Source organism: Lactuca saligna, chromosome 7, assembly GCF_052625555.1.
Source record: "Lactuca saligna cultivar CGN05327 chromosome 7, ASM5262555v1, whole genome shotgun sequence".
Classification (NCBI taxonomy): Eukaryota; Viridiplantae; Streptophyta; class Magnoliopsida; order Asterales; family Asteraceae; genus Lactuca; species Lactuca saligna.
In genome coordinates this window covers 165523417-165594681 of record NC_136423.1, presented here as the reverse complement: position 1 = coordinate 165594681, position 71265 = coordinate 165523417, and the positions used below count along the sequence as shown (strand labels likewise).

General features: G+C 35.4%; 5 protein-coding genes and 1 long non-coding RNA gene across 6 annotated transcripts; 2 read left to right on the top strand and 4 right to left on the bottom strand.

Annotated features, from left to right (window-relative positions):
- Window positions 1-502: 502 nt before the first annotated feature.
- Window positions 503-3323, top strand: LOC145003999 (BES1/BZR1 homolog protein 3-like). Its single transcript, XM_078962904.1, has 4 exons — window positions 503-773; window positions 982-1207; window positions 2438-3021; window positions 3112-3323. Exons 1-4 carry the CDS (start codon window positions 580-582, stop codon window positions 3113-3115), a joined length of 1008 nt encoding a protein of 335 aa, XP_078819030.1. The 5' UTR covers window positions 503-579; the 3' UTR covers window positions 3116-3323.
- A 416-nt stretch (window positions 3324-3739) lies between these two features.
- Window positions 3740-12010, bottom strand: LOC145003996 (putative LRR receptor-like serine/threonine-protein kinase At1g53440). The gene is made up of 24 exons (XM_078962901.1): window positions 11605-12010; window positions 9624-9804; window positions 9457-9528; window positions 9276-9344; window positions 9126-9197; window positions 8967-9038; window positions 8808-8879; window positions 8641-8712; window positions 8489-8560; window positions 8321-8395; window positions 8148-8222; window positions 7994-8062; window positions 7821-7889; window positions 7568-7627; window positions 7437-7481; window positions 7278-7324; window positions 6825-7183; window positions 6524-6722; window positions 6109-6240; window positions 5911-6029; window positions 5599-5809; window positions 5274-5511; window positions 5035-5185; window positions 3740-4335 (listed from the first exon to the last, which is right to left on the bottom strand). The coding sequence occupies exons 1-24, from the start codon at window positions 11741-11743 to the stop codon at window positions 3913-3915; spliced, it is 3093 nt and encodes a 1030-aa protein (XP_078819027.1). The 5' UTR covers window positions 11744-12010; the 3' UTR covers window positions 3740-3912.
- Window positions 12011-25647: 13637 nt separating this feature from the next.
- Window positions 25648-26505, top strand: LOC145007426 (uncharacterized). The gene is made up of 2 exons (XM_078966364.1): window positions 25648-26088; window positions 26221-26505. Exons 1-2 carry the CDS (start codon window positions 25648-25650, stop codon window positions 26503-26505), a joined length of 726 nt encoding a protein of 241 aa, XP_078822490.1.
- Window positions 26506-27998: 1493 nt separating this feature from the next.
- Window positions 27999-36241, bottom strand: LOC145003997 (putative LRR receptor-like serine/threonine-protein kinase At1g53440). Its single transcript, XM_078962902.1, has 24 exons — window positions 35946-36241; window positions 33895-34096; window positions 33725-33796; window positions 33557-33625; window positions 33413-33484; window positions 33250-33321; window positions 33095-33166; window positions 32932-33003; window positions 32787-32858; window positions 32618-32692; window positions 32462-32536; window positions 32283-32351; window positions 32115-32180; window positions 31776-31835; window positions 31568-31612; window positions 31435-31484; window positions 31003-31358; window positions 30734-30932; window positions 30501-30635; window positions 30303-30421; window positions 29991-30201; window positions 29665-29902; window positions 29417-29567; window positions 27999-28515 (listed from the first exon to the last, which is right to left on the bottom strand). The coding sequence occupies exons 1-24, from the start codon at window positions 36082-36084 to the stop codon at window positions 28117-28119; spliced, it is 3090 nt and encodes a 1029-aa protein (XP_078819028.1). The 5' UTR covers window positions 36085-36241; the 3' UTR covers window positions 27999-28116.
- Window positions 36242-36775: 534 nt separating this feature from the next.
- LOC145003998 (putative LRR receptor-like serine/threonine-protein kinase At1g53440) lies at window positions 36776-45412 on the bottom strand. Its single transcript, XM_078962903.1, has 24 exons — window positions 45116-45412; window positions 43323-43512; window positions 43154-43225; window positions 42986-43054; window positions 42839-42910; window positions 42688-42759; window positions 42541-42612; window positions 42378-42449; window positions 42226-42297; window positions 42068-42142; window positions 41907-41978; window positions 41753-41821; window positions 41594-41659; window positions 40729-40788; window positions 40600-40644; window positions 40301-40350; window positions 39851-40206; window positions 39546-39744; window positions 39314-39448; window positions 39107-39225; window positions 38795-39005; window positions 38466-38703; window positions 38227-38377; window positions 36776-37322 (listed from the first exon to the last, which is right to left on the bottom strand). Exons 1-24 carry the CDS (start codon window positions 45252-45254, stop codon window positions 36924-36926), a joined length of 3075 nt encoding a protein of 1024 aa, XP_078819029.1. The 5' UTR covers window positions 45255-45412; the 3' UTR covers window positions 36776-36923.
- A 3986-nt stretch (window positions 45413-49398) lies between these two features.
- LOC145004040 (uncharacterized) lies at window positions 49399-54416 on the bottom strand. The gene is made up of 3 exons (XR_013662248.1): window positions 54178-54416; window positions 49897-51235; window positions 49399-49778 (listed from the first exon to the last, which is right to left on the bottom strand). It is a non-coding gene; the product is annotated as an uncharacterized LOC145004040 (long non-coding RNA).
- Between the last annotated feature and the right edge of the window lie 16849 nt (window positions 54417-71265).

Genomic DNA, 71265 nt, shown 5'->3' with positions numbered 1-71265 from the left:
TATATATATTTTTTATTTTTTTTAGTTAACTCAAGTTCCGAAAATAATACTTAAAAAAAGAATTTTTGGATTTTTCCATTTATTTTGCATTTTAAAATTATTTTTAGATTTGGTCTCACGGTCTCACAAAATTAGAATGGTCTCAAATGAACCTAAACATATATATATATATATATATATATATATATATATATATATACATATATAGTAATAATCACATGTGTGTGTTAAATAATAAACCATTAAGTATATTATACATATTAATCACCGAATTGATCGAATTTCACAACACTACTCAGTTCGTAAGGATCCGATCGGGGAGTACTCGAGATTATGTAACTCGCCTCCGTAAGGGGGGAGTAACGAGTATTCAGAGGAGTAATCAGCCAACTCGATGAGTTTTACAACACTATATATATATATATATATATATATATATATATATATATATATAGGTCCTATGAAGTGGTATCCAAAGCAAAACACTTTTTAGCTAACAAAGGGTGTAGGGGTGACCATGTCATTTCCTAGTTCCCACACATTCTTTATTCAGTGGTAAAATCGTAATAAAACTATGAAATGCAACATTTGACAGTTCACAGTTTACATGTCCAAATTTCCCCGGTCCAACTTCCTCGCCTTCCCAATATACATACGCACACAGAATTCACATATAATCTCTTTTCTTTCTCTCTCTCACTTTCCCTATCAGTCTTTTCCGGTGATCAGCCTAGCTACTTCACGTTCATTCTTTCAGTTACGGCAATCGTCCGGTAATTTCTACTCCAATTATGTTTGTTCTTCAGCTGACAATTACAAACTCTTCGCTGAATATGGACTGCATTTATGATGAAAAAGTTCCACAAAATCGATTCAGTTTCTTATGTCACAATTTTCCTTTTCTTTGCACGTGATTTTTTCAGCTGTGTTTTCGATATATGTAGAATTCATACACTGATGATCATTGCTGTGTGTATTTAGAGCGAGAAGAATGACGTCGGGTACGAGAATGCCGACGTGGAAGGAGCGGGAGAACAATAAACGGAGAGAGAGGAGGAGGAGAGCGATTGCCGCGAAGATATTCTCCGGACTGAGGATGTACGGGAATTACAAGCTGCCTAAGCATTGTGATAACAACGAAGTCCTCAAAGCCCTCGCCGGCGAAGCTGGTTGGACCGTCGAACCCGACGGCACCACCTATCGTAAGGTAGAATTCTGTTCGTAATACATTTCATTTCATCAATCGTTAATCATCAGCTTAATTACAGTAATTCGTCAAGGTCACATAATTCCGATGTCCCTCATCTCATCATTCGTACGAGTCAATTCTCCAAATTCTCAGAACAGAAGGTAATTGATAGAACAAAAATCTACAACAATACAACATCGATCCTCTAATCTCATACGGAATAAATGTAGTAATTAGGATCCAACGGAGTCGAATCTGTAAAGCCCTTCGCCGGTGACTACGTGATGGTGGCGTGTATTAGGAGGTCGTCGGAGTATCAATACGTTCCATGCGCTCTCGATTACTGGCGCACTTAGCAATATGCTGACGTGTATAGGCTCTGATTTCTATGCATTTTAGCAGAGAATTGTTAAGATTTACGATTTTATCACTTACACATTGCTTTATCTCTGCTTCTGATCCCTCTTCGTGCCGGCGAAATTAGATCCGGTCAGGATTTGGCGGAGACTCCGGCATCCTTTTTGTTCAGAAGCGCAAATCTCAAAGAATTGCCGTAGTAAAAAAATCTAGAAAGACGTTAATACTGTAATACCCTCGTCGATGTTTCAGAATTTCTTCCCCGGTTTCGAATTTACGCATCGATTAAGGGTTATTTTTGGCATTTTGCAGTTTTGCTTTTTCTCCGATTACAGATCTGGTGCTACTCTTTTTTTCTCTTTTGGATAAACTTATTATTGGCAATTTCATGTTTGCTTTAGTTTTGCAAACAGGTCCTTTTTCAGTATGTGGCAGTTTCTGTCCCAAAACTGCAACAATGTATTCCATGTTCATAAAAGCTCATTCCATTCGTCCAAATTCGGAACAACGTTGCATCATCACTTGTACATACTGCATCTCAACATGTACATTGTTCCGAGTTCAAAAATGTCAGGCCTTTGGTAAATGGGACAGCAAAAACTTCAAACAATACCCAAAATAAGTAGTAAAAAAACGTTACGCATTGTTTTTATTTTATGTAATTTTTATAAAAATAGAAGTATTTGTATATGAGTGGTTACTTGGTAACCACTCATATATAAATACCAATTAATGTCAAACAAAATACTCAAAAGTCAAAACATAATTTGGTAAATACTCTTTTTATACTAACCTTATCAAACGTATATACAAATAGTATACAAATAGAAAGATAAAATGGTTAAACAATTCAAGACAAATATAAAGTCCTCGATGATAATTTACTTTTAGGGATGCAAGCCTTTAGAGCGAATAAACATTAGTGGATCGACATCAGCAAGCCCATGCTCATCATACCAACCAAGCCCATACACTTCATATCACCCGAGCCCAATTGCAAGCCCATCTCACAACCCTCACCCCGATTCACTCATTCCATGGCTCAAGAATTTATCATCCTCATCAAACTCAACAAAGATTCCAAATCTTTACATCCAAACAGGGTCCATTAGTGCACCCGTGACCCCACCCATAAGCTCCCCAACTGCCCGATTCAAAACCGACATTACATGGGGCATGGGTCCCACGTCTCCAACTTTCAATCTTGTAGCTTCGAACTCGTTTGGGTTCAAGGAAGGAGTTATATCTCATGGTGGATCGCGAATGTGGACACCTGGACAAAGTGGGACGTGTTCGCCTGTAATTCCTTCGGGATTTGACAACAATGGTGACATTCCAATGGCGGAATTGGTTTCCGATGAATTTGCGTTTGGTTGTAATGTGGGAAAGAAAGTGAAGCCGTGGGAAGGAGAGAGGATTCATGAGGTATGTGGGTCTGATGATCTTGAGCTTACTCTTGGGATATCAAAAATGAGGTACTATACTTTGGTGGAAAATGCTATCAAACAAGTTATTATGTGTTTACAAGTTAGAATATTTATATGAACTTTTTACCTTTTTGACAGATAAATTGGAATTTGGAGAAGAAAGGAAATCGTTGTGATGATATGATTGGGGAAAATTGAGAATGGATGGATGGTTTGATGCAAATTTGTGAAATTGCTCCAATATTTATAAGTTTTCCTTGTTAAAGTATGTTGCCCAAATTTCTAGTAAAATCCATTCAGTTTATGTATCTTCTACTTGTGAATGAGAGTTGGATTTTATTATGAAACAACGTATAAAAATGAGTAAGTTACATTTTTGGTTCCTATTTATAACTATAACTGATGTTTTCAGTTTTGGTCCCAAAAAGCTTTCTTTTACCAAGAATTGGGTCCACTGGTTCCAGTAGACTCCCTTGCTCTTGTAGCTGCCACATAAGCAAATAATTTGAAAACAGTTCAAATGGTAACTGGTTACTAGTTCTCCATGTTGAAAATCGATATTTTTTCGGTAGAAAACCAACATATGGTTAAAAATTAAAAAATATATTTGCCCATATCGATAAAAAAAAAAAAAAAAAAAGCAAAGTAAACTGCCATTTCCTGCAAATTTTCTTTTAAAAACGTCACAAGAACCTGTTAAGTAATTACCAACATTGCGAGAGAAAACGTTTTTGGGATCAAAATTACAAAAATTAACTATATGCTCTGGGACCAAAAATGTTACTCTATATAAAACCATGATACACGTTCAAACAAAATACAATGCGATTATAAAGTACATCCATAAATTAAACAGACAGTTTGTAATCTATAAATAATTTGTACAAGTCACATATATGAATGAAATAAATCATATGATATACAATAAACCTTACCAATTCACATTTTAACATCATAAAGATCAAGATCGGGAAGAAGCTTCGTCTCAGAAGACACACTCTCCCGTGTGTCATGCTTATACAACGATGTGCCCATCCACGGACGATCAGTGGATATGCTTCTGGGGCCTTGACTGTCTGTTGAGATAGTTGAGACTTGTGTTTGACTGTCATGTGACATCATGTCAAAAGCTTTAAACTTAATGTCAGTATTCCCCACCCCTCGTTTCACCACTGGGGGCTGAACTGGTAATTTCCCATCCAACATCTTGACGACTTGTGACATTGGTGGGCGAAGTGTGGGAGATGGATTCGTGCATAAGAGGGCTATATTCAACATCCTCATTGCCTCGTCTTTTGAGTATTTAACAAGACTTGGGTCCACTAGCTCCAGTAGACTCCCTTGCTCTTGTAGCACATATGCCTGATCACACCAATAAAATATATCAATTCGGGTCTTAAGAGATAGATATACTTTAGTTTTTATCCATGATAGCTACATACTTGTGATTTTACAATTTTGGTGTCTGAGTTTAGCTCGTTTTTTTACTTTTGGCCTTATCTGTTTGACGTTTTTGTAACACTTTTGATCCCTGCTCCAAGCAAATTGACTATGTATATATTTACCTTTTCTCTGATTTTTTTAATACTGTTTTAAATTTATATTGTTAGTATATTGTAAATTTAACAAGTGGAAGGGAAGGGAGGGTAATATAGTCATTTCACTTGGAGAAAGGACCAAAAGCGTAATGAAAACCTCAAATAAGGACCAAAGTTGAGAAAAAGAAACTTCATGGACTAAAACTGAAAAATGAGCTACACCCCTGGACCAAAACTTTAATTTACTCCTTTGCGTATTTGGCATGAAACCAATGATGATGTGGCAAACAATTGCCAAATCTTCAAATAATGCCAAAAAAGCAACATGTTGAAACAAATTCTAATGATAATCGGTTACTGGTTCTCCATGTTAAAAATTATTGTTTTTTGTAGAAAATCAAAAACACATTGCTGTTTTGGGTAAAAAACTAACTATATTCTCCACATTCATAAAAAGGGAAAAGTATGCTGCCATTTCCTGCAAGATTTTTTTTTTATTTTTTTTTTAATAAGTTGAAGTTACCCAGTCAAGAAGGTAGACAAATTCCTCCTTTGGCCTATAATTTGTATTGCTTTTCCCGCTCACAATCTCTAATGCTACAACTCCAAAGCTGTAAACATCTGCTTTATCTGTTAAGTATCCTCTCATTGCGTATTCCGGAGCCATATACCCTCTACATATTTACACCATAAAAATATGTCACATTTTTAATGAAGTTAAATGGCAAATAATATAAAATAAAAAGAAATACACAGTCTCACATTGTTCCAGCAATTCGTGTACTGATATGAGTATTCTCTTCTTCATCAAGTTTTGCTAAACCAAAATCCGATATTTTAGCGTTTAAATCCTTGTCAAGAAGCACATTTGTGGCCTTTATGTCTCTGTGAACTATTTTCAACCTTGATTCCTCATGTAAATAAGCTAATCCCTTTGCGATTCCCATACAAATCTTCTTTCTTGTTGACCAGTCCAAATTAAGCTTCTGATTCTCTTTACCTATAAAAAATTCACAATTAAAAAAAAAAGAAACCAGGAAACTGCATGATGGATAGTGAAAACTATTAAATGTTTGTGGTTATTTACCAAAAAGGGCACGTGCGAGACTGTTGTTGATGAGGTATTCATATACAAGCAACAACTCTTTTCCTTCGATACAACAACCATAAAGCTTCACGAGATTTGGATGTTGTAAAGCAGATATCATTCCTATTTCAGTCACAAATTCACGGTTTCCTTGTTTTGATCTGGCTGAAAGTTGCTTCACAGCAATCTCAGAACCATCCGAGAGTACACCCTGTGATTCCACAAAACGCATAAACTTTAATATAAATATAAAAATGGAATGTTACTATTTTCTGCAATTTGCCCAAATAAAAGGCCACATTTAAAACTTACCTTATAAACTGGTCCAAATCCTCCTTCACCGATCTTATTTGCAGGATCAAAGTTATGAGTAGCAGCTTTAATTTGTCGCAGGCTGAAATACCCCGTTTGTAATTCAAGAGCTCGAAGCTCTATTGTTACGACAATTAAAAGCAGTTAGAATTGTATAAAAATCTTATATACATATTTTTTTTAGATATTGTTTCTTGCCTTTATCTTCTTTGTCTCCACCTATATAACCTCTCCACCAAAGTAGAGCTAAAATCAGCACTACAAATGCACATGATCCAATCACAATTCCAGCAATAGCTCCAGCAGAGAGACCTGAGCTGATGTCATATTCTGCAACAAGAGAGAATAGGTATGTTATATGTGCTGTTGTTAGGCCACATTTTTCAATGGGACAAAAATTATAATTTTTTTCAAAAGACAAAAATGCCATTTTCATATTCATCTCAAAAATAGCCCTAGAAAGCTTATTAAGTCCTGTCTCATCTTAATGATGAAGATGAAAAGGATCGAGAGTGCGTCCATGTCCCATGTTTTTTTGGTGGGAAAAAAATTATGATTTTTGTCTAATTCACATGAAAGTGAGAAAATTTTGAAAAAGATGGTAACTACTAACCTGGTGTTATTTCGATAGCAGATAAAAGAGGCCCATAAACACCTCGATCCGGAATGGCAGTTGTCCCCTTTCCAGCCCATTGCAAGTGAATATCTAACGTGCTTCCGTTAACCACAATATTATCAAAATCTACAGAAGTCCCAATTCCAACACCTCCCGCTACTTCCACAATGTTAAACTCTTTCCACTGCAAAACACCCTATAAAACAAAATTAAATCCATTAACTAAAATCTATATGCAATCAAAAAATTGGGAAGTGTTATTCTATTATAGACGTAAATATCATTAATTGTTACTGACTTGGATTGATATATCGAAATAGCGTCTCCCAAGGCTTCTAAATGTCGTATCATTGGTATAACTGATTTCAGCGAAGTGGAGTCTCACTCTGTAACTCCCTTTCCTTAAACATAATCCGTAGTATCTAAGTGAACCGGGAGAAAAGCGAGCTGTTGTGTATATATCGCCACCTGTCACATTCATATTGGTTCCGGTAAATCTAGTTTGACCTCGACCCATGAAAAGACCATTAGTGCTATAAGCCCATCTTTGATCAGAGGTAGTAAAGAAGTAAGATTGAAGGCTGGTTGAATCCTCGTCATATTCGTTTCCTTCAAACTCTGTTCTACCTCCACCACAGTTAATAAACAAAGAATGATCTGGAATTTCAGATAATGATTAAGATTTAGATTTAGATACTGATATAATATGATAATTTACAAAATAGACAAGGGTTTTTTAGTAATTTCTTACGGATGGGGTTTCTGCTGCAAGTAACTTCATCTGTTATACACCAACCTCTAAAAGATTTATAAACATGTTATGTTAGGTGACATCATCGTAGATAATTATAAAGTTTTTTTTTTTTTTTTTTTTTTTTTTTTTTTGTGAATAAGTTTAAATGTGACATACGTGTTGGTTGGGTCAGCTGTAGGTGACAGGGCAGAAATCAAATTCCTGTCATAAATAAAGGTATATATAATTAGTGAATATAGAAAGTAATAATATTGAGATAAGGTAAAGGGTAGAATAGGAAAACTCACAAGCTAGAGGACTGACAAATTTGTGGTGGAGCACTTGTAAAATCGTTGTAAGCTATGTCACTGCAATCATAGCAACACATTAAAATTTCTTTGCAGATAATAGCAATGAACTTTTCGTTATTATGATTTACATATTGCTAATATGGGTAAAAAATATTAATGTGCATCACTTATAGTGGTAAAAAGAGTAAAGTACGTTGCTATTTCGTGCAATTTGGCGTAATGGTAATAACAATTAAATGGTATCACTTACATCTTGTCATTGTTACGAGTAAATATCAACTCTGGAATCTCTCCGGATAGTAAGTTGTTATTCAGAAACCTACATTCATGGACAATATTCAAAATCAGAATTTACATCAAAATAAAAACATGAAATATAACTATAACAGAGACAATATTAGATCAAGTTTATCTGTTGCATACAAGGTGTCAAAATCTCGTCCCCAAACAGAGGGAGGTACTAAACCACTCAGTCTGTTGAAGCTCAAGTCTCTACAAATAAAATAAAATAAAAGTCAGACAAAAATTTCATTAAATTTAAATAATAAATAAAAAAAAAAAAAAAAATCAGACTTACACGTATTTTAAAGTTTCGCTGTTCCGTCCAATGTATGGGGGTATTGAGCCAGTAAGCAAACAATTTCTCAAACTCCTGTAGCAAAATTATGTATATAAGTAATATAATATATATAACACTTATTGTGTTAAATTATTTCATTTTCTTTCAAACAAATTATTTAATCAACTCACAAATCCTCCATGTTTGTCATAGCCTCCAGATTTGGAAATGGAGTAGTTGATGATCCAGTCAAATCAGATATCCTCCTGATATAAAATAAGTTCAATGTTGAAGTCGATTAGATTATTACCAGAAAATTATTGACTGAAGATTCAATAAAATTAAAATAATGTGCTCACAATGAATTCAAGTTTGTCAGCAGAGATATTGTAGAAGGAATAGGTCCAGACATATTCGTTCCTTGCAAATCACTGCAACATAAATTATATATGATTAAAGGTTTAAAAGTTTTAATGACAATAAAGAGGGTAAAAATTAAAATAATACTCACAGTCTTGTGAGATTTCTCCAGTTTCCGATAAAATCAGGTATTCTCCCAGATAATATACTCCCATCTATCCTACTGCAAGAAATGTAAAAAAAAAAAAAGGATTGAATAATTTATATAGAGTATTTAATGAATATGATTATACTTTATAAAAGATATATATGACTTACAAATCTTCTAAATTAGTCAGATTGCCATAAGAATCCGGTATAGTTCCAGTAAAGTTATTTGCAGAAGCAAGGCTACAAGAAAAAAAAAAGTTTCTTGTTAACAACACTAAAATATAAACATTATAAAAGAAGTATATTACATACATAAAATAATCTTACAATCTTCTCAAGCGAGACAAGCGTCCAAGATTTCGAGGAAGTGGTCCTCCAAGAAAATTGTCTTCCACGACCCTAAAGGTCAAAATAGTAAATTCAATAAAAAGGTCTCACTCACATAGGGTAGACATGAAAGGTAAGGATTTTATTATTTTAACTTACAACTCCTCAAGAGTAGACATATCACCCAGTGCTTCAGGTATAGAACCATTGATGCGGTTCCCCAAAAAACTCCTACGGAATTAATACAGTGTCAAAAGTAGATTCACAAGGGCAAAATGGGAAATTTTAAAAACAAAAAGTAACTCTTACAAAACTCTAAGACGAAGCTGACCATAACTTGCAGGAATAGGGCCACTGATATAGTTGCGAGACAAATCTCTGCATGAAGATGTATCAATCATATTACACAAAATGAATTTCAAAGGCATAACAGAGTTTAATATTAGATTTAATAATAATGAGAATATATTATAATGGTACACTTAATTACATTTCTTGTAGAGAAGGGAGATTTGCAAATTCTTCAGGTAAAACTCCTGTCAAGTTCATTCCTTTTAACTGGCTGCAATTTAATACAAGTATAAAAAAAATATCACTAAACATTGATTAGTGACATAATTAAATTAATATATATGTTATAGAAAGATAGATGCATACATTGTTGTGATGTGGCAAACAGTGGCGTTACAGTTGCAAATTATATTGGCACCAATCTCAACAAATCCATCAGCTCTCGTGGTAATTGTCGTATTTAGCCCTTGACTTCTGCTGCATGAATCTCTAGAAACACTCCAACCGGTATGTTGTAGCCTTGAGGCTATTGCTTCTAGAGCTTCAACTGTTACAAACACCAAAATGGAATAAATAAACTGGCGTATATAATTATTTACTCCTAAAAACCTATCTATATTTATGAGTTTTCACAAGACAACTAGCATTTATTATTTAGTCAAACTAATTTCATAATAAGTTGAATTGTTCAAATACTAGGTAAAAGGTCAAAAAATGTTCAAACGTATACAAGTTAATTAATTTGTAGAGTGGTGTAAATGAATAGACTTCCTTAATTGTTATTTTTTTTAATGTTATTTAGAGGAATGGATCAAGATCATAAAGAACGACATTGAAATTATATCAAGCAAGTGGAAATAATTCCCACAAAAATGAAGTAGGTTATAAATTATAATGTCAACTATAATTTATACACGCCAGATGAAAACAAATGTATATATATTTTTGCATGGTTGACAAAAATAACACGACATCTATTCAGCCAAGCATCAAATCAAGTCATGAAATGGTGTTTTCATGAAAGGCTAGCCTTAATTAAATGCATCTAGATGATAGCATCCAGCTTGTCAAAACTATTTGAAAAGGAATTAAAGAGTCAAAGACACGCCCTTTAAAGCAACTCATCCAAACCATGCTTCACATGTAGGAATTAAAAGTCAGGATTTTCTTGTAAGATGAGATAACCTATTTCATAAACGAAAAAGAAAAGACTAAGGAAAAAGGCAATAAAGGAATCGCATAATAATATATGATAAAATGTTAGGTCTTGGTAGTATCTTATTGACTTGTTCTATATTTAAATTAAGAAAAAGAAAACAAAATAAAAGGGCCCATCAAAGCTGACATGGTAACGGAAGCACGTTCTGTTATAATTAATTAACTGTATCCATATTAAGTTCGGAGGCTGAAGCTGAATTTAATAGGGATCCAAGTTGAAATTTTGAAAATAAACTCCGAGGCCCATAAGTTCATATGACCTTGTGTATTAGTATAATTTTTTAATTATAACTTTATTACTACATTATTAACCATAATTGCAATTTTTATTGATGTTATATATTGAGATGTGCTTGAAATATAATCAATCACTAATTTTTTGTATTAAGAAGTGTGTTGAAAGGACTACTATTATTGAAAGAGGATCATTCGTTTTCATTAAAATATTAAAATAATAAAATAATAAACCCTTAACAGTGATCACATATTGAAGTAGTCAAACATAGATTACAAGATTGTAGTTTTCTAATGTTCTATCATCGATGACAGATGAATTTCATTTTTTTCTTGAGGAATAAACAAATAGTTCAAATTTTTGTTATCTTATTATAATTGTATGTAGTCATTTCCCATACACTTGAATGAATAATAATAAAGTAAATTGCTAAAATATGAGCTAAGTCCAAATCTGGGGAAATTTCTTGGAGAGATCAACGTATTTTCAATGAGGTCAATGAAGGGATCAAAACTTTTGTAACCTTCTGGAGTAAATGTTTTTATCTGAAATCAATTTTCGTACAATCTCCTTCTACAGTTCATTATGATCATCGTATAAGTAGCTTCAAAACAGATGGTTATGCGATAATACGAGTAGCCACTAAAACGCAAATTCCAAAACAGATGTTTATGCGCCTGGATAACAGCATCGATTATCATCGACTATATATCTAAAGCTTTACACCGAAATCAATTTTATCGAAACGCAAATTAAAAGTCAAAATCAAGAGAAGCATCAGCTCGTTCAAACATTCAGAACAATGATCTAGCGAGTAGTGACTAAAACAAACACAAAAACAACAGCAGATATGTGACGAACGGAGATCAATCAAAAATTAAAGGAACACTGTACCTTCTTCATTAGGCAAAAGTTGAGCGTCGGATCTGATATCACGAAGATTCGTCGATAAGAAGAGCAGAAGGATGAAGAACTTGAATAATCCAGACATCGTCCATAAAGACGACTCTATAATGCGACTTCCTTTTATCATTATAACGCCTCCACCGATTACAGTTCGCCGTCTTCCTCAGCGTGTGTGTATGTATGTGTGTGTGTGTGTGTGAGAGAGAGAGAGAGAGAGAGAGAGAGATGAAAGGCGGGAAGATAAATAGCGATTGCAGTAGTTTCTTATTTGCTAGTAGTTTCTTATTTGCAGAGGGAGGTGGGAATATACAGTCAAATACACCGACTAAATCATAAACAAAATGGTAAGTTGTTTACGATAACGGGCGTCAAATGCGAGTTGGCAGATAAACAATTGCAAGTCAGCAACGTTGCCCTTAACCTTTTAACGATCTTTCATACACCCTAACACAAATCCACCGTTCCTGACCAGTTTGACTTTTAAACAAAGAGTATTATAGTTTTGGTTTCTGTTGTTTGGGATAATCCTAGTTTTAGTCCAAGCTTTTCGAATTTGATATGATTCGTTCTCTTGGTTTCCAAAAGTTGCATTTATGGTCCATTTGGTTGTTATCATTAACTTTCATTCGTTAGAATACATCTAAATAACTATATTGCCACTACTTTTTTTTTTCTTATGTGTTTGATACTTAATATTTTAATATAAACCCCACCCCATCACCACTACCAGCACCACCAATCTATGGTATGTTGAAATTGAAACCTTAAAAACCTAGTTGTGTTGACTTGATATGTCAATCAACTAGGTGTAAGCATTTCAAGTTCCATCATGTAATAAGAGGCTAGATGGAAAAAAATAAAACATTGAACGGCCTTTGCCGGAAGAAATTGGGAATTGTATCGGTTTGATGATGTTGGGTACTACAAAAACACACTTATCAAGTTTTCTATCGGTAACCATTGGTAATCTCAAGATTCAAGAAGCTTCAGACCTTTCCATTTATACTACCTTAATCTCAAGAAGTTGGGCAATCTAAAAAACCTTAAGAATGTGTTGTTGTTACAGAACAATTTGGTTGTAATTGTTCCACCGGAGGTTGGAAACTGCCTACAACTTGTTTTGACATTTTTATGAATTTGTTGACTGTAGTAATTCCGACGACATGTGGGAACTTGACTTTATTGCAGGAACTCTAGTTAAGTGTGAATCATATCTCTTCTTCAATACTGACTTACCTTGGGAACTGCAGAAGTATCACTCAATAATGATCCAGGGAGTGACCAACACATGTCATTGAATTTTCATACCTAAGTCCTGAAGAATTTGATGATGGGTGATGGGTTGATTCTTGGAAATCGAAGGGTAGAAGTATTGATTGTGGAGGGTGGTAGTGGTTGAGAAGTGGTGGGAAGAGAAAGAGAGCGTCAACGGTTGTTCCTTCTTATAATAGAACCACACCATGTGTTTAAGAGAGAAAGTGCTAGTATTTTTTTTATTGAAAAGTAATATCCTCTACTAAAAAAAAGAATGGAATAAATAAGAAAACCCCAAGCCTAAAGGACTAAACTCTAAAGGGCTAAAGAGAAAGGGGCCCCTAAACATGTGTTAACACCTTCCTCTTCTCTTAAGTTGCATCCGAGTAAGAGAGAGGAGTTCAATGGTGTCATTGAAATGAGAGAAATAGATAAAGAATAACGGATATAGATCAAATGAGAAAGAGGTTACCGTGATAGCTCCTCCATTATAGACTGCAGTGCCAATCTACACCCACAATAGTGCTTGGTCGGAGACACTGCGACAGAAAGTTGATGACAACGGTTAGAGAAAACGATGACAATATTGATTTTGGGTTTTATTTCCTTTTTACATAGAGTTGTAAGAAATCGTCATTGAAGTATAAAGATTATCAATTTTATATGAATGCAACACAATCTTTAAATAAAAGACTTAACGGAAAACTCTAATAGTGTTAGGCAAAGGACCATGAGTGCAAATTTTGGCAACCATAGGGACGAGCAATGTTAAAAATTGAAACTTTAGACTAAAATGCACATGTGTGTGAAGCATAGGGACCAAAACTATAATTTACTCCATAATTAGTAATCACGATTTAAAATTTGCATGTAACTTAAAATTAAAAGAGGAGCTTTCACATACGGGTCCCTGTTGTTGTCGTGTTTTGATTTTTTACTTTCAATGTTCTTTAATTTGCGCTTACCATTTCAAAATCTATGATTATGGCTATTCTATCGTTTTCTAACTAATTATTTTCAATGTGATTAGTTTATACACAATTAATGTATAATACACCTTTTATTTTATTTATTATCATATAGATATTAATATTTGAACTTGCATCGTGTTATATTTTGTGGTCTCATCAATGTGTTTTTTGCATCCATGACCTAGGATTTGAAATGTTGACAACACAACTACCTCAACCTTTTCCATTTTGGAGGACGGTCCAAGGAAATTCTAACCACAGGTTAATAATGTTTTGAAAAAGAGTTTTAGAACGTATTATGGTATTACCGTAGTTTAAATTTATTTATCAGAGGTGGTAGAAATAATTACCTAAAAAAAGAATATGTGATAGATCCAATTAAAATTGATCTGTGCATATTAAATATCCAATATCTAAATTGGATCGATCGGTTTTTTGGAAGACAATCCAAATCCAATAAAAAAATCAAACGGATTCAATTCAATTATTATTCAATTAGATATCTAGTTAATATCCAATTAACATCTAGTTGGATCTGTTCATTTATCATACAATTAATCGGTCCAATTATCATCCAAATGATCAAGTGGAGGCGGAGGTTTTTTCATCATGGAGACTCTCTTTGAGCGAGTGTCTTAAAAGCTTTACATGGTGGTCAAAGAGCTTGGATTCGTACTTAGGATGATATAGTTCATAGCATGTCATTGGATTGACCTCATGACGTGAGCAACACTCTGTTACATCATGAGTCCCAAAATCTCAGTGATATATAGCTTTTTCATCGTCACGTCGTGAGACCTTATGTCTCATCCGGTGATTACGCTCTAAAGCCAAAATCCAAGGTTTTAAGTCCATAATCTGATAAGCCTTCTAACCCATCCATTCTAGGTCTAAAGTGGTAATACGACACAAAACTCTCATGCACGACTTCCAATACCTCCCCAACTTCCAGATCTGGACAACATGATGTTCAAAAGACCCTTAGAATCCATAAAGTTGCAAACTTTATGGATCACTCAAGCTTGACTAATCATGAAGAAATGGGACAAAAACCTATATATAGCCATAAAATGAAATAAAGGTTGTGCCTTTGGTACTTACAAAGGTCCAAATTGTAACACCTGATATGTTTTCTTCAATATATGTATTTTTCTCTGGGACTCGATGAGTTGGAGGATCAACTCGTCGAGTAGGGACGTGGCTGCAGATATTTTAAGTGACCGACTCGACGAGTCGAGAGATTGACTCGGCAAGTAGGTGTTGGATAAGTGAAACCTTAAATCTGAGGGTTTGCACCCTATATAAACAACTTAACTCAACCTCCCTTGTCCCTAACACTCTCTTGAAAGCTTCATATCAAACCCTAGCCGTTTGTGTGTGAGTTAAGGCCATTTTTGGTGTTCTTGTGTGGATTGTAAAGCTTGGAAGGAAGAAATGAGCTTGGAAATCGAGTTGGGGCTTGTAGATCCAGAGATCTTACTTCATTTTCAGCAGCTTCAAGGTAAAATGCCCTTGTCTTGACTCATCTATGTGGTTATTCATCTTTAACATGGGATCTCTATGGATTTCTAAGTCATATTTCGGAGTTGGAAGTGACGAGTCGGTGAACATTATGCACCAAACCCTTTCTGTGAATGTGTAAGTGTTAGGAAGGAAGTCCCTTGTGGGTTTAGATGCGAAAAGGGACGTGGAAGCCATGGGACTCGGCGAGTGGTATGAGCAGACTCGGCGAGTCCATAGCAATCTCCCAATCTTTGAAGATGGACTCGACGAGTTGTTCATACAACTCGACGAGTCATAGACTGGACAAGGTCTTAAGTTGGAGATGAACTCGATGTGTTCAAGAAGGAACTCGGCGAGCCGGATGAAGATGGTCCCGATGTTATGATTGAAGGAGAACCCGACAAGTTTTTGCTAGACTCAACGAGTGGAGCCGGGGTTTTGTGTGGGATTAGAGAAGCATGGACTCGACAAGTTGGTAGGCCAACTCGACGAGTCAGGTCAACTGAATGTTGACTTTGGCCAATGTTGACTTTGATTGAACTTAGAATGACCCTGTTTAGGGTTGTATGTGATGTGTGTTGACTTGAAGGTTATCGTGTAGGGATCGAGGAGTCGTAGGGAGTCGACTTGTGTGACGAGGCTAGTTCAGACACTGCACGACATTGAGGTGAGTTACCTTCCAGTAGGGGTGGGTCTAAGGCCACAATGTCGGCCCACCAAAAAGGGATATTTAGAAGATAATGGTCTTTATGATAATTATCTTGGTCTGGTTATGTGTTGGTTATGAGGTTTATCTAGGTTTATGTTATGTGTATGGTAGGGATTAGTTTCCCTGATAGTGGTCCTTAGGACCCAAGGGTAGGTCAGTACCTGGATATGCCTGACTGTATACTTATATCTGTTGATTGTATGCTAGTGGTAGGGGGTGAAATAGTCCCCAGTTACCGGTTGAAAGATACCGATGTTGATTACCGGTTGAAAGATACCGATGATGGTTACCGGTTGAAAGATACCGATGAAGGTTACCGGTTGAAAGATACCGACGATATTGTATGGTATGTGGTATGATGGGGGAACTCACTAAGCTTTGTGCTTACAGTTTTGGTTTTGGTTTCAGGTACCTCTTCGTCGAAGGGGAAGGAGCCAACGGTGTAACAGCACATCACACACACACATGTTTCCGAAAGAAGTTTTTGGGACTGTACTCTGATTTTCAATACTTATGATGTTATGGTTTGAAATACAACATTATGATTTTGTAATGGAATGTTTTATTGACAAGGTTTTGGTAAAATGTTTATTAAATGCGTTAATTCAAAAAATGAAATTTTTGGCCTTGAAATTTGGGTCGTTACAAGTTGGTATCAGAGCCCTGGTTTGAGGGATTCGGACACACCCTCAGGGGTGTCTAGACTCAAACCGATGGACTAAAGGATATTTCAAGGAAAAATGGTTTTCTAAAGTCTAAACTGAGAAATTTTAAGAAAGACGAAGTGTGTGATGCGTGCGACCAGCCGGGCTCAAGTAAGTTTTCCCCAAGATACCCATATTTGTTATGTTATCTTATATGTTTTTGATTCAGAGAACTGCATGCTAGAATAGGACTAAGGATCTAGGAGGATTCCTTGTGTGCCTGATATATGATTATGAGAATTGCATGCTAGTTAGGGCTAAGGATCTAAGAAGGATGCTTTATGTACCTGTTGTATGAGTTGTATGTTAGGGCTGTTTAGTCAGCAGTAGGATGGCCTATGTAGGTTATGCTTGGTTTGGTTACTCAAAGCACGAATGCTGCATGCTTTGTGCTATGGGGGTTCTGACCATCTTCAACTAACTAAGGAGAGGATATGTAACAGTATCCGCAAGCTATTTAGGGGGCAGCTGATGGCGGAGATTAGGTCGGAGAGTGCCCTAGGGAAGCCTAGGATGAGGTCAGTAGAAAGGGTATCGGTAAAAAGGGACTTGGTGAAGTCGAAGCAATTCTTGAGGAAAGTATGGATAGATGTGGAAGGTAGTATGGGCCCATACTACTGAAAGCAGAGGATCCGTACTTGAATCAAGGAGGGCCTAGATGGAACCGGGAAACTTGGAAGTGTGTGTGACCTCCAAAAAGGATATGTGACCCCGATATTCGTATGTTTATTGTTTTAGAATGCTGGTCACGCGACATGGAGCAGGAGGTCCAGGATCCGGGTCAGGATCGGGCTCGAGGGCAGGATCCGAGCATGTGGATGATGGGTTACGCGAGTTCATCGCGTCCGATATCATGAGGGGTATCCTTGATGCGACGCCGGTTATCTTCGGGTCGATCAAGAAGGGGATCATTGAGCTGACGGAGGATCGCCTCAGGGCGTTCCAGAGTGACATGGAAACCAGCCAGTCAGGACCACACACACTGTCCTTTAAGGACTTCAGAGGGAGTGGTGCGCCAGATTTCCACAGGGTGAAGGACCTCATTGCTGCCAGATGATGGATTGCGGGCATTGAGTATGCACAACTGACCAACTTCTGCCTCAAGGGGTCGATGGTACGATTTGCAGCAGGATTTTTGAGGGACCAGGCTAGGGACTGATGGGAGTTGGTTGGTGACTCCTTGGGAGCCTCGACTGTTGAGGCTATGGCATGGTCGGATTTTGTGACCCGGTTCAGAGCAGAGTTTGCGCCAGCTGTAGAGCTTCAGCAGCTGGCTAAGGAATTCTTGGATATGAGACAGACTACGGAGACTGTGGCGGAGATCACCGCCAAGTTCCGGGAGAGGGCTTTGTTGGTGCCCCAATATGCGGGCAATGAGGACATGAAGAGGACCCGCTACCATGATGTAACTCCCATAGATCAGGGCTAGTCAATTAGAGACGATAAACATCAAAAATAACATTTTTATGGAAGATTATTTAGAAGGATTAATCTTAACTAAGTTGTAGTATATGTCACAAGGTTTCTGTGCATATAAAGAACGCCGAAATCCGAGTTATAACGAAAAAGTTATGACCTGTCAAAGTTTCGCGACAGAACCGGCACGACACATCGCGACGTAAATAGTGAATTTATGTTAGAGCGATATTTGGCCTTAGCAATCTAAATGAAAGTTGTAGAATACGTTAAACCGAAAGCGTGTATAAAAAGAATGCCCAAATCTGACTTTGTATGAGGAAGTTATGATTTTTTCTAAGTTTCGACTTAGTGGTATGCAGCCCGAATACTCGATTTGAGATCGAACGGTTTTTAGCCGAAACAATCTAAACGAGAATCGAAGATCTCGTCAATGGTAGTGCAAAGATAAAAAGACAGACGAAAACGGAGTTCAGATGAAGGAGTTATGAATTTTGAACGGAGTTTTCCTGTCCCGACATACTAAAAATAATATATTAAAATGAAAGTCAAAATTAGCCGACGAAGTCTAAATTAAAGTTGTAGATCTTGTTTTTACCTACGCGTGGATATAAAGAACGTCGAAAACGGAGCTCGTTTGCGAAAGATATGAATTTTTGAAGTTCGGGGCACGAACTTCCACCCCTGTCAGAGCTCACGAGGTGAGCATTAAGTGGCTCACGAGGTGAGCAGATGATGGACGTCTTCCAGGGCAAGTGGCCATGACGAACGCAATGACGTATCGAGCTCACGAGGTGAATATTAGAAACCCACGAGGTGACTTTAGCATTTTTTCCCCTATAAATAAAATTCAAGGGTCAGTCGATTTAGGTTGCTCATCTCTTACTCTCCCACTCCCGATACTCTTTCTAAGCCCTATTTTAACCCCCCGAAGCCCTGGTATCATTCCCGAGACCTGAAGCTAATCCCGAAGCCCGAAGATCCCAAGAAGAAAGATTCCCGAGCCGAAGCTCTGTCCGCGTGAAGCCCAATTTTGGAGGAAAACATCCCGGTTTCATCGCAAATGATTATTTTAAGAGACGAGACGCTGCCCAATCATCTTCTGATCAAGTGAGTGTGTGGTTACTTTCTTCTAACACATAAATATTAAGTATTTGTTATAAAATACGTGTTATGTGTTTATATATTGTTGTTTATTTGAGATGAGTGTGGAATGAATGTTTTATATAGTTTTTAAATGAGTTAAATTGTATATGTATTTTATATCTACAATATATGTTGGGTAGAACATGGGTAGATGAGATAGTTGGTGTGTGATAAAAGGATGAGTTGGATAAACTTGCTAAAACTTCAAACTATTAGGGTTTTAACCTCCATGGAGCATCCATGGAGCACCCAATGGGTCCTAGCCCAATCTAGTGAAACATGGATCATAAACCCACTATATAAGAATGAATGATTTACAAATCAATCCCCATATATTTAATTAGTCTTTTTTTTTTCTCACAAAATTAATTCTTGATCAATACTAATTAAATAATATGGTTTTATATTAATATATTAGAACTTATAATATATTAACAAACCATAAGTGTCCTTATTCTCATTTTGTCTATCTAATTGTTGGGACGCAATGCAACCCAAATGGACCATGCCAAATCGGGTCAAGTCCATACTAAATATAGTTGTGGATTTAGACACCTTATCAAACAATATTATCCTTCTTATTTAGGTTCCTGCACTAAATATAGTTGTGGATTTAGACACCTTATCAAACAATATTGTCTATCATGTTCCTTAAATAGGGTGGGTCACCTCAAAATATTAGGGTTTTTTTCTGGACCTAGTACGCCCAGTGTACTAGGTGGCCTCCACGATCATGCAAAGCGCATGAGTACGCTACACTCACACAAGTGTACCCCCAACGTACCCAATTGCTACCCATTTCTCAATAAGGACTAAATTTGCTAAAACTTCAAACTATCATAACTTCCTCGTTATAAGTCAATTTCCAACGAACCTTATATCCATGGAAAGGTGGTGAGAAGCCCTACGCTTCTAGCAAATCATCACAACCTTAAAGCTCCACAAACAAAAACCCAAAATTCATAAAAGACCGAGCCAACATCTTTACCAATACTCTTGGGATCTAAAGCACAACCGGAACCCTTTTATCACATAACCTACCTTATCCATATTTTAAAAGGGCCTAAACCTTTATCCTCCAAAGCCTCAAAACCTTCTTATGCCCGGGTTACGGCCCACGAGCCTTAAATCGCAAACGATCCGAAACAGGATGTTACACTTTGCCACTCCACAACTAGAACACTTCTTCTCCTTTATTTTATTCTTCTTCAAGCTAATGAATGCACCAACAATGGCTAAGGATCTCTAAGAAGGTCATGGTTAGGCTTTCTGGAGGCTAGTGAGTGAGGGAGGCTGAGGATGAGCAACCTTATCCCTCTCATTCCATTAAATACCCGAAAAATTATGGTTTTGGCCATCATAATGTTCTTACGCCGTGACCAATAATGGCTCACGTCATGAGACTCAAAAATACGAGTGAACGGGTCAAATCTACTTATGACGTGATTGGTCATAACTCACGTCTTGACCTACTTCCAACAAGGTTAAAATTCGCAAAATTAAATATCTCTATGATCTGGATGTTATAGCTGATCTGGGAAATCGAAGAGGAGCAACGAAATGGGTTGGTTAGAGTGATTTAACAACTAGCTATGTATAATCAAAGAGACGGTCTCAAGTGGTTACTGGACTCTCCGTGGTTTATTTAGTCTCTCCATGAGGCATTTATTGAATAGTGGTACATTGACCAATAATAGATACTCGAATTGACGGAATAACTTTGTTCCAATTAAGTTAAATATCTCCATGTGATGGGTGACCCAATCGAATTCCAACTTGTGTGAATCTTTATACGAAATTTATAAACTCATACTCTATTCTTTGCCCATTTTTGTGATGATGCTACATAGATGATTGACCATTTATTTTTTACGTGTCCCGTGATTTTGGACCTTTAGGTGTTGTCTGTTTTTAAAAGTGGTAAAATGTCTTCCGTCATTTTCTATATTTAGGGAATAAGATGTAGACCAAAAGTATTTTTTTTCATTTCTTTAGTCTTCATAAAAATGGTTTGTTTTAAACTTCTTCATAAAAGTGATTGGTGGTGCTGCTGGTGGTGATGATAGCAGTAGGAGTGGGGATGGTGGCTATGACGGCGATGACAGTGATAGTAGTGACAGTGGTGGTGGTGGAAAAGAAAATATTACTTAAGGTAAGAACTTAGAAAACATATTCCAAAATTAAAATCTTTTTTTTTTTTTTTTTTTATTTTTTGTCTTTTAGAAAAAAAAATATCAAATTAAATCTGTATGTCTATTGTATCTTGAAAAACAAAGACTTTTTTTTGTCTTTCTTCCCACATACAAAAAGACATTTTACCAAAGAAACAAAGACGGCCTTAGACTCTTATTGCTCGATTTGGAATTTGGGTGTCCCTAATGTTGCTACGGTGTTACATTGGATCTAAAGGCCGGACGCTCTAAAGTTTAATTTGGTGCAAGTAAAATGCTTTGATGCGTTTATATTAATACTTTTTGGATTTTGTGGAAGTTATGCAACTCCATGCATTTTGGAACGGTTAGACCCAGCAACTCAACTATTTTTGACGATATATATTCATACTTTTTTTTTTGGATTCGTAACAGGCACAAGAATATAAGATGAACTTGATTTGTTGGATACATAACCCGTCCTTAGCAATTATTTCATTGTAATTTGTTTTCTTACTATCGTCTTGCTATTTGATTAATATCTTTATCATTATTAAAAGATTGAGGATTAGATCCATAAAAGTTAATGGTCATCAAAGTAATTTCAATAATTAGAAAAAAAAATCATTAAAACTATAACAATCGATGAAGAAAGCCATAAACTGTTATAAAAATAAGAGTAAATTACTAAAATTCCCTATGATTTGGTGAAAATTGCAAGTTTGGTCCCTAACTTTTCTTTTGCACCCAGATCGTTCTTATGGTTTGATTTTGTTGTGTTTTTCGTCCATTGCATACATAAAGTTAGGGATTAAATGTGTAATTTTGACCAAACCATAGGAACGAAAGACATAACAAAATCAACAAAATCAAAAGACGATTGCAAAATAAAAGTTAGGGACCAAACCTGTAATTTTAATCAAACTATAGGGACGATTTTAATAATTTACTCTTAAAATAATGATTTGTAATAACGGAAAATGTTATCTAAGTAAGATTTGGATCAAACTTCAGAGTGCTCTTGGCTATAGCTAAAGACGATCTAATTGACTAAATTTAACGTAACATGACCTTAAATGGGCAAGGCGCTGTGTCCGAATTTAAGAAAGAAGGAAGACGCGGGTCGTAAGTGAATACATATACATTTGTCATATGTGAACCCAAAACGTTACGGACTTTTTTTTTTCTTTGGACGAATCTCATTCTTCTCCATTTATAGCTTATTTCTTTCTATAATTCACCCTTTAATATTCTTTCTTTTTCTTTGGAATAATTGATACCCTCCGTGTATTGTTGTGAAAATTTTTCTCATTTAAAATTTTCGGTTAGAAGTAAAGTGCAGTTTATAAACAAAGTTTATAAAAACAAAAAACTATTAAAATAACCAAATAACCAAAGTACTAAATTTCTAAAAACATCATAAAAAATATTTAAAATATGTAAAAGAAGTTATCAAATTAAAAAAAAGTTAACTAATTCTAAAAAATACTGGGAAAATATGTAAATAATGTTTAAAAAATTCATAAAAAAAAAAAATTAGAGTGGTCAAAATTATAACAAAAAGTTAAATAAGGATTAAAACTCCAAAATTTAAAATTTAGAGATAAGGTAAAGCCAAAAAATGTAAAAAAAAAAAAAGGACCAATTTTATAGAAAAAATATAAAATATGGATTAAATTATATATATATATATATATATATATATATATATATATATATATAGTAACATACACGTTCAACTATCGTGTATTGTAAATTATAAAAGTGAATAATATTACGAAATATTATGTAAATTTGAATGTTGAGTTCTAACAGATGATTTTTACCATAAATAAAGTAAAACTATGCTTAGAATCATTCAGAAAGTATTTGAATTCTTATAAGATTCCAATTAAATATCATATAGTGAAATTTAGCGAAAATATAAAATTTGAAATAAATAAAATTTTATTATTTAAAGTTGTAAAGAATATCGTTAGAAAATTTTAGGCGAAAACCTCGTCGAAATCCGAGTTATAACGAAGAAGTTATGACCATTCGAAGATCCGAGATAAAACCGACAAACACTATGTCGCGTAAAAAGTGAGTTTCCGATAAACTACTTTTTAGTCTTAGTGATGTAAAGGAAAGTTGTAGAACTCGTTAAAATAATAAACTTTCATATAAAAAACTTTTAAATCTGACTTCGTATGAGGACGTTATGATTTTTCTAAGTTTCAGAATAACAATAGACAGTTAAAAAACTCGAAATAAAGGTCGAGTGATATTTAGCCAACACAACCTAAACGAGAATTGAAGGTCTCGTCAATAGTAGTACAACGGTAAAAAGTCTGACAAAAACGGATGTCGGATGAAGAAGTTTCTGAATTTTTAACGGATTTTCCTGTCTCGGATGAAGAAGTTTCTGAATTTTTATCTATGCGTGCATATAAAGAGCGTCGAAAACGGAGCTCGTATGCGAAAGTTATGGATTTGAGAAGTTTAGGTCACAAAAATCGAGAATAATGCGAAATCCGAGAAATTTCGCATGCATAAGGTTCGGCCACGTCACCCTTCGTGCGAGCTCGCCCCGTGTCCGATGCCGTGACTCACCCTCGCCCGGAACCGACACGTGTCGCTGTTTGATTAGACCGAAGCCGAAGCCTATCCCCATCCGACGCGCCTCGCTTCATGTCGCGTCTGAGCCTCACCCTTCCTTTCGCGTGTCCGAGTCTCGCTGCTGCCACCTGACTCTCGCATCTATTGTCGCGTGTCTCTTCTCAGCCCTCGGATCCGAAGCTCGCACCCTATAAAAGGGAGGCCTGCGAGATCTTCCGACTACTTTTGGAATTTTGCCATTTCACCCTTTTTCTTATATTTTCATTATTTTGACATCCCCCGAAGCCCCGATATTATTTTTAATACCCGAAACACGCCCCGAAGTGCCCGAGAAGCCCGATAAATTTATCTTTTCGGTTTGAAGCCTGACCTTCGCAGAGCCCGATTTTCAAGAAAGCTTCCAGTTTTTATAGAAGAAAGTTATTTATAGTAACGAAGTCCTGCTCAAATTACTATTTTGACCACGGTTAATTCACAGTGAGTTTCAATATATAGGAACAATTGTATGTTATGTGTTATATGTACTATGTGTTTTTCAGTGTTATTATTCCGGGTTATTTTCCCGTGATATTCTAATATTGATTTTGAGTCTTTAGCCATGTAGAGCAAGTCTCGTATTGGTAATATACATTTGATCATGTAGAGCATGTCTTGTAATATTTTTGGTATTGACTTTGTGCCTTTGACCACGTAAAGCATGACTCGTATAACTTTTGATATTGGTAATGGGCTAGGTAGGGCTAAAAGCCTGTATATGCTAGCAAAATGATAATAATAAAAATTATATGTCTTCTATGCCATTTGGGCTGAACTTTATTGATATATATCAAACATTGAAAAATATATCTTTGAATAAAGTCTTTGATTGATATGAACGTCTGTCACATGATTTCACATATGTCTTTGTTGTTCCTCTTTGCTTCTACCATATTGATGTATATATATGACATAACGTTATATGTATCTATTATTGAACTCACTAAGCATCACTGCTTACCCTCTCAATATTTTAATAAATTACAGACAATAAGCATCAAGTATAGTCGTATACTGTCGGAAGAATTAGAATAGTTTATATTATTAATTTTGTATTTAAGTTTTAGTATGTATAAAATTACAATATCCTGGGTAGTTTTGTAATAAACTTAAACTTGGTTGGTTTGTATCCAATGTTTTGTAACAAGACCATCTTGTATAATAAAATATTATTTTATGAATATGCACGTCGTATGTTTTGGAGTAATGAGGTATAGAATTCATGAAAGTATCGAGGAAGGTCTTTCAATCATGGTATCAGAGCGGTAGTTTAAGTGAACTAAATTCTAAGGATTAGTATTTAGACTTAAACTATTGGAAGTTCAATATATGAACTAATTCATTGTTAGTATACGGATACAAACTATATGAAAGACTTAAATGAAGTATTAGGTTATAATAAATCCTAATATTCTAAATTACTATATTACTCCAAATTTTCAGAGTAATGGCTGAAGCAGTAAGTAGTCATACACCAGAAGGGGGGTGGGGATCGTCATCTTGATGAAGCAGAAACTCCAGTATCCCCTCGTGAGGTGCGACTTATGGATAAACTGACTGGTGTTATCCGACAAACTCTCAAGGAGCACAAGAAGGATAATAATAAAGTAAAAGAGAAAGTTGTTGGAGAATCTTCAGGAGAGAAGGCGAAACATCCCTCTTTCAAAACTTTTAAGAGCAGTGGAGCTACAAAGTTTGTTGGTGTCCTTAATCCTATAATTGTTCTTACTTGGATTCAGAAAACAGAGAAAGTATTCTGTATTTCCCATGTGGATAATGAAGATAAGGCTAATTATGCATCTGCAATGTTAGTTGATGAAGTCTTGGTCTGGTGGGAAGCAACGTATGAAGCTCTCAATGGTTATGACCAGGAGAACTTGTCCTGGGAGATGTTCAAGACTCGTCTGCTAGGGAAGTATTGTCCTCTAGACATGAAGAGAAGGTTAGAGAAAGAATTCCTAGAACTCAAACAAGAAGAGAAGACAGTGAATGAGTATGAGACTCAGTTAAATCAGCGAGCACGGTTCGCTGCAAAGTACATACCAACTGAAGGCGATAAAATTCAGTTGTTCTTGGAAGGGTTACGATAGGAAATCTGTGATTTTGTGATAAATCAGGATGTTCTATCGTTTGATAAAGCTGTAGAGTATGCTCGAAAGCGTGAGCATGACTTAGAGATATGTGGTGCCTCTCTTTCTATTTCAAAGTTGCCATGTATTGAACGAACTGCTCATGTTTCCTCTATGCCACCACCTCGACCTGTTCGAGTCGATTCAAATTTAAGGATGCAATCTCAGAATGCATCTTGTGGTCGTGGTAGGTTACAATCTTTTTCTCTTCAGCCACCATTATGTAGAAGATGCGGAAAGAATCACCAAGGGCAATGCGGAATAGATAAATGATCAACGATATGTTATGGGTGTGGAGAAATGGGTCACGTAAAACCTGTTTGCCCGATGAAGAGTACTACGTGCTATGCTTGTGGTGTTATTGGCCACAAAAAACGTTTTTTCCCTACTCTTAATAGTCAAATGGCAGGGAGTCAAGATTCTGTTCAGCAACCAAAGAAGACTCCAACTCAAAAGGAGGAGTTGCCTAAAGCTAAAAGTCGTGCATTCCTGATTACTACTGAAGAAGCACGTGAGGACCCGAACGTTGTGATGGGTACAATTCTTGTCAACTTTAGACCTGCTCACATCTTATTTAATTCTGGTGCTTCAAATTCTTTTGTGTCTCATGAATTTGCGCATTCTTTTCAAATTGCTTGCTATGCAATTGAACAACCATTTCACGTAGATATTGCGAGAAGTATATCATTACTTGCAGATAAAGTTTATAGGGAATAACATCAGTGGGTTGTTTTTAATCTTTATTTATACCCGAGCATAGATTAACTAATGGGTTTTCTTTTTTTTTTTTTTTTTTTTTTTTTTTTTTTTGTACATGAATAAAGTGACTGTAGCCAAAAGAAGGCCTATTCAATTTTGTTCTCGGCCAAATAAACCTTTTTTAGACCATAGAGACCGACTCAATAAGAGTAAATGAATATTTTACCCTTAAATTCTAACAAACATTTTTCACAATTTAATCAACTCAACAATATTCATTAAACACGAAAGGAGTTTGGATGAGAAAATAAGGGTAAATTTCGACTACATCCATTAAGTGATGTTGCCCACATCAAGTCTGGTTGTCTGGATTAAATGCTTAACACATTAAGCTCATTACGTCAAAAGGAAACAACCCCTAAGTTATATCTTAATATATGTTAGATTTTGGGGTCAAAAAGAATATTAGTATATTTGAATATTTTTAGGATCGTGATTGCAATCACTTTCCAAAATATGTGATTTTGACTCTATAGTCTGGGGTATCACAAAATCAGATTTGGAATAATCTAATGAAATTCAATTTAAAAATCAGACCATTTTTAAATCAGAAACACAGAAAAAGTACATTGTTGTTTGTGTTCTTGAGAGAGAACAAACCAATTGTATGATTTTTGTGTGTATACCTTGCTGCCCCTAGACCCCGCCAAGGGCGCAACCCCTTGGAACCCTACACCCGAGGGCGCTGCCCCCGAATCCCGGTATTCCCGAATTCACATTTATCATTCCGAATATGCACCCCACACCTCCTATATCCGTTAGTAAATGGAGCTTAGACTGTCTCATTGTTAATAATAATTACACAAAAATAAGTTGATAACACTAAAATCACCAGCAATATACCATTTTTTTCATCTTGTTTGTTAGTTCAAAATGAAACCACACTATAGAACATTAGAACATTTGTTATCAGACAAGGAATACAAATAGTCAAAAACTATGAAATGTGTGCATGAATGCGAGAGTGGAAGGTTATATATAAAAAACGATAGCCCATGAGACAAATCTAAACAAAATTTTGCAAAAATTACATTGTGATAATAGATTTACAACCAAAAATTTAAACATATTTGTACAACTCACACATGTATAATATATCTATAAATGAAGAAATAAATTACAGATTCATATATCAACATCATAAAGATCAGGAAGAAGCTTCATCTCAGAAGACGTACTCTCCTGTGTCTCATCCTTATACAAGGATGTATCATTCCAGAGACTGGGGCCTTGACTATCAGCTGAGATAGTTGAGACTTGTGTTTGACTGTCATGTGACATCATGTCAAAAGCTTTAAACTTCATGTCAGTATTCCCCACCCCTCGTTTCACCACTGGGGGTAGAAGTGGTAATTTCCCTTCCAACATTTTGACGACTGATGACATTGGTGGGCGAAGTGTGGGTGATATATTCGTGCATAAGATAGCCAAATTTAACATCATCAGGGCTTCGTCTTTTGAGTATTTAACAAGACCTGGGTCCACTAAGTCCAACAGACCCCCTTGCTCTTGTAGCACATATGCCTGATTACAAATATAAATTTGGGCATTAAGAGAAATACGCGTTTAAAAAAAATGGAAAATAGCAATGTACTTTCCCATTGTGACAAATATGAACGATATACTTTAAGTTTTACTCATAATAGGAATGTACTTGTAAATTTCAACCAAACACAACAGTTTTTAATGGTTAGCATTTGAATTTTTATTCAACTTTTTTTGGGTTCCAGTAAATTACAGTTTTGGTTTTTGATTTAGCTCATTTTTTGGTTTTGGTCCCTAACGTTTCCTTTTTGAAATTTTGCCATTTCGGTCCTTATTTCTTGTTTTTGTAATGCTTTTGATCTCTGCTCAAAGCTATATTACCCTTTATCTGGTTTTTATTATAGATATATGTTATTTGTTCTAGTTTTACATTATTATTATTATTATTATTATTATTATTATTATTATTATTATTATTATTATTATTATTATTACAAATTTTACAAGAAAGGGAAGGGAAAGAGGAGGGAGGGTAATATAGTCATTTTACTTGAAGCAGGGGCCAAAGCCGTTATGAAAACCTCAAATAAGGACCAAAACTGTGAAAAAGAAAACTTCAGGGACTAAAATCCACAAATAAGGACCAAAACTGCAGAAAGGAAACTTCATGAACCAGAACCAAAAAAATGAACTAAACTCATTGATTGAAATTGTAATTTACTGTTTTGCTTATGTGGCATGCAACCAATGATGTGTGGGAAAAAATTGCCAAATCATCAAATATTACCATATAAACAAAAATTTGAAAAAAAAATGAAATGCTAACCAGTTTAAAAAAATATTGTTTTGGAAGAAAACCATAGATACATTGCTCATATACGTAAAAACGGAAAAGTAAGTTGCTATTTGCTGCAATTGTATTAAAAAAAATTGAAGTTACCCAGTCGAGAAGGTAGACAAACTCCTCCTTTGGCCTATAATTTGTGTTGCTTTTCCCGCTCACAATCTCTAATGCTACAACTCCAAAGCTGTAAACATCTGCTTTATCTGTCAAGTATCCTCTCATTGCATATTCTGGAGCCATATATCCTCTACAAATTTACACCATTAAAATATGTAAGATTTTTAGTGAATTGACATGATAAAAAAAATATAAATATATAAAAAGAAGATAATACGCATGCTCACATAGTTCCAGCAATTCGTGTGCTGATATGAGTATCCTCTTCTTCATCAAGTTTTGCCAAACCAAAATCCGATATTTTCGCATTTAAATCCTTGTCAAGAAGCACATTTGTGGCCTTTATGTCTCTGTGAACTATTTTCAACCTTGATTCCTCATGTAAATAAGCTAATCCCTTTGCGATTCCCATACATATCTTCTTTCTTGTTGACCAGTCCAAATTAAGCTTCTGGTTCTCTTTACCTATAAAAAATTCACAATTTTTTTTTTAAAACAACCAGGAAACTGCATGATGGATAGTGAAAACTATTAAATGTTTGTGGTTATTTACCAAAAAGGGCACGTGCGAGACTGTTGTTGATGAGGTATTCGTATACAAGCAACAACTCTTTTCCTTCGATACAACAACCATAAAGCTTCACGAGATTTGGATGTTGTAAAGCGGATATCATTCCTATTTCAGTTACAAATTCACGGTTTCCTTGTTTTGATCTGGCTGAGAGTTGCTTCACAGCGATCTCAGAACCATCCGAGAGTACACCCTGTGATTCCACAAAACGCATAAACTTTAATATAAATATAAAAATGGAATGTTACTATTTTCTGCAATTTGCCCAAATAAAAGGCCACATTTGAAACTTACCTTATAAACTGGTCCAAATCCTCCTTCACCGATCTTATTTGCAGGATCAAAGTTATGAGTAGCAGCTTTAATTTGTCGCAGGCTGAAATACCCCGTTTGTAATTCAAGCGCTCGAAGCTCTGTTGTTACAACAATTGAAAGCTGTTAGAATTGTATAAAAATCTTTTTTTTTTTTTTTTTGTATGTATTGTGTCTTGCCTTTATCTTCTTTGTCTCCTCCTATATAGCCTCTCCACCAAAGCAGAGCTAAAATTAGGAGTATAAACGCGCATGAACCAATCACAATTCCAGCAATAGCTCCAGCAGAAATCCCGCCTGTACTGACATTATAGTCTGCAACAAGGTCAAATCAGTAATTTACACATGCTTTTAGGCCTGATTCTTCAATTTTTTGTCCCACTTAAAAAGGTGGGGGTAATAGTATTACTTACTTGGTGTTATTGCGATGGCTGATAAAAGAGGTCCATAAACACCTCGATCCGGAATGCCAGTTGTCCCTTTTCCAGCCCAGTACAAGTGAATCTCCAACGTGCTACCAGTAACCGTAACATTATCAAAATCTATGAAGGTCCCCATTCGAACATCTCCAGCTTTTTCCACAATATTAAAGTCTTTCCGTTCCAAAACACCCTATCAAACAAAATTAAATTCATAACTAAACATATACAATAAAAAAAAATTGGTTATTATTGTTACTGACTTGAATTGATATATCGAAATAGCGTCTTCCAAGGCTTGCAAATGTGGAATCGTTCGTGAAACTGATTTCAGCGAAATGGAGCCTCACTTTATAACTCCCTTCCCTCAAACATAATCCGTAGTACCTAAGTGAAGTTGGAGAAAAGCGAGCTGTTGTGTATATATCGCCACCTGTCACATCCGTATTGGTTCCAGTAAATGGGGCTGTTCCAGAGCCCATGAAAATACCGGTACTGCTATAAGCCCATCCATCCGATTCTGTATAGAAGTAAGCTTGCTCTTTGCTTACGTCCTTTTGATATTCGTTTCCATCAAACACTGTGCTATATCCACCACAGTTAATAAACAACGAATGATCTGGAATTTCAGATACATTTAAGATTTAGATACGTTACAAAAAAGGAACGGTTGTTTTTGTTTAGCAATTTCTTACACTTGGGGCTTCTGCTGCAACCAATTTCGTCTCTTAAACACCAACTTTCTCTAAAAGATTCATTAACATGTTAGGTAACATGATTGTAAACAGTTGAAAAAGTATTATGTGAACGGGTTGACAGGGGACATACCTGTTGGGTGCAGGGGCTGAAGGTGACAATGCTGAAACCAAATTCCTGTTAAAAATAAAGGTATATATATATATATATATATATATATATATATATATATATATATATATATATATATATATATATATATATATAATTAGTGATCAATGAAAATAGAAAGTAATGATATTGTGATATGGTAAAGGAAGGGTAGAATAGGAAAACTCACACTCTAGATGACCCACAAGTTTGCTGTATACTATTTGCAAAATTGTTGTAAGATAAGTCACTGCAATAAATATAGTGCTAATCTTTTAACATAATAGCAACAGACTTACTTTATTTAATTTTTTTTACCTAAATAAGCAACGTACTTGCCTTTTGCTACACGTTATGTACAAAGAAAATGTATATTGTGAATTACATATTGCTATATTTGGTAAAAATGGAAATATATTATTGCTATTATAGGTAAATGATACTATATTGGTAAAAAGAGTAAACTACATTGATTTTTGTCTTGAAATTTGGTCTAATAATAATAGTCAAAGCCAGGGGTATCACTTACATTTTGTCTGTGCGAGTAAACATCCATGGTGGAATATCTCCGGATAGTGAGTTGTTATTTAGAAACCTACGTACATGGACAATATTAGATCTCAAAATAACAAATTTAACCTCAAAATTAAAATAGGAAATAAATTATAACATCTTATGAAGTAGTTGCGTTGCATACAAGGTGTCAAAGTCTATAAATTGAAATAATTCGGGAATTGAATCATTCAGCTGGTTGAAGCTCAGGTCTCTGCAAATAAAAAAAACAGTTCAGACAAAAATTTAATCAATAAAACTATCGCACAAAGTGTCAAAAAAAAATAATCTTAACATGAATACTACTACTAGCAACTGACTTACATGTTTTTTAACTCGTTGTATCCTCCATCAATGTAGTCAGGTAGTGGGCCAGTAAGAAAACAATTTCTCAAAATCCTGTAGCAAAATTATATTATATGTAAGTATTGTAACAAACAATATTTATTTTCTTTCACACAATTTATTTAATCAACTCACAAATCCTCCACATTTGTCATATTCTTCATATTAGGAAATGGGGTACTTGATGATCCAGTCAAATCAGATATCCTCCTGATATCAAATAAGTTCAATGTTAATAAAGTCTATTACCAGAAAACTAGTGACTGAAAATTTAACAAAAATAAAATAATGTGCTCTTTCTCACAATGATTTCAGCTTTTTCAACAGAGATATTGTAGAAGGAATGGGTCCAGACATGCTCGTTCCTTGCATATCACTGCAAAATAAATTATATATGATTGGAGTTTTAAAATTTATTATGAAAACAAAGAGAGTAAAATAATACTCACAGTATTGTGAGATTTTTCCAGTTTCCGATAAAATCAGGTATTCTCCCAGATAATGTACTCCCATCTATCCTACTGCAAAAAAAAAAAAAAAAAAAAAAAAAAAAAGGATTAAATAATTTATATAGAGTATTTAATGACTCGCTATAATTAATATATGACTTACAACTGTTCTAAATTAGCTAGATTGCCATATGAAACCGGTATAGTTCCAGTAAAGTTATTTGCAGAAACAACGCTGCAATAAAAAAAAAAACAAAAAAAAAATCTTGTTAACAACATTAAAATATAAACATTATATATTAAATTAATCTTAATTACAATCTTCTCAAGCGAGACAAGCGTCCAAGTTGTGGAGGAAGTGGTCCTCCAAGCAAGTTGTTTTCCACGACCCTAATTAAAGGTCAAAATAGTAAATTCATTATAAGGTCACATATGATATATGATTAAAGGGTAAAGACGAAAACCAAGAATCTTTGCTTACAGTTCCTCAAGTGTAGAAATATTAGCTAATTGTGCAGGTATGGAACCACTGATGCGATTCCCCCCAATACTCCTATGGAAAATACAGTGTCAAAAGTATATTCACAAGGGCAAAAAGGGAAACTTGAAACAAAAAGTAACTTACAAAATAATAAGAGGAAGCTGGCTGAAACTTGCGGGAATAGGGCCACCGATATAGTTGCGAGTCAGATCTCTGTATGTATGAAAAATGTATCATATTAAATACAACAGGCATTTTAATAAATTTACTAATTTAACATAATTAGAAATTGATGGTGATTGGTGGATTTACATTTCTTGCAGAAAAGTGAGATTCGCAAATTCCTCAGGGAAAATTCCGTTCAAGTTCATTTTTTTCACCTGGCTGCAATTTAATACAAGTATTGAAAATATCAAGTAAACATTGATTAGTGACGTAATTAATTAATAGTATATGTTATAGAAAGAAAGATAGATGCATACATGTTTGTTATGTGGCAAAAAGTACTATTAGTGATGTTACAGTTGCAAGTTACATTGCTTCCAACTTCCATAAGATGTCTCCTTGCAGCTCTAGTATCATTGGAAATTATCTGTTGTAGCCCTACACCTGTAGTGCATGAATCTCTAGAAACATTCCACCTAGTGTTTTGTAGCTTTGAGGCTATCACTTTCATAGTTTCAACTGTTACAAATAAAAAAAGGGAATTATATATAAACTGGCATTTATTATTTAGTCATGCATATAGCTGTCAAACTTTCATAATAAGTTGAATTGTTCAGAAACTTGGTAAAAGGTCATTACATGATTGTAGATTGGTGGAAAAGAACAAACTTCCTTGTTAATTTTTAAACTGTTTAGAGGAATGGATCAAGATCATAACGGACGATATTGAAATTATATCAAAAAAGATGAAATAAATCCCCACAAGAAGGAAGTAGGTTATAAATTATAAATGTCAATTATACACGCTATATGAAAAAAAGAAATTCATATATTTTAATTTGCATGGTTGACGAAAAGAAAACGACATCCATTCAGCCACCCAATTACATACATCAAATATGTCTTTTTATCAAAAAAAAAAAAAAAGACTTTTTATGTCAAGGCTAGCCTTAAATGCATCCAGCTGGCCAAACGCCATATGGTCAAAGTCAAACTATCTGAGAGAGGGCCCTTTAAACCAACTCCTAGAACATGAGATAACTATTTCGTCAATGATAGAAAAAAAAAAAAGCAGTAAAGGAATCAAAGTAGAATAGGACTAAACTGTTAGGTGTATATATATATATATATATATATATATATATATATATATATATATATATATATATATATATATATATATATAGTGGCGAATCCAGAAATTTTGACATGGGGGTACATTCATTGTTAATATATTATATATAGTTATCTATTATCGGACATTAAAAACATGTTACAATTTCTTTAGTTGGGGGTATAATAACATAAAACATGTTTACAAATAATATTTTTTATATATATAAAACAATTTTTTAGGGGTACTGTAGTACCCTCAACGCTCCATCTAGCTCCGCCACTATATATATATATATATATATATATATATATATATATATATATATATATATATATATATATATATATATATATATATATATAAAAGAAAAAGAAAACAATATATAGAAGGGGTCCATAATTTTGAAGGCAGAATTAATTGAATGGGGTTATAGGGATGCAAGTTGATATGAACTTTGGGGTCCATACAAACCTATTGCGATAAATACTTCATTTGACCTTGGATATTTTTTACAATAATGGATTTTATACCATGTCACCAATATTAATTATTAAGGTGTAGCTATAGTAATACATTCTTAACCATTGTGTTGATTGTGATAATTGCATTTTTATTGATATTACTAAACGGTATGTATTTTAAATATTATTAATAATAAGATATTTGTATTAAGAAATGTCTTAAAAGGACTACTACTGTAATATCCATAGAATATTACTTGTTTTCATTAAAACAATAAAATATTATCCCTTAGTTAACAGTGAGTCAAACCTAGGTAACAAGTATTTTTGTAGTTATTTCCCATACTTGAATAATCATAAAGTAATCTGCTAAAATGTGGTTAAGTGACTTAAGTCCAAATCTGGGAAAACTTTTTGGAGAGATCAAAGTATTTTCGATGAAGTGAGTGAAGTAATCAAAAGTTTTGTAACTTTCTGGGAAAAAAATGTTTTTATCTGCTTTACCATGAAATCAATACCGTACAGCTTCCTTTTACAGTTCAATGAGCACCAAAACAGATGTTTAAGCGACTTCCATAAAGGTAAAAGAGAGACTGGATAACATAGCGATTATCATCGACTATCCAAATAAAGCTTTACTCCGAAATCAATTTTCTCGAAACGCAAATTGCAAAGTCAAATCAAGAGAAGCATCAGATTCGTTCAAACATTCAGAACAATATATAAGTAGTGACTAAAACAACAGAAATGTTGATGAACGGAGATCAATTAAAATTAAAGAAAACTGTACCTTCTTTATCAGGCAAAAGCTGAGCAGCGGATCTGGTATCACGAAGACTCGTCGATAAGAACAGTAGAAGGATGAAGAACTTGAATAATCCCGACATCTTCCATAGAAACGACTCTATAATGCGACTTCCTTTTATCATTATAACGACTCCACCGACTAGAGTTCTCCGTCTTCCTCAGAGAGAGAGAGAGAGAGAGAGAGAGAGAGAGGCGGGAAGATAAATGGCGACTGCAGTTGGGTTTCTATAAATGGCAATTGCAGTTGGGTTTCTTATTTGCAGAGAGAGATGGGAATATACAGTAACAGTGACTAAATCATACACAAAATGCCAAGTTGTTAACGATAACGGGAGTCAAATTTGAGTCGGTAGATAAACAATCGCCATGTCAGAAACGTTACCGTTAACTTTAACGATCTTCTCATCTTCCTAACAACTAACCTAACTCAAAGTCTCAAATACATCGTTCTTGACCAGTTTTGACTTTTCAACGAGATTAATAAAAACAATTTAAAATTTTCATTTAATTTTAAAATTAAAAGACGAGCTTTACACACGGTCCTGTCGTTGTCGTGTTTTAATTTGCGGTTAACATTTCAAAAGCTATGTTTATGACTATTCTTTGGTTTTTTTTTTTTTTAATCGGCAAATACAAATATACTAATCTAGTCTTAAACTAGCACAGTAACACCTAATTTCACCTATGTCCACGACGGGACTTGAACCTTCCGGAGGACACCACCTAACACCGCTGGGCTAGAAGCCTATTTTTTTATTCTTTCGTTTTCTGATTTATTATTTTTAATGCGATTAGTCATATACATAATTGATGTAAAAAAAACCATAGCCCATGAGACAAATTTAAACAAAATTTTGCAAAAATTACATTGTGATAATCGATCTAAAACCAAAATTTAAACATATTTTGTACACCTCACACATGTATAATATAGGTATAAATGAAGAAATAAATTACGGATTCACATATCAACATCATAAAGATCGGGAAGAAGCTTCGTCCCAGAAGAAGGCATACCCTGTGTCTCATCCTTATACAAGGATGTATCATTCCAGAGACTGGGGCCTTGACTATCTGCTGAGATAGTTGAGACTTGTGTTTGACTATCATGTGACATCATGTCAAAAGCTTTAAACTTTATGTCAGTATTCCCCACCCCTCGTTTCACCACTGGGGGCAAAAGTGGTAATTTCCCTTCCAACATTTTGACGACTGATGACATTGGTGGGCGAAGTGTTGGTGATATATTCGTGCATAGGATAGCCAAATTTAACATCATCAGGGCTTCGTCTTTTGAGTATTTAACAAGACCTGGGTCCACTAAGTCCAAGAGACCCCCTTGCTCTTGTAGAACATACGCCTGATTACAAACAAAAGTTATTAATTTTGGCCTTAAGGGAAATACCCGTTAAAATATAATTGAAAATAGCAACATACTTTCCCATTGTAATAAATTTGAACTATATACTTTAGTTTTAACCCGTAACAACAATGTAGTTGTGATTTTCTACCAAACACAACAGTTTTTAACGAATTTGAGTTTTCATTCAACTCTTTTGCTTCGAGTGAAACTACAGTTTTGGTTTTTGATTTAGCTCATTTTTTGGTTTTGGTCCCTAATGTATCCTTTTTGCAATTTCGGTCCTTATTTCTTGTTTTTGTAACGCTTTTGGTCCCTGCTCAAAGCAAAATGACTATACTAACCTTTGTCTGATTTTTTTATAGATATGTGTTATTTGTTTTAGTTTTAGTTTTGCATTATTATTATATTACAAATTTTACAAAGAGAATTATGAGGGAGGGTAATATAGTCATTTTATTTGGATCGGGGACCAAATGCATTACGAAAACCTCAAATAAGGACCAAAACTGTGAAAAAGGAAATTTCAGGGACCAAAACCCTTATGAAAACCCACAAACAAGGAGGAAAACGGCAAAAAGGAAACTTAATGAACCAAAATCGAAAAAATGAGCTAAACTCAGATTGAAATTGAATTAACTTATTTACTTATGTGGTATGCAACCAATGATGACGTGGCAAAAACAATCTTCAAATACTGTATTACCACATAAGAAAAAAGTTGAAAAAAAATTCAAAATGGCAACCGGTTTTAAAAATTCTTTTTTTGAAAAGAAGCCGTAAATACATTACTAGTATCACTATGGATAAAAATTAAAGTGTATCGCCCATATATGTATATAAAAAAAGCAAAGTACGTTGCTATTTCCTGCAATTGTATTAAAAAAAAAAAATTTGAAGTTACCCAATCAAGAAGGTAGACAAACTCCTCCTTTGGCCTATAATTTGTGTTGCTTTTCCCACTCACAATCTCCAACAACACAACTCCAAAGCTGTAAACATCTGCTTTATCTGTCAAGTATCCTCTCATTGCATATTCTGGAGCCATATACCCTCTACATATTTACACCATTAAAATATGTCACATTTTTAATGAAGTTAAATGGTAAATAATATAAAATAAAAAGAAATACGCAGTCTCACATTGTTCCAGCAATTCGTGTGCTGATATGAGTATCCTCTTCTTCATCAAGTTTTGCCAAACCAAAATCCGATATTTTAGCATTTAAATCCTTGTCAAGAAGCACATTTGTGGCCTTAATATCTCTATGAACTATTTTTAATCTTGACTCCTCATGTAAATAAGCTAACCCCTTTGCGATTCCCATACATATCTTCTTTCTTGTTGACCAGTCCAAATTAAGCTTCTGGTTATCTTTACCTATAAAAATTTCACAATTTTTTTTTGTTAAAAACAACCAGGAAACTGCATGATGGATAGTGAAAACTACTAAATGTTTGTGGTTATTTACCAAAAAGGGCACGTGCGAGACTGTTGTTGATGAGGTATTCGTATACAAGCAACAACTCTTTTCCTTCGATACAACAACCATAAAGCTTCACGAGATTTGGATGTTGTAAAGCGGATATCATTCCTATTTCAGTCACAAATTCACGGTTTCCTTGTTTTGATCTGGCTGAAAGTTGCTTCACAGCAATCTCAGAACCATCCGAGAGTACACCCTGTGATTCCACAAAACGCATAAACTTTAATATAAATATAAAAATGGAATGTTACTATTTTCTGCAATTTGCCCAAATAAAAGGCCACATTTGAAACTTACCTTATAAACTGGTCCAAATCCTCCTTCACCGATCTTGTTTGCAGGATCAAAGTTATGAGTAGCAGCTTTAATTTGTCGCAGGCTGAAATACCCCGTTTGTAATTCAAGCGCCCGAAGCTCTGTTGTTACAACAATTAAAAGCAGTTAGAATTGTATAAAAATCTTAAAGTCATAATTTATTTATTTTTTATGTATATTGTGTCTCGCCTTTATCTTCTTTGTCTCCTCCAATATAGCCTCTCCACCAAAGCAGAGCTAAAATTAGGAGTATAAACGCGCATGAACCAATCACAATTCCAGCAATAGCACCAGCAGAAATCCCGCCTGTACTGACATTATAGTCTGCAACAAGGTCAAATCAGTAATTTATACATGCTTTTAGGCTCGATTCTTCAATTTTTTGTCCCACTCAAAAAGGTGGGATAATAGTATTACTTACTTGGTGTTATTGCGATGGCTGATAAAAGAGGTCCATAAACACCTCGCTCCGGAACGCCAGTTGTCCCCTTTCCAGCCCAGTACAAGTGAATCTCCAACGTGCTACCAGTAACCGTAACATTATCAAAATCTATGAAGGTCCCATTTCCAACACCTCCAGCTCTTTCCACAATACTAAAGTCTTTCCGCTCCAAAACACCCTAAAACAAAATTAAATTCATAAACTAAAATTTATATACGATCAAAAAAAAATTGGGAAGTGTTATTCTATTATTATAGACGTAAATATCATTAATTGTTACTGACTTGAATTGATATATCGAAATAGCGTCTTCCAAGGCTTGCAAATGTGGAATCGTTCGTGAAACTGATTTCAGCGAAATGGAGCCTCACTTTATAACTCCCTTCCCTCAAACATAATCCGTAGTACCTAAGTGAAGTTGGAGAAAAGCGAGCTGTTGTGTATATATCGCCACCTGTCACATCCGTATTGGTTCCAGTAAATGGGGCTGTTCCAGAGCCCATGAAAATACCGGTACTGCTATAAGCCCATCCATCCGATTCTGTATAGAAGTAAGCTTGCTCGTTGCTTACGTCCCTTTGATATTCGTTTCCTTCAAACACTGTGCTATCTCCACCACAGTTAATAAACAAAGAATGATCTGGAATTTGAGATAAGGATTAAGATTTAGATTTCGATACTGATATAATATAATAATTTACAAAATAGACAAGGGTTTTTTACTAATTTCTTACACGTTGGGTTTCTGCTGCAACCAACTTCGTCTCTTAAACACCAACTTTCTCTGAAAGAGTCATTAACATGTTAGGTGACATCATTATAGACAGTTAGAAAAGTTTTATGTGTGGTAGATCGCAGGAAATAGCAACGTACTTTACTCTTTATAACAATATAAGCAATGTAATTTAATTTTTTACCCAAAATAGTAAAGTACACTGCTTTTATCAGTAAAGTTTTTTTTTTTTTTTTTTTTTTTTTAAATGTACATTGTTATTCTATGGTTTTTTTGTGAATGGGTTGACATAGGACATACCTGTTGGTTGCAGTGGCTGAAGGTGATAGGGCTGAAACCAAATTCCTGTTATAAATAAATGTATATATAATTAGTGATCAATGAAAATAAAAAAGTATATGGTAAAGGGTAAAATAGGAAAAAACTCACACTCTAGATGACCCACAAGTTTGTTGTGTAGTATTTGTAAAATCGTTGTAAGATAAGTCACTGCAGTTAACATAATGGTAATCTTTTAGCTCCAACTCCATAACATCAATATAATGGCAACATACCAACATACTCACTTATAGCATAATGATAATAGCAACATATTTTGCTCTTCGTTACCAATATAGGAAATGTAGTTTATATTTTACCCATAAATAAGCAACGTACTTACCTTTTGGTACACATTATGTATAAATTTTTTTTGGGAAAATGACTTAAAAGCCCAAGAAAGTTTCCAAACTATTCAAAAAATCCCGATCATGTTTTGTCTGTTTAAAATAACCCAACGAACTTAACTTTTTGTCTAAAAAGTCCAGCAAAGTTCCAAACCATCCAAAAAATCTCAATTTTGTTTTGTTTAAGTTCATTGGGTTTTTTTTTGAACAGTCCAAACATGATTGAAGTTTTTTAAACGTTTTGGAAACTTTGTTGGTGTAACAAGTCATTTTCCGGATACGGTAATAAGTCACGTCATCTATTTATCTTATTTGAGTTTCAGAAAAATGTAACTTAGTTGGGCTTTTTAGACAAAATGTTAAGTTTGTTAGGTTTTTTTTAACAGACAAAACATGATTGGAGTTTTTTGAATATTTTGGAAACTTGGTTGGGCTTGTAAATCATTTTCCCAAAAAATTTATATCATGAATTACATATTGCTATTATTGGTAAAAATGTAAAGGCATTGATATTATGGGGAAATTATGAAGTTATATTGCCTATATTGGTAAAAAGAGTAAAGTAAATTGCTATTTCGTGAAAATTTTCCTAAGAATAATAATAGTGAAGGGGTATCAGTATCACTTACATCTTGTCTGTGCGAGCAAATATCCATTGTGGAATCCCTCCGGATAGTAAGTTGTTATTCACAAACCTACATCCATGTACAATAATATTACATTCCCAAATAACAAATTTAACCTCAAAATCAAAATAGGAAATAAAATTGTGACAAGTAATTGCTTACAAGGTGTCAAAGTCTACAAATTGAAATGAATCGGGTATTGAACCATTCAGCTGGTTGAAGCTCAGGTCTCTGTAAATAAATAAATAAAAATCAGACAAAAAATTTTAATTAATAAAACTATAGCACCAAAAAAAAATACTAGCAATTGACTTACATTTCTTTTAAACTGGATCGTCCATTAATGTAAGTAGGTATTGAGCCAGTAAGCAAACAATTTCTGAAAACCCTGTATAAAAATTAAATATAAGTATTACAACACACTTACTATGTTAAATTATTTAATTTTCTTTCATACAAATAATTTTATCAACTCACAATTCCTCCAATCTTGTCATATTCCGCAAATCAGGAAATGGGGTACTTGATGATCCAGTCAAATCAGATATCCTCCTGATATAAACTATAAAGTAAGTATAATGCTAAAGTCTATTGACTGAAAATTCAACAAAAACAAAATAATGTGGTCTTCTCACAATGATTCCAAGTTTCTCAAACGAGATATTGTAGAAGGAATAGGTCCAGACATATTCGTTCCTTGCATATCACTGCAACATAAATTATATATGAATATAGTTTTAAAATTTTTAATGACAATAAAGAGGGTGAAAATTAAAATAATACTCACAGTCTTGTGAGATTTCTCCAGTTTCCGATAAAATCAGGTATACTCCCAGATAATGTACTCCCATCTATCCTACTGCAAAAATGTTTAAAAAAAAGGATTCAATAATTTATATAGATTATTTAATGAACATGATTATACTTTATAAATGATATCTATGACTTACAAATCTTCTAAATTAGTCAGATTGCCATATGAATCAGGTATAGTTCCAGTAAAGTTATTTGCAGAAGCAACGCTGCAATTAAAAAAATCTTGTTAACAACACTAAAATATAAACATTATAAAATAAGTATATAATAAAAAATCTTACAATCTTCTCAAGCGAGACAAGCGTCCAAGTTGTGGAGGAAGTAGTCCTCCGAGCAAATTGTCTTCCACAACCCTAAAGGTCAAAATAGTAAATTCATATTCTCATATGATATAGTAGAGATGAAATGCAAGGATGAAGGATCTTTACTTACAGTTCCTCAAGTGTAGAAATAGCAGCTAATTCATCAGGTATGGAACCATTGATGCGGTTCCCCAAAACACCCCTATGGAAAATACATTGTCAAAAATACATTCACAAGGGCAAAATGGGAAATTTGAAACAAAAAAGTAACTCTTACAAAATGATAAGAGGAAGCTCGCTGAAACGTGTGGGAATAGGGCCACTGATATAGTTGCGAGTCAGATCTCTGTATGTATGAAAAATGTATCATATTAAATACAACAGGCATATTAATAAATTTAATAATTTAACATAATTAGAAATTGATGGTGATTGGTGGATTTACATTTCTTGCAGAAAAGTGAGATTTGCAAATTCTTCAGGTAAAACTCCAGTCGCGTTCATTTTTTTCATCTGGCTGCAATTTAATACAAGTATTGAAAATATCAGTAAACATTAATTGGTGACATAATTAATTAATAGTATATGTTATAGAAAGAAAGATAGATGCATACATGTTTGTTATGTGGCAAAAAGTACTATTAGTGATGTTACAGTTGCAAGTGATATTGCTACCAACTTCCATAAGCTCTCTCCTATCAAGGGAAATTATCTGTTGTAGCCCTACACCTGTAGTGCATGAATCTCTAGAAACATTCCACCTAATGTTTCCTAGCTTTGAGGCTATCACTCTCACAGTTTCAACTGTTACAAACAAACAAAAAAAAAAGGAATATATTATTTAGTCATGCATATAGCTGTCAAACTTTCATAATAAGTTGAATTGTTCAGAAACTAGGTAAAAGGTCAATAAATGTTCAAAAGATAGGTTAACTAATTTGTAGATTGGTGGAAAAGAACAAACTTCATTGTTAGAATTTAAATTGTTTAGAGAAATGGATCAAGATCATAACGAACGATATTGAAATTATATCAAGAAGTTGGAAATAATCTATAATCCCCACAAGAAGGAAGTAGGTTATAAATTATAAATGTCAATTATACACGCTATATGAAAAAAAAAAAAAAAAAAAAAAAAAAACATATATTTTTGCACGGTTGACGAAAAGAAAACGACATCCATTCAGCCGCACATCTACATACATCAAATGTCTTTTCATCAAAAAAAAAAAGTCTTTTTATATCAAGGTTAGCCTTAAATGCATCCAGCTGGCCAAACGCAATATGGTCAAAGTCAAACTATCTGAGAGAGGGCCCTTTAAACCAACTCCTAGAACATGAGATAACTATTTCGTCAATGATAGAAAAAAAAAAAAAAAAAAAAAAGGAAAAAGCAGTAAAGGAATCAAAGTAGAATTAATAGGACTAAATTGTTAGGTAGGGTATTATTTTATTCTATGTAAAGTTAAAAATTTAAGAAAAAGAAAACAATATATAGAAGAGGACCATCAAAGCTGACATGGTGAACAGGTGAAGGAACTAGGAAGCACGTTACATTGGATCGATAATTTTGAAGGCAGAATTAATTGAATAGGGTTATAGGGATGCAAGTTGATATGAACTTTGGGGCCCATATATACCTATGGCGATAAATACGTCATATGATCATATTATTAAATGGTATGTATTTTAAATATTACTAATGGTAAGATATTTGTATTAAGAAATGTCTTAAAAGGACTACTATAATATCGAAAGAATATTACTTGTTTTCATTAAAACAATAAAATACTCTCCCTTAACAGTGTGATCATATAAGAAGTCAAACCTAGGTAACAAGTATTATACTTTTCTAATTTTTGATATTTTATCCTGTCATCTCAATTATCTTAGATCATTCATGACATATTGACATATATTCAATTTTTGTTATCTTATTATTATTGTCGTTATATCCCATACTTGAATAATAATAAAGTAAATTGCTAAAATGTGAGTTAAGTTCAAATCTGGCCAAACTTTTTGGAAAGATCAAAGTATTTTCGATGAAGTCAACGAAGTAATCAGAACTTTTGTAACCTTCTGGGAAAAAAATGTTTTTATCTCCTTGAAAGCTGTACAATGAAATCAATTCCGTATAGCTTCCTTTTACAGTTCAATGAGCACCAAAACAGATGTTTATGCGACTTCCATAGGGTAAAAGAAAGACCGGATAAGATAACGACTATAATCGATTATCTAAATCAAGCTTTGCTCCGAAATCAATTTTCTCGAAACACAAATTGCAAAGTCAAAATCAAGAGAAGCATCAGATTCGTTCAAACATTCAGAACAATAACTAGCTAGCGACTAAAACAACAGAAATGTTGATGAACGGAGAGCAATTAAAAATTATGGAAAATTGTACCTTCTTCATCAGGCAAAAGCTGAGCGGCGGATCTGGTATCACGAACACTCGTCGATAAGAACAATAGAAGGATGAAGAACTTGAATAATCCCGAAATCTTCCATAGAAACGACTCTATAATGCGACTTCCTTTTATCATTATAACGCCTCCACCGACTAGAGTTCGCCGTCTTGCTCAGTGTGTGTGTGTGTGTGTGAGAGAGAGAGAGAGAGAGAGAGAGATGAAAGGCGGGAAGATAAATAGCGATTGCAGTTGGGTTTTCTTATTTGCAGAGAGATGGGAAATTGGCAAGTTGTTAATGATAACGGGAGTCAAAGTTGAGTCGGTAGATAAACTATTGCCAAGTCAGCAACGTTACCGTTAACTTTAACGATCTTCTCATCTTCCTACAAGTAACCTAAATACATCGTTCTTGACCAGTACGACTGTTCAACGAAATTAATAAAAACAATTTAAAATTTTCATTTAATTTTAAAATTTAAAGACGAGCTTTACACAAGGTCCTGTAGTTGTCGTGTTTTAATTTGCGCTTAACATCACAAAAGCTATGTTTGTTTATGACTATTCTTTCGTTTCCTATTTACTATTATTTTTAATGCAAGTAGTTCTACATAATTGATGTAAAAAAATAATTTTTATTTATTTTTATTTTAGAAACATATTTTTATAAGAGATGTTTCCTTTTTTATATAATTTACCATTTATAATAAAACATTTTTAATTATTATCATATTAATATTAATATTTTCACTTACGTCGTGTTATAATTTGTAGTCTCATCATTCATCATCATCAATGTGTTTTTTTCCATCCATGACCTACAATTTAAGAATGTAGGGTGTTGACAGCATACCTACTCTCCCATCTTTTTTTCTATTTTGGACGACGGTCCAAGGAAAACCAAACCACACATTAATGAAGTTTTGTAAAAAAAAAAAAAAAAAAACAAAGTTTACAACGTTTTAATATATTTGTGTAGTTTCAATTTATTAATCAAAAGGTGGTAGAAATAATTTTTTGGTTTTGTTATTTTAAATCAAAATAATTACCTAGAAAATAGAAGACATGTGATGATGAAATGATAGACAATTGTGTTGGAAGCATGTAGTAGGGATGAAAGTAGCGGTTGGAATTGATAGAAACCCAAAAAACTTTGAAATCGATTAACGAGATTTTATAGGATCGGTATATAAGAACCGGTTTCGGTTCGTTTTCAGGTATAGTACCAAGTTGATAGATGTTATTTTATATATCTTTTATGATAGTTTTTTTATTAACATTTTGCATCATATTTTATGCATTTTCATATGCATTAACTTAAATAATGTTCAACTCGTGTCTTTCATCAGAATTCTCGTACTGTTTATGTTTTGATGTCGTTTTCAAATAATTCAAGTGGAGTAAGGATTTGGGAGCAGTTTTGGATGCGTTTAATGGAGCATTGGAACTAAACTAGAGCTTGGAACTTATGAAGGGTGCTTGGAAGCTATTTTGGACAATGAAAAACGAACATTTCGCGTGAAAACCCACAAATTCGATTGTGTTTCTTTAGAAATTCTATCGTGTAAAGAGTTTGAGGATTGTTTGCCTTAATTTGAAGTTTTATGAAGAAAAGTAAAAAATGCAATCGAATTTTCCTCACAAATTCGATCGTGTAAACATGTTGCAGTTCCAAAATAGTCAAAAATCATGTTTCGGTACCTCGAAGTGTTAATTCAATCTTGTTTTCCCACAAAACACGATCATGTTTTTGTCAAATATGCCCAAAAAGCAACATACCTCATTAGACGATCGAATCAGACAGTTTTAAGGAAGGGCATAACACGCTTCCTTATAAGTGTGGCGCACCTATCAATTTTTCTGGCGGTATGTTCCGATTTTGCTACTAAGTTGGTATAAATTGTCCCTAATAGAACCCTAATCGTAAGAAATCATTCCCATGCGACTATAGAAAATTTTAGAGGTGAATTTTCTCTGTTTTCACCACTTTCTAACGACCTGAAGGTTGTAAATCATCTTCCTCATCTGGTTTAGTAAGAATTAGTAGTTTAATCTTTCTTTTTATTATCTTTGATCGGTTTTTATCCATGTAATAATTAGTTAGAATATAATAATATAAACACACACACACACACACACACACACATATATATATATATATATATATATATATATATATATGGATAGTTCAAATAAAAACAATAAATAGTATGAGAACGTAAAAACATTATTTATATGTTATTAATCTGCAATGAATTTTGTATCCACAACTTTATGTCATTATTCAACAATGAATTAATAAATAGTTACATGTTAAAACTAAAATTAGAATTTAGTACAAAAATGCACCTATATAAATTTATAATAGAACTATAACATTCTAATGAATATATGAATAACCAAATGTTAATATTTATATTAGAATTACTTCAACAATACACATATATAACATTCATTATAAAATAATAACATAAACATAGTGTTTTTACGTTCTCACACTATTTCCTGTTTTTATTTGAACTTATATATATATATATATATATATATATATATATATATATACACACACACACATACATATATATATTAAGAGAGAGAGAGAGAGAGAGAGAATTTACTTGTTTGAAAATATCCACTAATAACATTCAGACCATTAGGTATGGATCTGTTGTGGTTGTGTTATAATAAGAAGCAACAAGGGGGGTGGTGTTCATGGTGTTATAACACCATGTTAAGAGGAGAGAGATAGAGAGAGATAACTTGACAACCAATAGAAGAGCTTGTTTCTTCTTGTCATGGAGACAACAAGAAGCACCACAACAAGATGTAACAAGAAGGGGGGGTGTTCTCCCCCATCACGATGCCGTTGAGGGTGCCACCTCAGCACAACGAGTACGCCACAATGCCCATACCGTCTGCTCTCAAAAGCTTAACACTTGAATTTTTTTTTTTTTGTTTTTTGTTTTTTTGTTTTTTGTGAATTACACTTTCAAAAATACCCCTATCAAACGAAAATATCCATTGACAAATGAAAACATCTAAATGAATTATATGAATATTTGAAAATATTCACTTAGAAATGAAGTTAGTCATTTGCATTATTCCTTGGCATTTGGTTGTCCCACGTTGCCCTTATAGAAAGAAAAGAGAAGAGTCTCTTATCTGTAAGAGGCAAGGTGGAAACTTCGGCATTTTCTTGATGACCTACTTTTGTGGGCTTGAGTTTTTGTTCTAGTCCTGAAAGCTTTTACGGTTAAAGATTTGTTGGGGGTGAAACTCATTTGCTTCATTTATCTAAGAAATGCACTATATTTACTAGAGTTACATCATGCATTGCATACCTCTTATTTACATGATTTTGAAACCAAAGTAAAGATTTCTTTTCTGAAAATTTTAAATGTAATATTATTTTTGAAACTCATGTAGCTTATAAGACATTACTATCTTATATATTTTATTTTAAATGTCATGTATCTCAAGGACATGCTCTTTAGCATTGGATAGAAAAGTTGAATAGTATAAAAGTAAGAGTAAATTACACGAATAGTCTTTATGGTTTGGTATAATTTGTACGTTTGATCCCTAATTTATTTATTTTAACTCAGAAGGTCCCTACAGTTTGTTTTTATTGCGTGTTTGGTTCATATATTACATAAAAAGACTATATTGTCCTTGATTTTTTTATTAATTTTAATTAAGATGTGGTAAGTAAGATAAGGTAAAATAAGGTGGAAATGGGGTTGAGTGTGTGTTTATTGAAATAAATTAAAAAATCAATGGCAAAATAGTCTTTTTGAGGTAAGACATGGACCAAGGGCGCAACAAAAACAAACAGTAGGGAGCTTCCGAGTTAAACAAGTAAGTTAGGGACCAAACGTATAAATTACCCCAAACCATAGGGACTATTCGTGTAATTTACTCTAAAAGTAATAGCGAGGAATGAGGAATGATGATCGGAAGATAACTTGACTCCTCAAACATCATTATGTCATGTTTTTAGGGAGAATACGATTTAGGATTAATAACACCATGTAGTTGTATTAAAATAGTTTGGTATATCCTAATATTTATTTATTTTATGATGATTTTATATGGTCGTATTAGTATGGATTTATCTAGTTTTCCAAAGGTCATGCTAAATTTTCAGTAGAAGTGATATAATATTTTTGGAGATTTGGCCAAGTTCAGTATTATCGTTCTTGATTGTAACCAAAACGTACTTTACGCTATCTTTCTATTGTAACAATTGGAATATAAAATAGGAGGTGTTACAATACCATTTTTACAAGAACACACTCTTTACATAACAAATTCATAACATTTAAAAACTAAGTTTATCCTATTTCTTTAACATCATAATTAACCAAATCTTAGGATGTTACAAATACATACCTCTTAAGAAGATTCTAGTCTTAGAATCACATCGTAGTCCATAAAACATGGTAGGATTTCATCATCTCTACTTTATTTTCGTAAGTTAGATTTGGCCCAAAGGAATACTTCCATTGAACCAACACAAGACCAATCTCTTTATTCCTCAATTTCTTTGTTTTTTCTTTGAAAATAACCTCCGATTCTTCAACCAACTTGCTGGGATTCTCAACCTTCATATCTTTTAGTACAATGATGTCATCGTTTTCTCCAAAATATTTCTTCAAGTACCTAACATGAAATGTATCATGTATTTATTCGTGTTCTATTGGTAAATCAATCTTAAAAGCTTGTGATTAAACCTTAGTCATTATCTTAAATGTTTTGATATACATAGGAACTAATTTACCTCTTTTTCCAAACCTCATGACAACCTTCAAAGTCAATTCCAACATAAACAAGCCTCTAATTTCCATATCAAATTGTCTTTTCTTCATAGTGGAGTAACTTCATTGTCGATCTTGAGCTATTTTAATATTAGCCTGAATTACTTTGATCTTTTTATTTGTTAATTTACAATTTCTTGACCCGTAAGTTTATTCCCCCGAATTCTAACCAACAAAATGGTGTGCAACACTATCTTTCATATAGTGTTTCATAAGGTGGCTTCATAATACTAAAATAATAATTATTTTTGACATGTTGTATGTAAATTCCAAAGGTAAGTGTTCTTTCTATTTTCCTCCAAAACTAATCACACATGCTCTAAGCATGTGTTTAAGTGTTTGAATAGTTTGCTCACTTTGACCATCCGTTTGAGGTGGTAAGTAGTGCTCAAATGAAAACTTATCCCTAATTCTTCTTGCAATGACTTACAAAACATTGACATGAATCAAGCTCCTTATCATACATAGTGATTGATTGCACAACATGAAGTCTTACAACTTCATCTACATATAGTTTTGCCATTTTTTCAAGTAGTGTGATCTCCTTTATTGCTAGAAAATAACACTCTTTGCTAATCAGTCAAAAATAATCCAAATGACATTGTGACTTTTACTTGTCCGTGGGAATCTAAAAATAAGTCTATTGTAATTTCATCTCACTTTCATAGCGGTTATTGCAATTATTGTGGCTTTTTATGAGGCACTTGATGCTCATATTTGAATTGTGCACAAGTTGCAAATTTAACAATATATCTGACTACTTTTGATTTCATTCTCGATCACCTATATTGCCTTCATAAGTCTCATATGTCTTTTTACACCCTCACTTGATAAATAAACTTGGATTTGTATGAATCATCAAGTATATGTTTTCGATTTCCTTTAAATTTAGCGACCCAAATCCAACCTTAGAACGTTTTCAATCTTTGATCATTTTCTTCAAATTCTTGTTTATCGAACAACTTTTCTCTCTTTTGTATTTTTTTTTTAGCTTTCACTTGTGCAACCAAAAATTCTTTTAGATCCCAATGCTATAAAGACTTCTACCATCAAGATTCCTTACCTTTACTTATGCATATCTAGGCATCGCAAGCGAACAAGAACACTAAAAAGGTGATTGATCAACATTTTACATTTAATCAATAGGATATAAGAAATTAGAAACAATCGCATGCAAGTACTTTGCCTATAGGCCAAGGCGAGTGGACCCAGAACACATGTTACATATGACTACCTTGCTACAAGTAAGGTGAGATAAGAACATTTCAATGTAGCATCGGTCCCTAGCTTGAACATATATTACTGAATTGTAAGACAAACAAAATGATATTACATGAACATATAACCAACTATGTACAAGTACATAAAGAATTTGAAGGAGCACGTCTTCAAAAGAATATCACAATAAAAGATTGATCGGATAACAAATCTTATGGATGCCTTCAACAATGTTGAAACTGTCAAACATCTTAGGGATACGAAGCAAGAAATCTAAAAAAATATTGAGATTAATAATAGTCTACTAGATATGAGTCAAGTGCCTTAAGAGAAACAAAGCGATTCCATAATGCAACTCGACAAGCATAACAAATATCATAAATTTGGTTCGGTAAACAGAAGAGATGATCACTAAACGATTGTTCAACAGAAAGCTAAATGCGAACTTAAAGCATAATTTTCAGTTAGGGTTTTAGTTATTATGGTTTTTCTTATTGAAGGATTAGGGTTTTCTAATTGGATCGAACATGAAAGAGCTTAGACTAGAACCAATCTAGGGTCCTGATACGATATTCAAACTTATAAACCAAGGGGTGTTAGCTACAACTAAGAATCTAACAAAAAATTCAAGATCAAAAAGATGGAAAACATAAAACTTCTTCTTTACCAAAAGTTTTTCACAAACTGATTATACACACGAAAAACTTTAATAGAAAACAAAATAAAAAAACTGATTATGAAAAATTATCACGTAAAAAGTTAACATATATCTTGAATGAAAATCCTAATTTGGAGCTTAGCTATAGAGAAAATTTGTAAAAAGAGATTGAGCAAATGATAACAGAATCACTTGGGACACATTTTATAATTTATTGCAACGGCTATCTTATATCCACTTTCATTCATTATATAAACTGCTGCACTGCAAGCCTTAAACGTTAGGCCTTTACACAAGCCCATATACAAGTCCAGCTCCAGATCCACTTCACTAGCTCATTGCACATGGATATGCTCTAAATTTCTAATTGTCACCATTAACATAACCTCCAGAAATACACCAAGTTACAATTCTTATATTACCATTTACCAAATAGTGATTCCAAAGTAAATATTGACCAAAATAGTGTATTATTAATTTCAATATAATTCCTAACTAACAAGAAAAACAATAAAGAATAAAAAAAATTACATTAATAAAAAAGTATATCTTATTAAGCTAAGTATTAACCATCATCCCTAATAAATAAAGAACTTTTTGTCACATGTCACATTCTCATTGATTTGACCACATATCATTTTGTGGTTATTTTTAATTAATTTTTTTTTCATATGGCATTTTGTGGTTTTTTTTTCATTTTATTAATTTTCAAATAATATTTAAATGTAATAATTACAATAAATGTAATAATAAATGCATATCAATTTCATTAATTGACTTCCTTCTAATTTAAAATTTTCAAAATTAAAGTTTATTATTTTCCTTTGTTTATTTATCTAAACTATTTATTTAATTTAAAAGAAAAACAAACAATTTAATTTTAATAATTTAATATTTTTTTTTATTTTTTTCTTATAAATTCAAACTTCTTAAATGTTTATAATTTTTATATTTTTTTTCTTTAAAATGAATCGAAGTAATCCATGGGTCTTGTAGGGATTATAAAAGAAAACTAAAATGAATCAGAAATTCATAGATCCGACTAAATGGGCCTTCGAGCTGGAGTTTCATGCATAAAAAACAATTTAGATTGTAAGCTTTCATATAGGAAACGTTTAAATTTTCTTAAGACACTTTTTGCATTTATCAAAGTTTTGATCTTGTTGAGACAATACCTCTTTGATAAACATTGTTCTGGTTCATTAGTTCATGTACCAAACATGTCCCATAATGACATGGACATCAAAGCTTAAATCCAAAAAAATAATAATAATATAGAAGTAAATGATGCGATTTATAATGACTTGAGCTGAAAAAAATATAATTAAAGTAAAGATTAAAATTATGTCAAAAGTAATGTTGTTTGAAGGTTGAAGACGAATGTACGGATGATTGGGCATTCATTGTATAAGTATTGCAACTTCGTATGGTCATGGAATAAGCATGTGGTTCGCCGCCATGCATGTGTTGGTATCATGAATGGTATTTGCTCTTTTCACATGAGCATCAATAATTGTATTTTGCCAAAGAAGCCTTTCTTTTTTCATTTTTATTTATAGTAAGTTATATTTTAGTTGTATTTAAAATGTAAATACGTTTTTGTATCTTTACTGGGTTTTATTTTGGTAAAACCTTACAAAAATCTAACATGTTATCATCTAATTAATATATGGAAAAAAATTATTGTTATTATTTTACTAGGTGTAAAACCCGTAAATTACACGGGTTGATTAAAATAATTAAATATTAAAATATAAACATTAAGTATTTTTTTAAATAAAATTTTGAAATAAGGAAAGAAAAAACGTATTTATTACAACCACTATCATATTTATTAAATTTAATACTTTGCATATATAAGTATTATGCGACATTTTAATTTTAAAAAATAGAAAAACTAGAAATTGACAAGGGGTATATTATTTAATTTCAAAAATATTATAAAATGACAAGTATCGAAACTCGTGAAAGATTGACATTTGGTAAAATGGATCTTCATTTATTACACTTGTTATAGTAAAACTATTTTATACAGTATTTTGATAAGGTCTAAAATAACCTTTTTTTTATAGCCGGCAGACCTAAATAGAAGTTACCTAGACTACACCGTCTTAGAAAAACATGTGAAAAAAGCATTATGTTATTAGTATTTTGTACAATAAAATCGTTTTATATATGACAATGCCTAAAATAATTCTTCGAAACTAGCATGACATTAAAACAACACTAATCTGCATCAAGAACAAAATCAAAGCGAACATACATACATATAACTAGTTCATATGGGATTTTCATCGAAGACATAGAGTATAGGTTTGGTGACATGATAAAAACAAATTCGAAACTGGACATTTGAAGGAATTTGAACCTGAACAAGAAGATGAACAAAAGGTGGTGGATGGCTTGATATGTGCAGATGGTCTAAGCACCATCGGTAGAAGACGATGGAAGCATAAACTAATAGAAGGAAATAAGGTTTTCTAGGAGGATGTGATGGTGATGATTTAGGATTTGATTTGGATGACATTGATCTTGAGGAAGTGGAGATGGTGTCATGTAATAGGAATAAAATAATAATGGAGAAGTTATAAATGGAGAAAGAATAGGATGTGGTAGACGTTTTTCGTTTTGCATTGGAAAACATTAGGTAATTAAACATCCGTGAATTGATGACATGGCAAGGGATAAGGGTTATCCTCAACTTTTTTTTTTAATGACATTTTAAAACCAAAAGGTTGAGTTGATGTCCCTAGAAAATGAAAATGACAAATCATGATAGTTTATAGTACCTCATGGACATTAATCCTTTTGGAAATTGTTACAATTTTTTTGGAGTGAGAATTGAGCAAATGAATTTTGTCAATCTCTAATGGTAATATCCATTTTTTCTTGGTCATATACCTATTGTTTATGAAATTCCCTTAAGACAATATTTTGTTCTATTAATCAACCAATAATTAAATGATTCAAATTCCATCTTATCTGTATGTTGGTCTGTATTTTCAAAAATATATATATATTTTTAGATTTGATAAATCTTGTATAATTTTGAGGCAAAATAGGTTCAATACAAATATAAAATTTGCTTATTGGGCAATTTAGATTAAAGGTTCAAAGAGGAAAAAATAAAATTCCGCCAGAAATATAAAAATTATAAATTTGCTTATAAAGGTCGTTTCCTATCCAAATTTAGACTAGATATGCAATGGAAAAAGTAATATTTTAGTTGCACTTCTAATCGAATTTATATGAGGGGATTCAATTCGCACCATGGTTCACTACAAATGAAAAGCAATCTTTTTAACTAATATACAGTCTTAACTAGATAAGCTATTTTATCTAATTTATTATAACTTTAAAGAACTTTAGTTAAAAAACATTAGGTAATTCACTAATTCGTACCAACTGCCAACAGTTCCAAAAAATTAAGAACTGAAAATCTCTCAAACGGTTTCATATATAAGATACCGAATCTAAACATACATCGGTTATGATTCTAGAGCGGCCAATTCTAAATAGGTATTACGTAATTCCGATAACCGTCCTATCTAGCAAGGTGTTTCTCTAGAGCAAAATATGGGGAATAAAAGGAAGACAATGAGTTTTTTGTACAAAATAAAGACGTATTGTACAAAATAATAACTTAATGTTTTTTCTGAGTATTTATAGGACTATGTGGTCTAGATAACTGCCTATCAAAGGTTTGAGTATTTTAGACGTAATCAGAAACTAAAATAGTTTTATTGTAGAAAATAATAACATAATGAATTTTTTTACATATTAAAAAACAATAAGTTGAGTTTTTCTAAAACTTTCCATTTTATTCGTATGTATAAAGGTCGTTTATATTTTACAATTCTAAACAAAAATGTATCAATCGGTTTGATTTTTTCATTATGGTTAAGTTTTATAAGTATCTATCATATGTTTGACTAATTTGACATATTACTTGTAATCTTGGCATTTAGTATGGACCTTTAAGACCACATAAATATTGATAAGCACATAAAATTGGCTACAGTTTATATCGGTTGATAATGAGCTAGTTGGTACTATGCCAAGTAAACAAATAGAAAAATGAAATGAGAGGTTAACGGTTATAGAAATTTGTACAATGTCCGACTTTATATTTTAAATACATACCATCGTATTATTAAAATGTAGATACACTTTCAAAGCACGTAAAATCTTCCAAGGATAATAAAAAAAAAGTTTATTGATTTGCTAACACGTTTGGAAAGTATTATTATTGCTTGGTGTATATTTCTTTTATGTTATTATGTTTTTTTTGTCTAGATTTATTTCCTTATTTATTATTTTATTTTTCACATTACATTTAAGATGCTCAAGTGGAAAATGCTAAAAAAACATTTTGTTTGTGATGACATAATATATATGTCTTGGTGATTTGGTGTGAATTTGTCCTTGTTCATTTTTCAAATAGAAGACTAATAGACTATGTATAAATCATTAACCTTGGACGATCATATTCTAAATAAAAATATAAAATTTATGTTATACTTTTTATTTTTCTAGTTTTCCAATTTATTTTTCCAATTTTCCAATTAATATGGAGAAAAAGGTTATAGCTTATTGATGACCGTTTGAAATTAAGTAAGGATTAGTAACTCGTCAAAGTGAACTTTATATAGAATTATAGATCACCAATTATACGTATATACATCGATAAGTTTCTTCAATTTTATGTTTTAGCTGCTAATAAAAGTTGTTTAATTTTAGACAGATTGGTCCATGGTGCTGCTTCAGGGGTAATGTTTCATTGGGAGTGGCATAGGTCTATTAGAAGGAGTTGAGAATTACAGCAACTTGATGGTCTGATGTGTGAAGTTGCTGGTTACCAGTTTTCTAGGGTTGCTGACAAGTGGCAATGGATTAGGAGAGATTCCAATACTTTCTTAGTCAAATCACTTCTGCTAATCATGTTTGATCAGATTCTACAAGGGGTTGAATATAACTTTCAATGGGTTCGGTGGATTCTAATCAAGATCAATTGTTTTGTTTGTAGGTTTCTCATATATAAAAGCCTTGTCATCGTGAATCTGATCCGTAGAGGTGTCTAGGTGTTAGTTCTACAGCTTGGAAGATGAATAAGTTAATCATCTTTTCTTTGGTTGTGATTATGTTATAAGACGATCTGAAATTGGTTGAGTGTGTGATCCTTGTTATTCTCGATGATTACTAAAAATGTGTTGGATTTATTGATGGTTCTTAAAGCTCATGTGACAAACAAGAAAATGTTGTTTTTTGAGATGCTCTCTTATGTACTCGGCGTTGTGGCTTATTTGGACAGCTAGAAATTGAGTTATATTCACGAACTCTATATTGATTCCTTTAAAGACGGTGGATGACATTCAATCTTTGGTTTTAATTGGTCAAGCATAGGTTTAATTTCAATGTTTTAGATTGGCCTCAATGGTATTGCTTACATTTACTTAACTGTTTCTTGTAATTTTTAGTTGTAGTGTATTGCTTGTTTATTTATACATTTCGTCGTTCTAAAAAGAACGTATATACAATGATGGCTACAAGATAATGAAATTATTTACATATTAATATGAGTAGCATTTATGAACAGTATACTTTTTGAAGTTTATAGTTTGGCCGCATCAAATTGTTGAATTTGCCAGTTTTGGTCTCTGGTCTGTTCATCCACACATTGCTTCCGATCAGATGCATACAAATTCTCCACCGCCTTCACCATTGTCACTTTTAAACAAAAAAAACACCATATTCTTTATCTACTTCGATCAACAAGCCCAAAAAGCACCACATCGACATTAAATCTTCTACTCTACTCCCTTCTCCATGGTTTCATGAAAATGTTTCAACAAATTTCGTCCACCGATCGACTACGACATCACCATTGGTTGCCGGGTTCACCACCATCTCCGATACAATCTCTATTTTATGTTGTTGTCGGTTATTGTTTAAAGCTAACACGGGAGGTTCTACAAGAAGGATTTAGATTGAGATAAAGGTCTTTCTAATGATTTCGATTTAGTTAAATCGATGTCTGATTTCATTTCTTTATTATCTATGTTTCAAAGAATTTGAAAGGGGCTTAATGTAGACTTGTGATTTCCAAGTAACTAGGCTTTGATTTCAGATTTGAAGTTGTGCCAAACAATCAATGGAGTCTTTGACAATGATTTTGACTAGGCATGCAAGATTAGGAACAATAAATGAACCTCCAAAGGTTCTTTATCAACCTAAAACACAGGAGGTTGTTGATTTCACTATCTTCAGGTCATTGTCAATCTTCTTGTTTATAATTTAACCAGATTACAAGAATCAGGCCGGTCTATAGGTTTTTATTACCCTATACAAAGAGGCTTAAAAATGCCTCTATATTTAAACTGAAACCGTAAACTTATCAAAATGTAACTAATTATATTTTTATTTATAAACACATATCCATACATTTTTTATTTAACCCATATCCATACAAACTAAAAATTATATTAAAACTAGAAATTAATGTTAACTGTTTCATATAGTTTTATTACTAGTATTCTTTCCACAATCTTCAGTGTGTTTTGGTCAAAGATGAAAATATAATAAAAATGATATAACGCCTAGTGGTTGAATCAAAATGCAACCATAAAACAATTAAGAATAATTGGATATCCTTTGAGGTCCATACAAACTAAAAGTTAAAAAATAATAACTAAAATTGTATTTGCATTCGTTCTTCAAGCAAAAACGCAGTCTTGACTCCTGAGAGTCCATTAACAAACTAAATGAATTAACAATTAAAAAAATCACCATTATTTCCCACAAAAAAAAGTTCCAAACTAAACAAACAAGTCTATTTTAGAAACAAAAATGATATTAGAATCAATTAGTCATTACTTAATTAAATTAACAAAACTACAAAAATCATAAAAATGAATAAAGAAAAACAAAGTTACTAGTTTACTACAATAAAAATAAGAATTTACGATTTACGAGTTATGTTTTACCAAGTCCTCAAGACAAAGGGTAACTGGGAAAATTCTTCATCTGCTTGGCAAATTAGTCTGTCAAAAATCAAAGCCAAAGAGAAAAAAAAACCCAATAACAGATGCGTTTTCTATAATTAAAAACAAAGGGAAACGAAAACAAACGTGATTAGAAAATAGAAAAGTGAAAGACCTAAACGAGTGAACCAAAGTTTATGGTTTTGTTTTATTTCAAGATGTCAACTGATCTAGAAAATAAGACAAAGAATAGATAATCAAAAATTTGAATCCTTTTTGAAAAATTATGTAAAACAGCAACAATGGAAAATTTATACCTACTTCTTCCTGCTAATCAGAAATCAGAATAATCATAAAACAAAAATTCAGAAGTTCAATTGATTATTATAGGATACACCTCAAAACAAAATCAGAATAGTGATTTAGGAATTACCAAATAAGAAGTCTGCAAACTGCATTATGGAACTCTTTCAAATACGAAAATCTGAACTGAAGGCTTCAACCTAGTCTCCAACAGTACAACTTCGAACTACAAATTTACTAATCATACAAATCGGAAAATAGGATTCACTAAATCAGAATAGTGATCAGATAAGGAGAAGCGAAGAAAAGAATCAACAAAACAGAAAACGGTATACCTCAAACGTCAATGAATCACCAAATCAGAGAAGGGAAATTAGAATCGCCAAATCCTTAAAAGCCACAAATTGATGATGCTGCTCATCGGTCTTTTACAGCTTCCAGATTTCTAGGTGTCGATTGGCAATCAACCAATCACACATACAGATTACAACTTTACCCCACCTAATTATTTTGAGTTATCCCACCCCATGTAACACCCAAAGTTTTAAAGGCCAAGAAAGGAAAGAAAAGCACTAATTTTAAGGGTAGACTCGGCGACTCCAAGGAGGGACTCGGTGGTCCGAGCGGGATCCGGGTCGAGGAGTAAGCGACCGACTCGGCGAGTCGGCCAAGGTGACTCGGCGAGTCTGGTCTGAACGAGGAAAACCCTAATCCCGGGAGTTGTACCCTATTTAAAGGGTCTTATGTCCCTCCCTCAGCCCCCATATCACCCTAGAGAACCAATGCACCTTGATTTCGTAAGAGCTTCCATTATTCGAGAGATAAAGCTTGGAGGAAGGAACTGTGGGGGAAAGGAACTTGAAGATCAAGTGGGTTGCTTCAAAGGAGGAGGTGTAGATCCGAGATCTACTTCAGTGGTGTTCATCTTGGAGGTAACAAGCTGCTATTTTCTCTTCTTTGCACCTAGATCTATGTGTGTATTTGGGCATTCATGGCATTAGAGTGACCTTTCGAGCTAGGGGTTCAGATCTGAGGTTGTTACCTCAGATCCATGCTTATTTTGATCTAAAACCCCGTAAAGTATCAGCCCTTGAATTGATTTTGAAGCCCCTTGGCCTTAAACCCTAGTTTATGGCATATTTTGCATAGATCTCCTTCTCTACACGTAAAGTTTGCAACTTTACGTGTGGAATAGGCTTGGGAAGGGTAGATCTACAGTTTGGAGTCCATGCATGACTTAAAAGTCCTCTGCATGTAAGGAGAACTGAAGGGACTCGGCGAGTCCTTTGAGTGGACACGGTGAGTAGCATGAAGTTGTGGAGAAACTCGACGAGTGGGATGAACAACTCGTCGAGTCGTATGAAGATTGCCTTGTACTCGGCGAGTCTGTTCTTGGACTCGGCGAGTCAGGTCGCGAAACCCCAAACCCTTCGAGTTGAGACTCGAATCAGTGAGTCGGGTGGAGACTCAGTGAGTTGGACAGGTCAGGACTCAGAAATCGGTAGACTTGGCGAGTCATGGACTGACTCAGCGAGTCGAGTCGCGAATGGAGGGAATCGGATCATTTTGAACTCGGCGAGTCAGTAGGGTGACTCGGCGAGTAGGGTTGACCTGGGAGGTTGACTTTGATCAGGACTTTGACCTTGGACCAGGGTTGACTTGGTTGTCTTTCGGGGGTCAGTTAGACTCAGTGTTGCATTGATATTGGTAGTTCGAGGAGCAAGGGGAGTAGGAGTTCCATGAGTTGTCGGGCAGCAGCTAGTGAGATCATCAGCAAGTTCAGCCAGTGCAGGTGAGTTTCCCTTTGTGTGAATGGGTCTAAGGCCACAATGTTGGCCCATGTAGTTATGAGTAGAAGACCCGGGGGTTAGCCCTAGGCACAGTATGCTAGTATGATTTTCAGGACGAGGTCCAGTAATAGCGGGCGGGTGCCCAAAGAATTGTTTATATGATAGTTTATACTTGTTGTCTGCGTGATACATGTATGTGCCTGGTAGGGAGGTGAGTGTGGGCGAGGTCCCGTATCTCACCAATAGCAGAGTGTGAATGGGGTTCCATATCTCATTAGTAGCAGAATAGGGGCGAGGCCCAAACTAGAACAGGAGTGAGAGTGGGCTAGGCCCATGCCTCACTACCATTAGGAGCGTGGACGGGGTCCCATGACTCATCAGTAGCAGGACATGGGCGAGGCCCAGGATAGGCGAGGCCTTAGGACAGAACCAGTTGCATGTGTTAGTTATGTGTTATGAAATGTTTATGTGTTATTATTGGTTGGCTGGCGAGGCCCTGTGACAGGAGAGGCCTAAGTTAAACAGATATGTATCCGAGCGGGGCTCGAAGCCAAGCGGGGCCTGGAGCGGTGGGGCCGTTGAAGCGAGCGAGGCCCAAGGTAGGGGGCGAGGCCCAAGATAGAGGGCGTGGCCCAGTATGTGCAGTATGTAGTTATGCATGGTATGTGGTAGGGTGGGGAACTCACTAAGCTTCATGCTTACGGTTTTCAGTTTTGGTTTCAGGTACTTCCGGTAGCGGAGGGAAGAGCTCGGGGTGATCGCATGGCACACACCATAGATTAGACAGTCTGGGAATGTTTACTCTGATAATAAACATGTGTTTTGAAAGCTTATACTCATATTATTTTGGAAATGATGATTTTACTTTGAGTAGTGAATTATTAAAAGAAATTTGGTCTTAAATTTTGGGTCGTTGCAAGTTGGTATCAGAGCCTTGGTTTGAGGGATTCGGACATGCTCTCGGGTGTGTCTGAACTCAAACTGAGGAATTGGTAAGGAAGTTTTCAAAATGGATAGACAGTTTTGTAAAAAGAGTTTTGAGAAAGAAAATGGTCTTAGAAAAGTAAAAAGAATTCAGAAAGAAAAGAACTTTGAAAAGAGAAAAGAGGTGTGATGCATGCAATCAACCGAGCTCAAGTAAGTACCCCAAAATACCCATACGAGTTTATGATTTGATTATCAGTTAATAGAACAGCATGCTAGATTAGGACTAAGGATCTAGGGAGGATGCCTTATGTGCCTATTATATGTGCTTTTGATATGCATGATAGTGCTGAATAGTCAGTAGTAGGATAGCCTGATTAGGTTGTGCCTGAGTTTATGAGCTGTACTACATGCTAGTTAAGATTCTTGCTATGTGGATATGATTGCTTGAGTATTTTATGGTTAGACTTTCCCTTGTCTGAATGCTGCTTGCTTTGTGCATTGTGGGATTCTAAGTGATGGGAGTTAGCCATTAGGTGGATACGTAACATCGCATGTGATCAGGGTTGAATAATCTCAGAGTGTTGGATTTGGTCCTATTGCGCAGCTCTTGTTTGAGTCCAACCGTTGTAGGAACGAGTCTTTTACTTGAAGGATTATCTAAGCCTCGTCACATGTGATGGTATCCAGGTAATGGCTAACTGGCATTGCAAGGAGGCCTTCAGCAGCTGAGGACTGGTTTGAGTTAAGTCAAAGGTATCCCTAGGGTAACCCTAGGATGAGGTAGTGCTGGGAGCAGTAGTAGTAGAAAAGGGACCTGGTGGAGTCAAAGCAGTTCTCGAGGAAAGTACGGATAGATGTGGAAGGTAGTATGGGCCCGTACTACTGAAAGCAGAGGATCCGTACTCGATTCGGGAAAGGCCGAGACAAGACCGGGAACCTGGTAGCGAGTATGTTTGGTCTCGCGGCAGTAAGGAGTATTCTGATGATGGTTATGTTATGTAACATCCCGAAATATCAAGAGTAGAGTTGAAGGGCTAAAAGAGTAAATTGGGAAAGAGTGACTCGGCGAGTCCATGTGCGGACTCGGCGAGTAGAGTCGCGACTTGGTTGCGTGTTAAGTGGCCGACTCGGCGAGTCAGTGTAATGGACTCGGCGAGTAGGCGCTGAGTGGAGAAAACCCTAATTCTCGGGGTTGAGCCTTATATAAAGATCACTATGTTTTCCTCCCAGCCTCTTTATCACCCCTTGAGCCCCAGAAAACCCTAAATCACGGAGAAGCACCATTGTTGAGTGGATTGGAGCTTGGAGAAGTAATGGTTGAAGAAATTTTAGGAAGATTGAAGGCTTGGAGCAAGGGGCTTTGCTTGGATTCAAATTTCATTGCAGTTGGGGCATCACTTAGAGGTAATATCTCGTTATTGACCTGTTGTTATGTTGTTTCTTCATTTTGGGGTTTGTGAGAAATTGTCTATGGATGAAATGGGAAGTCTAGAGGTTAGATCTGAGGTTGCTACCTCAGATCTGGAAGGGAGAAGAATCAGAGAGCATGAAAGTCCCTGTGTTGGAGTGTTTAGTGAAGCTTACATGTCCCAAACCCTAGCCCCAATGTGCAAACGGCTTAGATCTCTTTGGATTCACGTAAAGTTTGCCACTTTACGTGATGGATGAGTAGTAGGAGACTAGATCTATGTTTTGGATCAATTGCATGGCCTGAGACGCTTCTGTATGGATTCAGATCGGTGGTACTCGATGAGTCACATGGGGCGACTCGACGAGTTGCTTGAAGATGGCCTGGAACTCGGCGAGTTGGAAGAACAACTCGGCGAGTAGGTTGAAGATAGCCTTGGACTCGACGAGTCCATTTGGACTCGGCGAGTCTTGTCGAAGAGTCCCAAATATTCTCTGGTTGAGTCGAGAATCGGTGAGTCAAGGGATGACTCGGTGAGTCATGTGCGAGTGGACTCAGAGTTGTTGGACTCGGCGAGTCTCGGGGTGACTCGGCGAGTTAGGTCGCAGATTGAGTGAAGTTCTGATTATGGGAACTCGACCAGTCACAGGGTTGACTCGGCGAGTAGGGTCAGTCAGGGGTTAACTTAGACTGAGGACTTTGATTTCGACCAAGGGTTGGCCGTTGACTTTTAGGGTTTGGTCAGCGATGTGGCCTTTGGGCCAAGAGAAAGGTAAAATAGTCTTTTACCCATAAGAGGGTGTTATGAGAGGATTTATTCTAGTCTCGAGAGTTATATTCATGAGAGTATTTGCCTTACGTGTTAGGCGGTGGCGAGTTCGAGATTCCAGTGTAGGGATATCTGCTTTCTGCTTGCCAGGTGAGTCTTCTCACTATACTTTACCTTGAGTAGGTAACCAGAGTTATGTGATCAGAGTATTTGTATGCTATATGCACGTGATGTGTTGAACTGCATTATTTCTATGTGATTTATGCTGTGCATGTTTATAGAGTTGGAACCGGAAGGTTCCCAGAGTTAGAACCTGAGGGTTCACAGAGTTTGGGTGCACGGCCCCATAGAGTTATAGCCTCGAGTGGCTAATATGTGTTATGTGTGGTATTTTGGGGAACTCACTAAGCTTCGTGCTTACAGTGTTTTGTGTGATGTTTTTCAGGTTTCTTTCAGTATCACGGGACGACACCGGCTTGATTGTACACACCAGAGAAAGAGTCATATTTTGGAGGATCCTGGTTTTCTATGCAAGTGAAAATGGAGTCATGTTTTGTAAATCGACTATGAATGAGATTTTAAACAAGTGTTTCTAAGAATAAAATGATTATTTTAAATGAAAAAAATTGTCCTGAAATTTACGGTGTTACAAGTTGGTATCAGAGCCTTGGTTTAAGGGATTCGGATGCGCCTTCGGGTAAATCTGGACTCAAACTGAGGAAGTAAGAAAAGTTTTAAGGAAATAATTTTCTAAAAATGAATAAAAGTTCAAAGAGAAAGCAAGAAGGAGCAGTGTGTACAATCAGCCAGAGCCCGAACGGTGATTTCCCAAAATACCCTTATTTTGTGTTATGAGATATGCATGATGCACTTTATGAGATATTATTGCATGCTAGAGACAGGCTAGGTATTTCATATGTTAGGACTAGAGTGGCCTGATTTGTGATGCCTTAGCCTAGGACTCGTTGTTATAGGTGTTATGCTTTTGAGTATGTGATGAGTGAGAGTATCAAGTTAGAACCCATGAGGGGTAGAGTTACAAAGTTCGGTGGTACTTTCGAGGATGAGCCGAGAAGGTGGAGTTATCACAGAGAGGGAGTCCTATGTATTCTTTGATGCTCGAATGCTGCTTGCTTTGTGCTTTGTGGAACTCTCGATGATGGGAGTCAGCTACCAAGTGAATATGACGATATTCAGGAGGTAGATGGCTGGCATCATTAGGAGCTCTTCAGCAGCTGATAGCAAAGAAGTGGGAGGACAATGGAAGAGCCTAGGGAGTAAGCCTATCCAGATGAGTGCGCTTGTAGAATAGAGAATTTCGTTGGGGAGCGAGCACGCGCGATGGGATTGGTGAAAGAGCAGGTCGAGCAGCTATTTAGAAGCTCTGGGATGGTCCGTGTGGAAAGTATGGGTAGATGTGGCAGGTAGTATGGGCCCGTACTACTGAAAGCAGAGGTCCCATACTTGATACAGGGAGTATTCTGAAGGTTCTAAGGAGCAGATTGAGGAGTGATGTTATGGTTTGAGTACCATACATCGGAGCGGATCGAGGAGTGATGTTATGGTTTGAGTACCATACATCGGAGCGGATCGAGGAGTGATGTTATGGTTCGGGTACCATACATCAGGGCATATTGAGGAGTGATGTTATGGTTCGGGTACCATACATCAGAACAGATTGAGGAGTGATGTTATGGTTTGAGTACCATACATCGGAGCGGATCGAGGAGTGATGTTATGGTTCGGGTACCATACATCAGGGCAGATTGAGGAGTGATGTTATGGTTCGGGTACCATACATCAGAGCAGATTGAGGAGTGATGTTATGGTCCGGGTACCATACATCGCAGCGGATTGGGGAGTGATGTTATGGTTAGGGTACCATACACCGGGGCATATTGAGAAGAGATGTCATGGAATGAGTACCATGGTTCGTAGTGAATGATGTTTGTGGTTCTCCGGTTATTCGGTCACGAGTAAGTTCGAAGAGGCGTCCCTTGAGAGGGAGATCGAGAGCCCTCAGAGTATTTTAGTAAGGAGTCAGTGAGAAGGGAGAATTTCGATCTGAGTTGGGCGATCAGTCGATAAAGGAGATGTCACCTCCTATGATCTGGGAGGTACTAATTATGCTCGTGTGAAAAATATGAGAAGCATGATGTTTTGGTTTTGGGTTTAGGGGTAAACCCTGCAGGTTGTCATTGATGATGATTTCCCACCAGAGTATCAGGTAGCATGTGTGCCGCGAGGCAGTGATCTATCATGAGCAGATAGTCAGTTGAGACTGGGATAATCGAGGGCCACGCTATACCTAATTGAGTTTAGTCGGGTGCACGGTAGTGGTATCAGCGGGGAGTTCAGTCGAGTTCAACGGTGCCGAGAGTTTTCTATCCATGGGGTGTTGAATCTGGGAGTGGGTTCCTGTTCTTGGGATGATCCCGGTGTTGGAGCGTTGGTTAATGAGTTGAGGTGAGGGGTACGATGATTTTATGGTTCAGTCTATGAGCCAGGGATGTTATCGAGCAGTTGAGTTGTTTGGTACTAAATTGGTACGAGATTTGGAACGACTAGAGGCAGACGTGACGAGAAGTTCTTGAGGAGTTCATCAGAGGTTCAGAGTATATGAGGTCGATTCATTTCCTTAAGGGGGGATTATCGGGCGTTGTGTAGCACTTTCCAGGGGCAGGTGCGATTTTGCTGGAGAATATAGTTATGGGTTAGTTGCATGCTATTTGGTGATGGTTCGATCCCTAAGTGGGGGAGAACCGGGTGCCGTATGTAAGAAAGCAGAGATTTGTCAAGAGCAGTTATAAGTGGAGTATAGAGATATGAGGTAAGAAATCATGAGACCAGAGATGTCGGTGATCGAGGAAAGGGGTCAGAGTGAGTTAATACGGGAAGTACTTGTTTGAGAAGGATGAATGTCTCCACGACAGGTGTTTATTAGTCAGGAATCTGGTATTGGTCAGTGTTGGGGCAAGTAGATAAAGAATGATTGGGCAGCCAACTCCCGGGTCAATATGCGTATCCTTGTTTGGATTTTGAGCGGCGGGAAAAAGGGTTTCGGAGAATTATCAGCGTATTTCGTAGCGTTAGCGTTTCTTCGTATTGCAATTGAGAAATTGAATACACCGAAGTTGCAACTTGGGAAAAATGAAGATCTAGTTATGGGGTTTAGAGGGAATGTTTTATTGCATCTATATGGTGCTTGGAGCAGGAGATCTGTGGTTGTGGCAGGATCTTGTGATGTTCGGTGGGGGTGTTCCGAGGTATCCAGGTATTGATATCTTTATTTCAAAGTTATTCGTGAATCTTGAGTTGAGACGACTTGTGGTATATCAGGTATCTATGGATCTAGTGAGAGCCTTCGAGTATGGGCATCCAGGGAGATTACTTGGGAGAGTGGATCTTCGCAAGGGTGGGCATCTGTTATGACGATTGCCTCCAGAGTCTGTGATGAATATTCGAGACGAGTATGGGTAGCCGCCTATGATAGTCTGTGGAGCACGAACTAGTGGAGTCAGAGGGTGTTGTGATACTGCGGGGAGCCGTAGTACTCACTAGTCAAAGGGTGTTGTGATATTGCGGGGAGCCGTAGTACTCACTAGTCAGAGGGTGTTGTGATACTGCGGGGAGCCGTAGTACTCACTAGTCAGAGGGTGTTCTGATACTGCGGAGAGCCGTAGTACTCACTAGTCAGAGGGTGTTCTGATACTGTGGAGAGCCGTAGTACTCACTAGTCAGAGGGTGTTGTGATACTGCGGGGAGCCGTAGTACTCACTAGTCAGAGGGTGCTGTGATACCGCAGGGAGCCGTAGTGCTCGCTAGATGGCAAGAGAGTGTGATGATGGAATGTTCTCCGATCAGTGTATGATGTGGAAGAGTTTTGGGCTTGAGTAGCCCTAGTATTGAGTTTTTGGAGCCTGGATGTTGGACCGGGGGCGAGACTGGGGTCCCCGTCTCTGTCGGGGAATGTGGTGAGATGTGCAAGGGATATGCGCAGCAGGAACCAGAGATCAGAGTGGAGACGATCCTCGGTTGGATTGTACTTCTTGCATAAGGAAAAGAGAATTTTGTGATTTGCGTGTCACGGGGCCGGGATAGTGGTCACGGGGAGGAAGTTAGTGGGATATTTGGATCATGATTTGGGTGACCTTTGGAGGCTCAGCTGTGGAGTCAAAAGCTGACCTGGTGACCAGTCTCGAAGGGGGATATGAGATGAGCTAGAGCCTATCATGATGATGTCTGAGGACACCTCAGAGGGAGTGAACGATTCAGACGCTCAAAGACATGCTTCGGGCATGTGTATTAGATTTCGGAGGGTGTTGCGGCACGTATTTATCCTTGGTTGAGTTATCCTATTTCAACAGCCATCATTAGTGCATTGGTATGCCACCCTTTGTGTTGTTGTATGGGAGGAAGTGTCGGACCCTCATTTGCTGAGGAAAGTGTCGATTCGCGGAAGTGGAAGTTGTAGTGAGAATGGATGATTTGGAGTATGATGGTCGAACATTGTGTCTGTGACAGTGGTATGGAATGACATCATGATGGGATGTCTGCTGAGGATGCGGAAGGGATTCCACGGGTGTAGAGCCAAGAGTCTTAGGATGGATGTAGGGATGGAGTCTGGGACTCCCAGCTTGATTCTGATCAAGGGCCGTGTGCGTAGTGGTGGTGTCTCCTGGGAATGTTAGAGATGTCATCAGTGCGACGGGTTCTCCTAACCCGAGAGTGCGAAGGTTGGTGCGGCTTGGGTGCTTGATTGCAAGAAGAGGACTCATGAGAGTTGCTCTGGGATTGAAGAGTGGGCCTTTCTATCGTCACGGATTGGATAGAATGGGATTTGGATCGGGGATCCGATGGTTCATGGCTTCTAACCCTTATGGGTCGAGTGATTGTTGAGATTTGGGTCAGTGATGTTTCATGGGTAATTCTCGGATCGTTGAGTGTGGTTATCAGAGGGTACATCCGGTGCCCGGTTCGAGACAGTGGTCAGGACACCGTAAGGAAAGGAAAAGTGTGTTCGAGTTTCGATGGGTATGCCTTGTGAGATCTGGTCCGATTAAGGCCAGGTGGCACGTTGTGGGAGTATTTCTGGAGTTGAGTTGCTGTAGGCTTCGAGGGCGAAGCCTAATTTAAGTGGGGGAGAATTGTAACATCCCGAAATATCAAGAGTAGAGTTGAAGGGCTAAAAGAGTAAATTGGGAAAGAGTGACTTGGCGAGTCCATGTGCGGACTCGGCGAGTAGAGTCGCGACTTGGTTGCGTGTTAAGTGGCCGACTCGGCGAGTCAGTGTAATGGACTCGGCGAGTAGGCGCTGAGTGGAGAAAACCCTAATTCTCGGGGTTGACCCTTATATAAAGATCACTATGTTTTCCTCCCAGCCTCTTTATCACCCTTTGAGCCCCAGAAAACCCTAAATCACGGAGAAGCACCATTGTTGAGTGGATTGGAGCTTGGAGAAGTAATGGTTGAAGAAATTTTGGGAAGATTGAAGGCTTGGAGCAAGGGGCTTTGCTTGGATTCGAATTTCATTGTAGTTGGGGCATCACTTAGAGGTAATATCTCGTTATTGACCTGTTGTTATGTTGTTTCTTCATTTTGGGGTTTGTGAGAAATTGTCTATGGATGAAATGGGAAGTCTAGAGGTTAGATCTGAGGTTGCTACCTCAGATCTGGAAGGGAGAAGAATCAGAGAGCATGAAAGTCCCTGTGTTGGAGTGTTTAGTGAAGCTTACATGTCCCAAACCCTAGCCCCAATATGCAAACGGCTTAGATTTCTTTGGATTCATGTAAAGTTTGCCACTTTACGTGATGGATGAGTGGTAGGAGACTAGATCTATGTTCTGGATCAATTGCATGGCCTGAGACGCTTCTGTATGGATTCAGACCGGTGGTACTCGACGAGTCACATGGGGCGACTCGACGAGTTGCTTGAAGATGGCCTGGAACTCGGCGAGTTGGAAGAACAACTCGGCGAGTAGGTTGAAGATAGCCTTGGACTCGACGAGTCCATTTGGACTCGGCGAGTCTTGTCGAAGAGTCCCAAATATTCTCTGGTTGAGTCGAGAATCGGTGAGTCAAGGGATGACTCGGTGAGTCATGTGCGAGTGGACTCAGAGTTGTTGGACTCGGCGAGTCTCGGGGTGACTCGGCGAGTTAGGTCGCAGATTGAGTGAAGTTCTGATTATGGGAACTCGACCAGTCACAGGGTTGACTCGGCGAGTAGGGTCAGTTAGGGGTTAACTTAGACTGAGGACTTTGATTTCGACCAAGGGTTGGCCGTTGACTTTTAGGGTTTGGTCAGCGATGTGGCCTTTGGGCCAAGAGAAAGGTAAAATAGTCTTTTACCCATAAGAGGGTGTTATGAGAGGATTTATTCTAGTCTCGAGAGTTATATTCATGAGAGTATTTGCCTTACGTGTTAGGCGGTGGCGAGTTCGAGATTCCAGTGTAGGGATATCTGCTTTCTGCTTGCCAGGTGAGTCTTCTCACTATACTTTACCTTGAGTAGGTAACCAGAGTTATGTGATCAGAGTATTTGTATGCTATATGCACGTGATGTGTTGAACTGCATTATTTCTATGTGATTTATGCTGTGCATGTTTATAGAGTTGGAACCGGAAGGTTCCCAGAGTTAGAACCTGAGGGTTCACAGAGTTTGGGTGCACGGACCCATAGAGTTATAGCCTCGAGTGGCTAATATGTGTTACGTGTGGTATTTTGGGGAACTCACTAAGCTTCGTGCTTACAGTGTTTTGTGTGATGTTTTTCAGGTTTCTTTCAGTATCACGGGACGGCACCGGCTTGATTGTACACACCAGAGAAAGAGTCATATTTTGGAGGATCCTGGTTTTCTATGCAAGTGAAAATGGAGTCATGTTTTGTAAATCGACTATGAATGAGATTTTAAACAAGTGTTTCTAAGAATAAAATGATTATTTTAAATGAAAAAAATTGTCCTGAAATTTACGGTGTTACATGTTATATGTTTCAGTATGGTGACATTGCAAGAGGGACCAACCTGCGAATCAGGTGCCGAAGAGGGATTGGGCTCGGGTTTAGGGGCCGAGCAGCTCGAGGAACGGATGAGAGAGTTGATATCATCCGAGGTGACGCGCAATATTCTGGATCAGACTCCTGTGATCTTTGGCATGATCAAGGAGGGTATATTGGAGATTTTGGATGAGAGGCTGGGAGCCTTCCGTACTGAGATGATGGCCTTGTTGGGAGCGCGTACCTTGACATTTCGAGAGTTCAGGGCTTGCGGGGCACCAGATTA

What these genes read in the sequence shown, in the direction of transcription:
- LOC145003999 (XM_078962904.1), top strand. Translation starts at nt 580, where the DNA reads ATGCAACATTTGACAGTTCACAGTTTACATGTCCAAATTTCCCCGGTC. An exon ending in TCAGTTACGGCAATCGTCCG is followed by an intron (nt 774 to 981) that starts GTAATTTCTACT and finishes GTGTGTATTTAG; the next exon opens with AGCGAGAAGAATGACGTCGG. An exon ending in ACGGCACCACCTATCGTAAG is followed by an intron (nt 1,208 to 2,437) that starts GTAGAATTCTGT and finishes ATTTACTTTTAG; the next exon opens with GGATGCAAGCCTTTAGAGCG.
- LOC145003996 (XM_078962901.1), bottom strand. Translation starts at nt 11,743, where the DNA reads ATGATAAAAGGAAGTCGCATTATAGAGTCGTCTTTATGGACGATGTCT. An exon ending in ATGTCTACTCTTGAGGAGTT is followed by an intron (nt 9,039 to 9,125) that starts GTAAGTTAAAAT and finishes TTTGACCTTTAG; the next exon opens with GGTCGTGGAAGACAATTTTC. An exon ending in ACAGCTGACCCAACCAACAC is followed by an intron (nt 7,325 to 7,436) that starts GTATGTCACATT and finishes TAAATCTTTTAG; the next exon opens with AGGTTGGTGTATAACAGATG.
- LOC145007426 (XM_078966364.1), top strand. Translation starts at nt 25,648, where the DNA reads ATGGATAAACTGACTGGTGTTATCCGACAAACTCTCAAGGAGCACAAG. An exon ending in TCAAACAAGAAGAGAAGACA is followed by an intron (nt 26,089 to 26,220) that starts GTGAATGAGTAT and finishes GTGATAAATCAG; the next exon opens with GATGTTCTATCGTTTGATAA.
- LOC145003997 (XM_078962902.1), bottom strand. Translation starts at nt 36,084, where the DNA reads ATGATAAAAGGAAGTCGCATTATAGAGTCGTTTCTATGGAAGATGTCG. An exon ending in CAGCTTCCTCTTATTATTTT is followed by an intron (nt 33,485 to 33,556) that starts GTAAGTTACTTT and finishes TATTTTCCATAG; the next exon opens with GAGTATTGGGGGGAATCGCA. An exon ending in TTGTCTCGCTTGAGAAGATT is followed by an intron (nt 33,167 to 33,249) that starts GTAATTAAGATT and finishes TTTTTATTGCAG; the next exon opens with CGTTGTTTCTGCAAATAACT.
- LOC145003998 (XM_078962903.1), bottom strand. Translation starts at nt 45,254, where the DNA reads ATGATAAAAGGAAGTCGCATTATAGAGTCGTTTCTATGGAAGATTTCG. An exon ending in TTTTGCCACATAACAAACAT is followed by an intron (nt 43,226 to 43,322) that starts GTATGCATCTAT and finishes ATTAAATTGCAG; the next exon opens with CCAGATGAAAAAAATGAACG. An exon ending in AGCCATCGCAATAACACCAA is followed by an intron (nt 39,449 to 39,545) that starts GTAAGTAATACT and finishes ACCTTGTTGCAG; the next exon opens with ACTATAATGTCAGTACAGGC.